The following is a 72,089-nucleotide window of genomic DNA, read 5'->3' as shown; positions in this document are numbered from 1 at the left end:
TGGCCTTGGCCCCCTCCACCTTTTGCATTTGCTGATTTTTTTTCTGGATCCTTTCACCATAATAAATCATAGTCATGAATATGACTATGTGCTGAGTCTGTCCACTCTCCTAGCACATTGTGGAACCTCGGGATGGATGTGGAGATCCATGGACATGGACATTTTTGCTTTGTTATGCTCTAGAGTTATAAGAAGATGGATCTGGACAGAAAACCAAATAAATTTGAGCTAAGAATGTGAAAGGTAAGTATAAGATGCAAATTCCCTAAAAATCAACTGGAGTGTTGATCTATGTCTCGGACCTGTGGGGAAACATGATGAAATCCTTGTAGCAAGTGCAGAAGGGGTATTTTGTCCTTTAACAGCATTGTTTAGTTTATGACCTGATCTTGCATAGAAGAAAAGAAAGTTGCTGCTTAAGTAAATGCTAGCTGACATAAATGATCTTCCGTTGAGGTAGAATTACCTCAAAACCAGAAATCTAAGTTTCCTCCCTGCCTTTTTTAGACCCAGCCTGCCTTTTCAAAGGCATTTAGGAAACCTTGGACTGAAAAGAGACCTCAGAGGTCATCGTTCCTTCTCCTATTAGTTTAGAAATCCTCTTTGGAACATTCCTATCAGATAATGCTTAAGCAATTCTCTTACACTGAGGGCTTCTCAAATTTTTCCTGTAAGATGCCCTAACGAAATAATTCTTATTGTATTACAGGTGTAATTCAAATCAGATCTGCAAATATAAATACTTCTAAACATACCTGTTTTAGCTTTAAAATTCATCTGAAGTTTGCTTTGTATGTTATTGTATATATCTGCATTTGCATCCAATAAAAATATTATAGTATCAGGCATAAGCTGGCACGTGTATTTCTCTGGAGATATTCATCACCATTTAAAAAGCATGGTCTGAAGTAAAATACATTTTTGTGTAACTCTTTCATTAATTACAAAATACATAAAAGCCACAAGAAAAAGGACAAAATTTATACATAACCTCTGTGCCCCCAAGATAATTACTTTTAATATTTAAGTGCATATCTTAAATGAATTTTTAAGAAAAAAAGCCAATAGTTATAAATTGTGATAGATTCCACTTGCACAAAAAATAAGAAAGGAAAATAAAGACGCATTAGATATTACAATTTCAATAGAAGGAAGTGCCTGGAAATCTAACTTTGACTGGAAGATCTAGGGATGAGACAGACAGAAAATTAGATATAATAACCATGTTTCCACTTTAAAATATACCTTTCCAGTAAGAATCCAAATGCTTTAGATATAATATGGCAAAGACAGAGTCCAAAAAATTGAAAGAAGAGCTGTCTGCACATTTATTTACCTTGATTCTTTGTTAATGTGAGGTTAGGCCTCTATGTACCCTTTAGTTATATTCACCAAGCTGCTGTCAGCAGAGTCATGGCACAGGCTCGGAGCGGCGTGGGGAATTTATTTTCCAGTTATATATAAAGATCCTTCTAAGAGGTAGAGAACTAGAATTGTAAGAGAAATCCTAATTGTGCCTGCAAGACTAATGAACTCTTTGGTTGGCCCAATAGCAGACCTAGTAAGGTTTCAAGGGCCTAAAAAAGTGGATATTATGAGCACACACACACACCCCACAGAGGAAAAAGGAGGTAGAGGTATGAGGAGGGGCAAAACTCCCACTGAGCAACAACATTCCACCAAGCAGCCAGCCAAAGGACTAGATCTTATTCCAATGATTGGAAGCCTAGGCGTTCTACTCCTGCTTTTGCTATTTACTACGTAGGCAGTTTTTGGAAACCATGTCGCTTCTTTGAGCCTGCATTCTCACAATAAAATGGGTATATCAGTACCCACCTAGAAGGACTACAAGTTCATATACTTCATAGTGCCTGGCATGTAAAAAATTCTTAATAATGATAGCTCAGATGGCTGTTAAGATGACAAAATGAAACCACATACTTGAAAGTACTTTGTAATCTATATAGTTACCTAAAAATGAGAGGAAGCCAAACCTTACTGGAATGCTAACACCTAGAACTAAGGATTATGTTTAATGAGGGGTTCATTGACTAAGGAAGGCGAATAGATTTTACCTGAAGGGACAATTCCATTTCATGTGGAGTTGCTCTCTGGAATGCTGCATCTGGGAGGTGAGGATCTTAAGTCATGTCCAGCCTTAGAAAGAAAGAGTTTTGTGAGAAAGTAGTTATGTCTTCCATGAGTATAGAAGGAAAAAGATTTTCAGCATTTTTGCCTGGCATTGCAATCTCAGGTCATATAAAAGAGTATCCTAGCCCTCAAGCCCACCTCCAGTATTCATGGAAAGGCACCCAGCCTTCACCTTGGCGCCTGATCTGTAGCTGCCCCACTGAATGTTGCAGGAAAAGTTTTCATGAACAGAACATGGCAGTGATAAACATCAGGCTTGTAAGGTGTATACACTGAATGAGAAAACCACAATATCCCAATCTTTTCAAGTTCATCCAAGTGCATAATCTCAGATTACTGGGTATGGGCAAAAAAGAGCAGGGAATCTTCCTGCCCACAATCCAAGGACAATATTGGGCATTGGTTTTCACTAAACCTGAGAATAATTAGAGCACTGCTTTCAGGGGTTTTATGAGAAATAGATGAGATGAAATACATAAAATGCCTAGAATATGACCTGACACATGACAAATCTTCAATAATATCTAGCTCTTATTATGAAGATGAATAATTTATTACCTTTTATTTCAACAATTTATAAGATTTGGGATTAGGTTATAAAATTAATGATTAATGCAAAACCCAATTAAAATAAAAATTACTTGTGAATAATTTTTAGATTGTCAAAACCTGAAGATTTGGAAGGAAAAGAACATGATTTGTTTTTCGGGTGAGAGTTCCCTGTACTCGGAGCCAGGGGAGGTCCTGTTGAACTGTACTGTCAGAGGGGAAGAAGAGAGTTGCTGTCAGGTACGTTTAAATTAAAAGTGCATGTGATACAAATCTATTTATAATTTTCCATAAGAATTAAATTAAACAGTAGTAAAAGGCTTAAAGTAAAGCTGTCTTCTGCTATGCCCTACCCTGAAAAGCTTGGAGGCAACTACTACAACATATTTAATTGTATCTCCTGGTATTCAACTTTATTTCCTTAAACAATAATCTCCTTTATTTATTTCTTGATTTATCTATTTTTTTACATTATCTACTGAATTTTGTTGAAATATGGGTTAGCTCTATCATATTCACAATCCACTATCCCTTTTCCTCCCTGCACTTCCTCTTTACTCACACTTTTTTTTACCAAATACTTTACATGTTTGATTATGTAAGTATAGTTTACTTCTAAATCAACATAGTTACTATGATTAAATTTCTATTTACACAGATCTTCCTGTTCTTCCTAAAAATGTTTCTTTTCCTAAATTTTAGCTACTGCTTTTATTTTTCATTGCTTAGTTTTCTGCACGCCCAGAAAAATCATTCCAAGATTTTCCAAATGCTCCAGCTGATTTGATGTATGCCTATCAGTAATTATCCAATTCAAATACTATCCAACCATTTAACTTAGTTTCGTTTTCCTTCCCTGAGGATGAAATCATCCATCTTAGCCCACTAGGTCTCCAGCCTTCTCTTCTCTTCTGCAGGGGCCCCTGACTTCTGGGCACCGTGGCTTTCTCTGTATTCTGTTACTCTGTCCATTTACTCTACTAAGATCTCCAGTAATTTCCTGAGACAGGATATATGGAAAATTGTGGTTTTGACTTCTTGTTTGTATCTTGATTGATCAATTGATTGGGTATAAAAACCTAAATTAAAGTCATTTTCCTTTAGCTTGTTGTAAACGTTTCTCCACCATCTTCTAAAGTCCAGTATTCCAGCCATTTGCATTCCATCCTTTGATTGTGATTTGTTTTCTGTCTTTATGGGTTTCTCTGAATTTTGAGGTAATTTGCCTCAATGTGGGCCTTTTTGCATTTGTTGATCTGGGTAATTGGTGGACCCTTCCAGACTAGAAATCCTTTAAAAGAGGAAAATTTTCCTATATTATTTTTGATAATGTCTTACTCTCTATTTGATCAGTTTTTTTCTGGAACTCTTCTTAATTGGATGTTAATTCTCCTGGTGTGGTCTCCAATTTTTTTATCTTTTTTCTCAAATTTTTTACCTTTTAAAATACTTATTCTATATTCTGGACAATAACCTTCACTTTATCTATTGCTGTATTTTTAATAAAATTAGCCAATTTGTATCAGTCAGGGTACTTTGTTGCAAGCATGAGAAGCAAACTCTGGCTAATTATATACAAAGGGTATGTACTTAAAACATTTGGGTAGCTTATAGAATATATGTGAGACTAAAGGATAGATTTAGAGGCTACAACCAAGAAACCCAATTACACTGTAAGAACTTGTTCTGTAAAGATGTCACTTGACCATTGCTAGGCATAGTCACCACAGTTTGCACAATCAATGCTACCAACACTGGATGCTGGATGCTGTCACCAGTATATTTCCCAATATACCCCTGAAAGCTGGAAGTAGCTGCCACCACAACTTCCAGACTCACCAGAATAGATCTGTGTGGTACCTGAGTCTTCCTGTCACTAGATGCTAATTTCAAGTATGGAGAAGCTGACCATGCTAATTGTAAGCAAATGCTTCGTATTTTCAGTTTTAATATTGGAGGGTGATTCTACCTCACAAGTAGGGACATCAGTATAGACAAAGATTATTATTGATTTTCAGTGAATCTTGATACATATTGGCAAACCTCAGTCTAAGATAAGCTTATAAAGATCCAGACAGAAAGAAAATATGGCTACAACTCAAGATGATAATACAGGAGGTATTTGTAGTATTCAACATAAATCTATGAATCATTTACTATGTGCAATGCAAGGGGCAACATATCTACTATTTTGCTTTGTGCAAGGCTCATCAATAGGAGAACGAATGCAGGAAAAATAAAAGTATTTTTAAAACTGAAGTGTCACAGAGTTAAGGTCCAAGCCTGGTCTACGGAATATTTACTTTGGCAAGGCACACACTGCCTCCATTTTTTCAGCCAGTTCCACAACTTAGATCTTAGGGTGAGCTGTTATCTGTCCCCTGGGAACTCGGCCCCTTCACCAATTCCAGCTCAGCCCTCTGAGGTCACACAGAACAAGTTTAAGAAGCCTGAAGGTATTCAGACAAAGCTATTATGTGCTTCTACCTGAATCTTCTCTTTTTAAATAAGTTTACATTCCTATAGTGTGTTTTGAGTGGCTCTTACCTTTCGATTCATCTCTGTAGAGGTTCTAGTTATGACCATTTTAAAATATGAAGTCTAAAACTGGTCACAATGGTTCAGGTATATTTTGACCAGGGCTGAAATCAATGATTCATCTGGACCAATACTTCAGCTCCTTCAGCTCAGGGTGGTTGTCCAATCCAAGAACACGTACAAGGCATGAATCTCTTGTCCCATAAAGATGGTCACTCTAATTATAAATAGTGCTTATTTGGAAGAAAGTTGTCAATCATAGAAACCAAGGAACTCCTGCTCTTCGGCGTGCCTCACCCAAGAGCTTTCTGCAGCCCTCGATCCAATTGGTTAAGATTAAATCTTATATCGTTTTAATTGCAAATAGGATGGGAGTGCCAAGGCATTCTATCTCATTTGTCCATTTTACCTTATTTAGATTTTCTAAATTCATCTAATTTTTTCCCTCTTCAGTTCAGGACACCATCATCTCTCTCTTGGGTTATTGCTACATCCAGCTACTGGAGTCCCACTGCCTCCAGTTTTTCACACCAAGGTAAAGGCCATAGTAAGCCCTCTGAAATACAATTAATAGTGTTATTCCTTTTCTTAAGAACTTTAAGTGGTCCTCCACTACTCTTAATCTTCTTAACATAACTTACAAGGCCCAACATGACAAAAGTCCATACCGTGCTTCATCTTCATCTTTTACCTACCCAAGCTTGTGTCTAATACTTGAGACATGCTGAACTTACACGGGTTTGCCTGAACATGGCCATGTTCTCTTTCACCTTTGGGCCCTTGCACTTGCTGTTCTATTTTCCTGGAACTCTCCATCTCCCATCCTGTCCTCTTCACCTGTCCTTCTCCTTTTCAGACTTTCAGACACCAGAAAGCTCCTCTTCTCTGGGAAGCCTTCCTGACCCCACACATCAAAAGGTTCCCCTCCCATGCTGCTCCCTTAGCAAACTGCATGGTGCTCCTATCATCATATTTATCAAAAGTCTTTCTCAAGGCAGCAGGCCAAGAGGTCCACAACCAAACAAATACACTATTTTAACCCTTAGAATCTCTTGGCTTTGAAGAATAAGACAAAAGGAACAGCCTTGCTCTATAAGGCTGAGAATAGAATAAAATGAGTATGGTGGAAAACCTGGAAATCTGATGGAAAACAGATGGAGATTTTAAAATAATAATGACAAAACACAGTTTGCATTGAAAATGGTGGTATTCAGCAAATCCCAGGAACAGAATCACCAACTTTCACCCGCCCATGAGTGCTGCACTCTGGAGAGGTCTGGCCTTTTTTAGAACCCTGTAATTAGTTCTGAGTCTCAACCTAGATGATGGGTGTTGACCTGAGCAGAGGATCAAAAAGAGGGGAAACAAGGTTATATTACATTTTTGAAGAGGAAGCAGCACTATGGTGAAAGAATAAAGGAAGGGAGTCCTTTATATAGAAGAATACAGGAGATGAAGAAAAATCTCAGTCACTGAAATCCCTGTTAGGGAAAGCGCTGTTTTTGTCCTGAAATGAATGTCTTAATTAACCACTACTGGTCAAAGGTAAGAGTCACCCACATCCTGTAGGCACATGCTCAAAAAACAAGATTTGATTCCTAAGCTGTTCTGTGGAGAGGGGACGTGATGAATTTAAAGTTCTGTTTGAAAAAAAGAAAAGGAGATCAGAGACATAAAGCTCCTGGATGTGACAAGAAAAGAGACAAATAAAATATTATTAATTAAGAAAAATACTTGGACCTCTATATGTCCTTATTTTCTGGATATTTTAAAAGAAAACTATAGGTAAGCAAATGTTGGCAAGAGTTTAAACTCATGTCTTCTTAGAGACAGAGATTTAAAGACCTTTTGAGACCATCTCAGTCCTGTGATTCTATGACATTTCATGGAATCAAGAGCATGATTAAACCTGAAGAACTATAATAAAAACAAACTTTAGGTGTAATTATAATACCCAAAAGTGCCTGCTTCGTCTCTTTTGTTGCTGCTTCTTGTGTTTTTCCCCTAAACAGCTTCAAACTGCAAATTAGCACTTTAAAAAAGATCCTGAGTTCCCAAAGGAAAAAGAAAAAGTAAATACTTCTGAATTTAAAACATGATTCTGGTTCCATGTCAACATTTTTGCTGCTGCTATAATTTATTCAATACAACAAATATTTGCTACACTGCTTCTGCAGTTTGTATTAGTTCTTATGGGGATAGGGCATCAAAGATGAGTGAAATATGATCTCTCTTTTAAGGATCTCACAATCTAGTTTGAGGGACATAAATACAATAAATAACCCAAATAAAAGGAATTAAGTACAAAAATGGAATTATACGAATGCTATCTAATGAGAAATTATTATTTAAGACATGGAAATATGCATCCACGTCAATCTTAACCCTTGGTCTTTATGGTGGTTATATATCCTGTTATCCTTCTTATTAAAACATGTCAACTGTATCAAGTTAGCCTTGTAGAGACAAACAACAGAATTGTGACAATAGGTGATACTGCCAAATGAAAGAAAGAATAAGGTTCTGAATCAGAAGTTAGAGTATAGCTTCGTAAGAGCTATCACTCCAGCCTGGTGGTCAGAGTATTTTGCTGTTAAGCCAAAGTGAGGCTTGACCATTCAAGTGGTCAAATAAATTTAGAAGAGAAAATATGCAAGAATGAGTCAACCCTGAGGAGACGTATAGCTCACTGCAGCTATTTCATTCAGAGGAACATCAAGGAGAGGAAAAGAAACCATGAAAGGGCAGTTTGCCTTTACCCAGGCTGGTGTGTGGGAGCAGAGAATAACTTTGGTGTGATAGTGGTCCTGGGGAGCAACAAATGCTGATTCTTCACATCATTTCGGCCCCCACAGCTGAGTCATGGTACCATGCCCAGCACTGTCAGCTTGACCGCCAGCTGTACCTGTACCTGTACCTGAGGCTGTCTCAGCGGCCCCAAGTCCTTGTTGTGTCTTGGAACATCCTAGGTAGCCAACTCTGAGTGAAAATCCAGACTGAAGCTTCTGCCCCAGCTTGCATTGTCTGTAGCAGAACCTGTATCATCCTTCTTTCTGTAGCCTTCCCTTAGGTCTTGAGTATCCCAAAGCTTTACTGTGGACATTGGATTTGGTGGAACCGTGATTGTGACTCTGGGCAAAAGCAGCAAGATGCTACAGCACATCAACTGCAACAAGAGGTGTATCCTGCAAGACAGTCAGATAGATATTCATCGACACCTTTAAGGCTTTTGACACATATATGAACTTGATCCTCTCTGATTGTGATGAGTTCAGGGAGGTCAGGCCAAAGAATGAGAAGCAGCCGGAGCATGAAGAAAAGCAGGTTTGGGGTCTGGCAGGCTGCATGTGGGGAGGACTTGGTGTCCATGACTGTGCAGGGACCTCCCCGCAAAGATACTGGCATTGCTTGTGCACCACTTGTGGGAGCTGCAGGGGGCCCTGTGGCTGGGAGGGCCGCTGGCAGAGGAGCACCAGCTGCTGCTCCGATTCCCCAGGCTCTTGCTGGATTAGCGGGTCCCGTCCAAGGGCTTGGGGGACTGTCCCGGCAGGGAAGAGGCACCGCAGCAGCTGCTGCAGTTGTGGCCATTGCCAGCATGGCTGGTGTCCCAACTCCATTCCCACCAGGTCAGGGGATTCCCCCGACACCTGTGAGCTGAGCAACCCCACCACCAGGCATCATGGCTCCTCCACCGGATACGAGACCATTCATGGGACCACCAATGGAGCTTCCCTCTGCTCCAGAGGCACCAGGCACCAGGAATGAGACTCCCTCCATCAAGAATTAGAGACCCCCAGGAATGTGTCCACTAAGACTCTAGCATACTATTAACCCTTAGTCACTTTTTTCCTGCAATGCATCTTGTGAAACTATATAGAATATTTGTGAGCTTTTGTTCCCTTTTTGCTGCATTAATATTCAGTAATAAGTGAATAGAAGGATTAAATTGTAAAAAAAGAAAAGAAACTACATCCCTTCATTCAAAATTAATGGTTAATATCTGAAGATCTTTCTGACGGAAAAAATAATATTAATCATCTGAAAAGACAGCTGACTTTGCTTTTCTAATTAAAAATGTGCATTGTAATTAGTGTGTGACAACACTACACAGAAATCACTCCTGGGACATTTTCTCATTTCATTTTTTACTTATTCTTCCTTAATGAAAACTAGGAGCGGGGGAGGGAGGACCCTGAATTTTAAATGACACATGCTAGACATTTAAAAAAATTATTGCTGCAAGGAAACAGGAACACTTATTTTAAGAAATAAAAGAATCAAAACTAGGAAATAAGAGATTACAAAGATGACAACAGACCAGTTCTGAGGGACACGAAGCCAACTGCCATGAGGACATGAAAAATAAAAGTCTTAACTAAACTTCCTCTCGAATTCAACCTCCAAGAAGAAAGAAAGGAATAATTAATTGAATAAGTATGTATAACTTTAGCTAAAATCCAAGTAGCCATTGTTTCTGAAGTAGCTGTTGAAGAGAATACCTGTCTTACAATAAGCACATTTGGTTTTGAGTGACTGCTTTCCTCATTATAGTAACAGGATAATCATACTTAAGGTCAGAAATTTTAAAACAGTAATAATGGAAATGAGACATGAGAATAAACTCTAGAAACTTCTTATTTGAGGAAAGCAAGAATAAGGTAATAGGTGGTTTTTTTAAAAAGTGAAAAAAGGCCCCAATGACCCAAAAGAAACGAGCAGCTGCCTGGGGAGAAGCCGAGAGTGCCCTGTAAACTCAGAGCCGGAGGCAGAAGGCGCTGCGAACATGCCACCAGCTTCTTGTGGCTCCCATGGGCTCCAGTTTCTCAGCAATTTGCATTTTTTTAGCAGAGCCGAGATTCTATTCTTGATAGTACAGTCAATAGAAGAAGGTAAATATAAAAAGGGAAAGTTAAATTTGAAAGCTCCAGCAGAGTCAAAACCCTTCAGTGCCTATCCCTCACTTACACAAGATAGAGCCCAGGCGCTTTATGGGATGCAGAAAACTCGCCTCCCTTCTTCTGCCTTATGTCTTGCCACTCTGCTTGCCCTATAGGTTTTAGAAACACTAGGTTGTCATGTTCTTGTACAAACCAGGCCATCTCATATTGTCCCACTTCTTAAAGCACTACCGTTCTCGCTTTGCCCACCTCATTGCACCCATCCCATCAGGCTCAGGAAGCCGTCCTGATCTCCTCAAAAAGCCCATAACAATGACATGCTATATCCACTGTTGACCCCTGTTTATAATTGCTCTTTTGTATGATTGTCCTACAGGACAGAGCTGAGTCATGTTTACTACAGTATCACTGGTGCCAGGCATGCGGCCATTTGTTAAGAGAATGAGTAACTGGAATATTTGTAAACTTAAGTCAGCTATTCTTTCAACTTTTACTGGCAAAACTTCCTAAGCAATGTTTAGAAACTGCGGGGCTAACCAGGGGAAGAAAAAACGGAAATCCACAGTGAGCCCTATGTTCTCAAAGAGAATGCTTTTTAATTGTGGAGTGGTTGTGTGGGGGTAGGGGAGATAAATTTAGGATATGTTTAAAAGATTGAGAAGGAGAAAAGTATGAAGAAGAAAAACAGGGAGTACTCTTATAACCACTCATTAAACTGTACACATTTACTTAGTAGTTCTAAGCATGTTTGAAGGGATTCAAGTCAAAAGGGAGTGATGTTAAGAGGCTTTGCAGATAAATTGTAACTTATGATTATAAAATTACTATGTATGACATTAAATTATAATTTTATGTTATATACATGTACATAATACATAATGCTATGTAATATATATTGCATATATTATACATATTATATTATGTGTATATTATATTATATTATATTATATTACATATAATATAAGCCAGCAATTTCTCTCTTCCAGGGAGACTGGTCCAGGAGAACTTTCACTCAAAATATGTATTTGGAAGGATATCTCTCCTGTGGAACAGTATGGCTGCTCTAAGCCCACAATTCAGTAGATGCCCAGTACATAGAACCTACAGGGAGAGAGTCAAGTGGAGATTCCAGGAGACCATTGGATGTATCTTAAAAGAAAAATCTTGGTTAAAAATAAAGATTTAGGTTTCATCAGCATATAGGTGGATCTTGAACAACAGTAATTGATGAGGTTACTGTTATTCAAAGAGACTACATAGAAGATGAGAATACATAGAGGAGCAGACTCAGATAAGATGATTAAAGACAGACCCTGAAGAGAACCAACATTTAAAGGCCTGGATAAGGCAAAAGAAGGAGACTAAGGAGCACTGGGACATGAGTAATGTAGTGTAATATGGCTAACATGTTGGGGTGAGGCTGCATTAACTGAGCATGATAATGGCATATCTCTGTATAAAATGTAGTCATAATTTTCTTGTTTTTATGATCTAACTTCATAAAATTTTTGAGATACTTAGAACCTCAGAGAACACATAAATTCATTATTTAAATTTGCCAATTTGAAAAGACTTACAGTCTAGATGGTGGCATAGGCAGACATGGCTCACTTCTTCAGAGGCTTTTATCCCTATTCTGAACCTTCTCCCAACAGAGCCACAAAGCCAGCAAGCTGGTGCTGTATCTAAGACTTCATCTACCTGACTAATACTATTTGACTCCACTTGGAGATCCACAGGGACTCTGCCCCACCCAACTTAGGGGCCCACCCAAGCTGCTTTTCCATATGAATGGCTGGTCTCGGCTCTTGCTTCACGATTTCCTAAATCCTATCAAACAAGCAACAGCTGGCCTCAGTGAGCTCCAGGCCCGGCTCTAGCAGCAGCCAGCCTAAATTCACATCGTGGCTTTGCCTGGGAATCTCCAAACCTCATACAAGTAGCATCATCTCAGATTGCTTTACAGCTCAGGCAGGGTGGCCCCAGATAAAACACAGGTGGGGGCTGACCTTGCCCTGCACCACCCAGGAAAGCCCAGAGCCTGCACACCCAGTGGGCAGCTACAGACCACATCAGAGCACCACCACCCTACCCCTGCACAGCTGATCCTCCACAGAGGGCAGAGGCTGGTGGTCAATGGTCACAGCCGGTCTTTGCAGCTTATTGGCTGGGGTTAATCCCTCCCATTGACCTGCCAACATCAACCAAGTCTCAACTACCAGAGGAAGGTGTACTCACCTCACACAAAGGCCGTACCTCAAGTACCCACCTTGACTGTTAGGAGAGGCTGTGCCACTGGACTCAGCCCATATGAAGGTTGCACCTCAAGTACCCAGCTTCGGTGATAGGGGAGATTATGCCACTAGATTCTACAGGACACCCACTACATGAAGCCATACTACCAAGACACAGAATCAAAGCAGCTCTACCTAATATGTAGAAACAAACACAGGAAGGCTGCCAAAATGAGGAGATAAAGAAACATGGCCCAAATGAAAGAAAAGCTCAAAACTCAAAAAAAGAACTAAATGAAATGGAGATAAGCAATCTATCAGATGCATAGTTCAAAACACTGATTATAAGAATGCTCAAGGACCTCAGCAGCATAAAAAAGATCCAGTCAGAAATGAAGGATACACTAATTGAAATAAAGAACAATTTACAGGGAAACCACAGTAGAGTGGATGAAGCTGAGAATCAAATCAATGATTTGGAACATAAGGAAGAAAAAAACAATCACACAACAACAGCAAAAAAGAATTTAAAAAAATGAGGATAATAAACAGCTTCTGGGTCAATTTCAAGCATTAAACATTTGCATCATAGGGATGCCAGAAGGACAAGAGAAAGAGCAGGAAACTGGAAATCTATTTGAAAAAATAATGAAAGAAAGCTTCTCTGATATGGTGAAGGAAATAGACATGCAAGTCCAGGAAGCACAGAGAATCCCAAACAAGGTGCTTGCAAGGAGGCCCACTCCAAGACACATCATAATTAAAATGCCAAAGGTTAAAGATAAAAAGAGAATCTTAAATTAAGCAAGAGAAAAGCAGTTAGATACCTACAGGGAAGTTCCCATAAGATTGTCAGCTGATTTCTCAAAAGAAATTTTTTAGGCTAGAAGGGATTGGCAAGAACTATAGGGTCCAGCAGAAGTAATGCCTGCTTGAGTGTGGTTGGTAATAATATGGGTGTAATAATTTATAGTTTTAATTTGAGCATTTCACCTAAGATAATATGGTATGGTTGAGTTGTCATATTGTTATGTTACAGAATTACATGCTGATGATTTTGTAATAAAAGATTTTGTAATTAAAAAGGGACGTTATTTGTGCCAGACCCTGTATTCAAAATCATGAAAAGCAGGGACCTACACCAAGATTGTTCTACCCAGCAAAACTATCATTTAGAATTGAAGGGCAGATAAAGAGCTTCCCAGGTAAGAAAAAAATAAAGAAGTTCATCATGACCTAACCATTACAATATGAAATGTTTAAGGGACTTATTTCAGAAAAAGAAGATCAAAACTATGAACAATAAAATGATAATAAATACATATTCATCAACAATTGAATCTGAAAATCAAACTAAACAATCACGGAGAACAGAGACAGAATCATGGTTATGGAGAATGTTTTGATAGTTGCCAAATGGGAGGGGAATGTAGGGGAATGAATGGAGAGGTGAGAGACTAAAAAGTACAAGTCACAGAATAGCCATGGGGATGTAAAGTACAGTATAGGAAATGAGTAGCCAAAGAACTTATATGCATGACCCATGGACGTGAAAAACATTGGGGGGATTGCCTGAGGGAATGGGGGTGCTGGGTGAAGCAGGGCAAAGGGGGAAAAATCAGGACAACTGTAATAGCATAATGAATAAAATAGTATTAAAAAACAAACAAAAGAATTTGCCAATTTGGAATGACTTCTTCCAGATTCACTTAAAATTAGATCACAGTTCTGACCATTGTCATTTTTATTAGGAATTTTAGAGGCTATACATATAACTCTCCTTCCCCAATTGGAACCAGACCAAGGCTAAACTAATATGTAGCCTGAATATTTGGCACCCTTTTGAGTCTATAATCTTTGAATAGTCCTTCAATACTTATTTAAAGGAGATCAGAAAAAAACATATTTGCTATGAATAAAGATCATATCTTTTATGTATAAAAGATTCATCATAGCACTTAATGAATCACAAAATTTTAACTTATTTGGACCTATCTTTTATTTCAGTTTTTCCCTACATAATGAAGCACAGCTAAAGTTAATTTGCATAGATATGGTTTTACAGATTGTTTACATTTAAAAAATTTTTTTGGCTTAAGTGTTGTCAAAACAGTTCCTATTTTTTTTACAGTGTTTATTCTTCTCCTTAGTTGATATGACAATTTAATTTACAACTAAGTTTCACATTCTTTCAGTAGCTCCTCAGAGCAACACAGGGGAGTAGGTCCTGTTGTGTGAGTCTGAATCCTATTTTCCAGCATAGTAAGGAGATTCTGAATTATTTAGATGATCCTTTTTAAATGCTTATGTTTTAAAATATTAATTCTGAAGCAGTTTTAAGCTTACAGAGAAGTTGCAAGAATACTAAAAAGAGCTCTCACCCAGAGACCTCATTCGAGTTTTGCCAATTGTGCCAGTAATGTCCTATAAAGGTCCTGTGTGGCATCTGGTTGTCACGTCCCTCCAGTTTTCTTCAACCTGGAACATCTTGTCAGTCTTTTCTTCCTTCCTTTTTCTTTCAGTACTATTTTTTATTATTGTTCAAGTACAGTTGTCTCCATTTTCCTCTCAGCACTTTCCCCTGCCCCTGCACCTCCCCCTCTCAGTCCTACCCCACTTTGGCTTTGTCCATGGGTCCTTTATCCATCTTCCTTGACGACTCTTCCCCTTCTTTCTCCCGTTATACCCCTCGCTCCTCCCCTCTTCACTTTCATGGCCTTAACATTTTTTAAAAATTATAGGTGGTTATTTTATAGAATGTCTCTCAATTTGGGTTTGTCTGATGTAGTCTCATAAATAGGCTCAGATTATGTATTTTGGGGCCAGAATACTACAGAAACTTTGTTCTTTTCTTTGCAGCCAGTTTGGGTGGCACATGATGCTTATTTATTCCATTATTTGTGGTGGTAACTTTTTTCCTTGGTAATAATACATATTTTGTGGGATAATACTTTGTAACTATAAAAATCCCTTTCTTCACCCCACTTTCACTCGCTAGTTTTAGCACCCGTCAGTGTTTCTTTCCTGGATCAATTACCACAAAAAGTGGTTTCCAAATGGTTAGTTTCTAAAGCCATCGTTCTTTTTGCCCTTATTCATGAGCCAGCTTTCTACTAGAAGGAAGAGCTTTCTCTTCCCTCTATTGTTTGTTTATTTGTTCATTTATATCAGTATAGACTCTTAGGTTCCCATTTCATTCAGTGGACTGCAACCCATTACTCTCACGATGTGTTTTGAAGCTGAGAGGTCTCAGATTAAGCCTGAGGAGGCCTAGCCATTGGCTTGTGTCCTTCTGACATACCTCCGTCATTATGTGAACAATTCCACGCTACCTGGCAGCACAAGGTATTCCAGATTTATCTTTTAATTTCAACTCCCCCAGCTTTACAAACTGCCATTTCCAGGGATCCTGGTTCCTTTTAGTCATGGTGGTTCTGGAAACCAAAATCAGGGTGCAAGGTGTGCCTACCGGGTGCCTGTTTCCAGGCCCTTTCTCCATTTCAGTGGACACTGATAGGAAATACATATGTATGCAAATACACGCACAAGCACATTTGGCTCCATATTTATAGTATTCCTGTGCATAGCAGTTTACACCATTATCTTCATTCCCATTCTCTCAAGCTTCATCGTAACTTTCCTCCTGTCCAAATCAGTACCTCTCTTTTCCGAGGGTGAGAAAGCTGGCTCGCGTAAACTCGGTCCTCTCTATGGCGCCGATCTCTTGATCCCACCATGCTGCTGCCTGTCACTGCCCCTCCTACCTGTGAGCTGACCCCTGTTAGGGGCTGCCCACCCCAAGGTACTATCCCCATTTGGCCTTGTTTAATGGCTTTTTGAGAAGGAAAAAAGGAGGGGAGGGAGAAAGAGAGGAGGGAGGGAAAGGAGGAGGGAGGAAAGAAAAAATTCTAGAGAAGAAAATGGAGACTTCGAAAGAAACTTCTGGGCAAACTATCAACTTCCAGAAATTGCTGATTCATACACTGAAATAAGTCTGTAATTTAGTGAACTGACTCACTAAACCAATTAGGCAAGTGGAATGTGATCTAATGAGACTTTTGACATCCCACCCTTACACAGGCAGCTGTAAACACATTTACTATCCAACCTCAAAAGCTCACATTGGTGATCATTGCATTACAGGCCTGAGATTTTACAAGAATAAACAAAATGCTAAGTATATTGACACTATGCTTGTCTTTCACAGTTCCTGATCTAAGATAAACATAGCTGTTAGCCCGCTGGCCCGCACCTCCTACACCCCACCCCTCGGTGACTCCCCGGCCTTCATCCTCACTCTCCTCCAGCCTATGCAGCACACCCCTTTCGGGCAGTCTTTGTGTAAATGCAAACCCAATCATGTCGTTCCTGGGAAAGAAATCATGCAGTGGTTTCCCATCTCAAACCGTTAATGTCTAGATGCCTTAGCCTGGCACACAGGGTTCCCATGACGTTGCCTAGTCCACTCCTCTCTGGGCCCTTTAAATAAACTCAGCAAGCTCTCAATAGCCCTTCCTGCATCTGTGGCTGCTCCAGACTTGTCCTGTGCCATTCTGCTCACCTCTGCCTTCTTTGCTTTGCCAACCATATTCCAGCTCTGTGCCCCAGAACCTCATTTCAGTCCTGCCCCTTGGATCTGCAACTCAGGTTAGAACTTTCTTCTCTCCTGGCTTCCACCGGTGGCCATGGCTCACCCAGCGAATGACTCCTGGCCTCTGCCTTCCTGTTTCAGTCGTCAGAACTGTGGGTGAGCGTGCCCTTAAACAGACAGGTCTCTGTCTCCCTTTTCTGTTCCATCTCCTGGTGCTGCTCCCAAGTCACCTTGTGCATAAAAACACTTCCAACTTCCTAAGAATAGATACTCTTTGATATTTTCCTACCCCATACTCTCCTCATCTTGGAATTCCTTTCTCCCCATTTCCCTTCATCATCCTTCTCACCTCACCCATCTTGCTGGTGCACTCGAACCCTCCTTTAGCAATCGACACTCTACTAAAGCCCCGCCCTATGGAAAGCCCACCCTTCTTCTCACTGTCACTCTCAACAGGCCAGGCAGAAACAGGCTTTCCCTCTTCTGTCCTCATTTAGGCCTTTAAATACCTTTATTATCCACTAATTACACTAGGAGATATTTTTAGTTTACATTCAAATCTCTCACTGGAGACTCTAGGACCATGGCAGGCAGGAACAGGTTTTTATTTACCTTTCATACCTAGAAAATTAAGCCTAGTACCAGCATATAGAATAAATGTAAGTGATTTAGACTGAGTAAATAGGTGAAACATGGGCAACGGAGTGAATAAGTAACAGAGGCCGCTGAGTCCCTCAAGCAGTTCTTCCGTTTTCTCAAAGACAAACTACACTGAAAGGATACATTGATAGTCTTTCAAAATTTCACTTACTGTTTTTAAAAACATATGTTAGCACTAAAGGAAAATTTACAGGTAGGTTAGGTGTGAGGTTTTACTACCTTGGCACTACTGTTTTCAGTTCTCTAGGTTTCCTTCCAAATTTTTTTACCTATATGTACATACTTTAACAGATGTAAAACCTAATGTGTCCTATTTTGTATGTTAATTTCTTTATTAAAACTGTTCTCTTAATATTTCATGCATTGATATTTCATTTCTCATGACTAAATTATGTGACATGGAGTTGCCATAACTTATGTAACCACTTCCTTATTTTTAGACATTTAGGTTGTTTCCAAATATTTTGCTGTTTTAACTAAGCATAAAATAAACACTTTGCTTTTATTCTTTTAAGTGATTTTTTAAAATCATTATTTAAAATATTTTAGGAATGAAATGTGGCTCAAAAAGTAAGAACCCTTTTATATTTCTTGGTATGCACAGTATAATTGCTTTTTAGAAGGTTAATACCAATTTGGAATGTAAAGGCACATTTTTTATCACAAAGAGTCAGTCCATTTTTATCAAAGATCTTACTCCAAGTTCTCAGTCTTATTTCAGTAGTAAATTTTGAGTTCCTAGAATATAAAAACAATGTCTCATATCTTTGTATTTCCAGTGTCTAAAAAATAATTGATGCTCGATCAATATTTTTTGAATATGTGAATATTTATAGGTATAGTCATATAGAGAGATATATTATATAGTGATAGAAAGAGAGATAGAGATAGGTAAAATCTAAAAGAATCACCTCATCTAACTTCTCCACATATACCCTGATTACGCAGGCAGGCAGAGCCCCACGTAACTGAATCCCTTCTAAATGCATAGTCCTCTATCCTAAGGTCAGAGACTTTCAGAGGCCACTTAACAAACTCCTTTAATAGCTTATTTTAATGCTAACAATCACTAGATCAAATGGTTATTTGTTTTCTTCTCTCTTTCTCTTCCTGCTCTTGGTGAAGATAACAAGTAAGTCAACTTCTGAATAGAGCTAGCCAGGCCCTCTCTGAGCTTCTCATTCTTGTTTTCTGCATGAGATTCTGAGTATAGTGTTTGCTTTCAAATATAATATTTCTTTCTTCTATTTTTATTCCATTGGATCCTAGCATATTTGTTTACCTAGAAATTCAGAATATCAGTTAATGTTATTCTCTAGTCTTAATAAAAATGTCTAAACTTTCAAAAATAATATCATTACAAAACAGAGTATGGTATGATTTACGAGTTACATAAATGAACATTTTCTAAAGGTCAGGAATTCAAAGTGGGGATATGCCTTGGAGAAGTTTGAAAGAAAGACTATGGCGTGGCTGGGTGTGGGCGACAAGGTCAGCTGGTGTCCGATTGCTAGAAGTCTGCCTCACTGGGAGGCATTCTTCCAGATTGTGAGTAATCTCCTTGTAAATCCAGAAATGTAATCACTTATGGAAGCTAAATTCACTAGAGATCGAAATATAGAAAGCAGAATAACAACTGGCTCATTAGCAATAAGAAATATCCTCATCATTCAGGGAGCTTGGGCAGTCTGGCTGGCTCCTCTTCACTGAAGGGAAGACTCACGGGAGTGCCTGAGAGTTGCTTAGCTCGTGAAGTCAGCCAAGTGGTCCATCTGCCTGTCAGCCAATTAGAGCTCAGTGTCCCTGAGGAAACTGCTTGGCATAGGCACCAATGTGTGAACGTTTCCTATGACTGTGAAGACACAGACTTTGAACTCTAACAGATCTGTGTTAAAATCTTGGAGCAACCACTTAACATCTATGTGTGTGTCAACAAGTCTTTACCTTCCCTAAGCCCAAGTTTCTTCACTTGAAAAATGAGACATCTTAAAGTTGTATGAAAAGTGAACATGAGGTGCTTGGCCAAATGGCTGGTATATAATAAGGGTTTAATAAAAGTTTGACACCTAAGGATAATGCTACATGCCTTTGAATCATTATATGAATTGATTTAACATTTGTCCCTCTGAGGACAATTTTGTTTTCCTTTCCCTAGCTTTAATCACTCACTCATTCATACATTTACATACAACAACACTTTATTGAATACTTATTTTGTGCCAGACACTGTCCTATGTGCTAAGGATACTGCTGTAAGCAGAATAAATAGAGTCTTTATCCTTATAGAGTTTAGTGGTGAAAGACAGACAACTAACACATAAATAATATATAGTATGTCAATGTGTACATTTAATGTTGTAATATTTTATTTTTCCCATAACTGTTACTTTAATCAATGGTCAATTCAATAAGCAATGATATCTTAGAAGAAAATGTCATATATTCATTTTCATTAATCCATCATAATATTTCTGGGTACAAATCATCATGAAAAACAATTATGAAGTCTCTCATTTTTTAACTGAACTAAGCATTAAGCAACTATTAGCCATTTTAATCCTCTCAACAGCCTTCTGAGATAGACTATCTCACAAGATATCATGAGATTATAACCCATGTTACAAAGCAGGAGATAGCTGAGAAGGTTTCACAGATTGTGGCGGAGATTTTCTGGGTTTGGTTTTAATTTGTTCTTTGGCTGACCTGCAGCCAAATGTCTCCCACAGAGGAAATTGGTGGTCTCTGTGGAATGTCTCCTACCTCCTAGAATGGAGGCCAGGTTTGGAGGTCCTTCTGCTTTTTGCCTCTGGACATCCAGTGAGGGCACCTGACACAGACTCAACCAATAGACTTTCCCACTGAAAAGCTGAGGGAGTGAAACAAAGAAGATTAAAAACAACAGCCTAGTTGCAATGGCCTGGACTGTCCAGCTGCAATATTATCCAGTGGTTAATGTAATGGTGGGGCATTGTAACCAACCCCACCATTCTTTTGACTTTGTTTCTGTAAATTCCTTACAGTTGTTGACATGGTTGTTCATTTTTTTAGGTTGGAATGATTTGGACTTAAATTTGATACAAGAAAAATAGGAAGAAAGCAGACTTTGCTCCCCTGTGAAGAAAAAAATATAAGGAAAAGGAAACACCTAGTGATAAATTACCAGCTTGAGTTTGTCATTGCTTTTGGAAAAGTTCCAGATGTTGCTTAGCACTGACCTTGAGCTACAATTTATTCACACTAATGTTTAAGTGACTTATGAGCATAAATTGTTATTACTCTTCAGTTTTTGCACTTAACCACTGGAGTGTCATACTTGGGAATATTGGGATTGATTACATTCATGATTTAGAAGAGTAGATACTGGAAACTAACAGGAATATCTATTTCACACATCATAGACAATTATTTACATCAGTATGCTTCTAAAAGTAGAATTTAGCATACTCTTTAGAATTCTAGAGGTGAGGATGTCTTCTCTCTATTGTGTTTCTTATTGTCGTTCCATTCACTCAAATGCCACCTTTCCTGTCTGCTTTGCACTGGGGTTATTACCATGAGCTGGAACAATGGTTTGGGGAGAAAACAAAGGAACAAGATGACCACAGAGGGGGAAGTTTCAAGGGTTCAGTCCTTCTTCAATTTTGGCAGCCTCTATAAATGTATATTTAGCACTGCAGAGGACAGGAAAGCATATAAATGCAAATTCTGAAAGATCATTGTAACATTCTTTTTCTCTCCTTAGACCAAAAAGTGACCATGAGGATGTGTTTGTACATTTATTCAGTCATTTATAAAACAGACTTGAGTGAGACTTTTGTTTCAGTTTTCAAGAAGCTTACAATTTAGTGAATAGAAAGAGTCTACTAAATCTCTGGGGTTTTTTCTTTTTTTTCCCCTGAGAGTCATGTGTTTGTGTCTCAGAGTGTGTGACAGAGATGATGTTCACATGTGCAACGAACTCTTGTTGAGTAACTGGGGTTACTCCCTAGGCCCTGTACATCAGCTGTAATGCCACATTTTCTCTCTCACACAGGAAAGAATACCAGAATGCGACAGTGAGAGTGAGAGAGAGACAGAGAGAGAGAAATCACCAGAGGAATAACCTTGAATCTAGTCTAAAGGTGAAGGTCATTCACATACTTTTGTTAGCAGCAAAAAACAGCAGCAGGTATTAATCTTGGTTCAGCAACTTCAGTTCTTCAGTTCTGGCTGAGAATTCAGAGATAAGACTCAAACTATAAGAGAAGGTTTATTTAGAAAGTCACAGAGTAGAAGAAGTGGGCCATAGAAGAAACGGGCTCAGGAAACAGGTAACAACAAAAGAAGGACTCTGGAGTTTAGGGGAGAGAGATATGCACCCTGAGAGATGACAGAGGGAGAAGAGGTTCAGGCATGCTCCAGAGTGAGCCCTAGGAAAGGAAGGGGGTGGGAAAAGGCACGATTGTGCTGCCTAGAGAGAGCTGCACTGGGTCCTCCATTCTGAGGGCTTTTATCTGAGGCCTTAGAGGAGAATCTCAATAGAACATTCATAAAGCTTTCCAGGTATGCCTCCTCATGGTCTTCAGTGATTGGTCGGGGTCAGAGGGTCATTCGTCAATGCAGCTGGTCCACCCTGATGTCAGCAATGGTGTCATTTTGTCTGATTTTGCTGCTTCCCTGGGCCTGGACCTGAAACACAGCTGAAGCCTAGATGTCATCTTTGAGAGCTTAATGTTTAAGGGAGCGGTCATGCAAGGGCTTACCATTCCGCCTGTTGGTCATCACCTGGGGCTCTCGACCCTGTTAGCCTTCTGCACCTAGCCCATCATTCCTGCTCTGCTCATGCCTGTCTTACTGCCTACTACACTTTCATGGCTTAACAAGTATTAATAATAAATGATTTGCAACAGATTTCACAACAACTTTCAAATACCAGGTATACCACCACTAAAAAAATATACTGCTCTGGATGGCAAGGGCAATATTGAATACTTTCTGTGACTGGAATGTTCTTGGCACTTTGTATACAATTTTTCATTTCATCCCAGACCCCACAATCTTATTTACTCAACTAATCCAGTGGTTTTCCAACTTTAGCATGTATCAGAATTGCCTGGAGGGCTTGTTAAAACAGAGACTGCTGGGCCCAGTTCCCAGAGTTTCTGATTCGTTAAGTCTGGGTGGAGACTGCAAATTTGCATTTCGAACAAGTTCCCAGGAAACAGTGATGCTGCTGGTCCAGAAACCACACTTTGAGAATCATTGACGGCGTCATCCTTTCTTCTATTCAAAAAATATTTATTAAAAACCTACCAGGTGCCTGGCACCAAAGTAAAGAGATAAATTGAACATTATTTTATAAGAGCTAATGTCTACTGAGCACTCTGCTAAAGGCTTTGCTATGACCTCATTTACTACTTTATGACATTTCTACAAAGTAGGCATTTTTCCCCTACTGTACAGAGGAGAATAGCACAACTGTAAGAGATTAAGTAACCTGCTCAACGTCATATGAACAGGGTTCTGAACTAGGATTTGAACACATGCCTATTGAATGCCAGCAGACACCATGCTATACGCTGTGCTACCCCTGTAACACTGAGAAGTTTTCACATTGTATTCTTGTCGGTGTTTTGCAGATTAAAAACAAATAATAAAAAAACAAAGCTGATGTTCAGAGAAGTTAAATTATTTGCCCAAAGCTACACAACCCAGAAATACCTTAAACAAAATGTAATGTCAGTTTATCTGATACCAAATTGCTTTTTCCACCGTAACACTCAAGATCAAGATCAGTCTTAATCACAACCGGGAAAAAGAATATGATCCCCAGTTAACTAGAACGAGCAGGAAATACGTAGTTCTGTCTAATGTCTTGATTATCTAAGATATATCTTTTGTGTTAACTTTCTAACAGTTTTCAGTTCACTTTCCACCCTAAGTCAGCACAGTATAAAATAATGTTTCTCTGATGATTCGGTATCATCATACCCCACAACCATCATTATGAAAAGCATTTGTTACTGAGAAATATCGAAGTGGGCGCAGAAGACACAGACGATTGGATTGAGTGTGCAGGGAGTCCAGAATTACTGAGAACAAATTAAATTGTATTCTAATCATTTACCTTTCCTATACTCTGAATAGAAAAAGGCTCCCAAACTGAGACTAATCAAATAATTCAGTTTAGATGGGTTTTAATTGATCAAGTTTACCCCAATTTTTGTAAGTGGCTGACAAAATTCATTAAAAGTGACTGCTTATCTCCTTTTATGACTTGGTAAAGTGCAAAGAATGAAGCTTTCCCTGACTCCTGTGTACTGTTGTGTTACCCCATCATCAGGGAGAGAAATGAACTGTATAATTACCTTTTGAGACATGAATCATCCTTGCTCTGAGGGTCCAGACCTGTTTGACTCTATAAAAGCAGCTCAAGGTCGAAGTGCAAATGTGCACTGTCTGCCGTCCGGAGGTTGATATAATTACCAAGCTACCCTGAGGAGATGAAGGTGCTCCCTGCATCTGGCCTCGTGCTCCTCCTCATCATGGCTTTGAACTTGTCCACCGCAGCCCCCTCTCTATTTGCAGCCACCCCCAGGACCTCAAGGAACAACTACCACCTCGCACAGGTTTGTGAATCTTTGCAGAATTCCCTCTTCCTTCTCCCACCCTGGAACACTAACAGGGTGTAATGAGAAAATAAGGAAAAAAAAATTGCTGTTGTTTTAAAATCATCTTGTAAGTCCATTGAAGTCTAATAGATACTATCTCCTGTGCAACTAAGACTGATGTCTGGTGCACATTAGGTGTACAAGTTGCATGACTAAATAAATAAATGAATAATTGTTTACCTAGGTATTTTGCTCTTATAGAACTTGAGGTGGCTTGCAAAAAATACATGCAATACAAAAAGACCAAAGAAGTATTTGATGAATAATGTAAGAGAAAAATAAAGGCAGAAAAATAAAAATTGAGGTGTAAGATTCGCAGATAGTGCTAAGCTTCCTAACAGTGCGCTTGTACTGCAGGAAAACTTGGTCAAAATCTAAAGTGAACCAAATTTTTCCAGGGTGCCTATCTGCTTCTGGTTTAAGAGTCTTTCCTCTGTAAAGCATATACCTCAAGTACATTATTTACTTACACTTTCTATATTTCTATTTGAAAAGTCCTTCCCAGCTGACTGTTAGAAGGGATCTAATACAAATAATTCATATTAGAATTTTTGCAAAGACTACGTGTGACTCAAAGAGATTCAATGTACATGTATTTGCTTCTAAGCATTTTTTGTGTTTAATAATAAGGTGGAGATCTTTAACCTAAAGAAACAAGTCTCTAATGATGGAACTTCCAGCATTAGTGAAAGGTGTGTGGATAAGATGTTTTTGCACCAGGGCCTCTCATTTAGGAGTCTGTCAAAGTGATAGCACACCTGTGATTACCACCTCTGCCTCCGCGACGTTTTCTTACCTGCCAGGCTACACCTGTGCACTGCTTCTGTGGTTGCACTGCAGAGCTGATTTTCACCTATATAAACATCAGCTTGTGCCTACTGACTGTTAACACCACTTGTTTACGCAACTTTCATTTTGCAGGATGACACCCAACTAACTGGGCCACACTGTCCATTCTAATTGGTCAGTCCCCTTGCCACACCAGTCATTAAACATTTTGAATATCAATCAGCCCTGCACATAATCAGTACAGTGAACGCCAAGTACAGGCCTCTTAAAGAAAACTTCCTTCAACTTGATCCCACTTTTAAATGAATTAAATTCAAAATAGCATATCTCAAATACTGGGGTCTATTTTAGATTGTGTTTCAAATCGTGTACCTAGCTTTGGGTCCCTTTCCCCCAATGTAGTTTTCCCTCACCCAGCCTCACGCCTCTATAGTTCAGAAACTACAGAGACTGGGTGATCTCCAGAAGGAGGATCATGCTGTGACCGATCTGAGGTGGATGAAAAGCATGATTCTGGTACAGGTTCAGACAAACTATGGTCATCAGCAATACCAGCCAAGGATATTTACTTACATATCATCTATCACTGCTTTTGTATTAAAATGGAGTATGCAGAACCAAAAATATTAACTTTCAGCCCTTTACAGAAAAAATTAGCTGAACCCTAGCTGGCTACACAGGAATAAAGCTAGAAAGTTTTGGGAAAACCAATCCTTGCTAGGAGCATTTGGAAAGAATTAGGCAGCCGTGGAATGTTGGGGAATCTTTAGTGATCCCTTACTGCCTTTTCTCCAATATAAGCCAGCTCTCGTCAGTTTTCCTTATGGCATACCCTCAGAAAGACATTCGACTAAGGACCTAGGAACTTGTCAGTACCTTGCCACCTGGCAAACAGCACCTTCTCCTGCCTTCAACAGCCCCAGTCATCAGCTCTGGATGAAAACAGGTACCACTCTTCCGTAGACTTGAATGATATGGTCAAACCTCTAATGTGGGTCCCAGTGACTAAAAAAAAATAATTTCCCACCTTATCGTTTATTGAAGAACTTTGGTAGCCTTCAAATACAACAAATAAAGCAACATGAAAATAGGCAGTTTAAGTTCATTCATTCAACAATTATTTACTCGCTGCTTACTTTGTGCTATGTGCCAGCATTGGCTCTAAGTTTGGGATAAAAGTCAGTGAGCAAAACAAGTAATGTCCCTGTGCTTGTGGTGCTTACTTGGGGATGACAGAAGGGGTGGGGAGGGGCTGGGAGGAGATAAGCAACTAGCCACTCAGAAAGTGTCCAAGATTATTTCAGAAAGTAATAAGTGATACTGGAAAAAAAAAAATCAGGTTGATAGACACTGAGTGGGTCAGTGTGGGACATTTTCACTGGGTAGTCCAGGAAGGCTTCTCTGAGGAACTGACATTTGAGATGAACCTGAACTACAAGAAACAGCCAGTCACATGAAGATCTGGAGACAGAGCAGTCAAGGCAGGGGAAACAGCCAGTGAAGCAGCTTGGAGCTGGGAGGTGGGGCGGGAGGGAGTGAAGGAGCATCAGACTAGTGTGGCAAGAGCTGAGAGAACACAGGAAGCGGGTGCAGGATGAGTCCCGGAGACAGACAAGGCCAGCAGATCACCTGGGGCCTGGGAGCCTGTGTCAGGATAGGCAGCTTTCCGCACTGCTCATTTCTTTCTAAATCACTCACTGAGAGAACAAATGGTTTCCTGTGCCCGGAAACTAAGACAAGCAACATTTCCAAACAACATATGCTTCTTCTCAAATCCACAAACAGAATAATCTACACTTGAAAAGATGAACTAGGTTTTAGTTGATCTATTTAATGTCCACTTATACCATTTAAATTCTGATTTGCTGATGAACATGAAGGCTTCAAAAATAATGGATGATAAGATGCTTAATTAATTTTAATCAGGGTTTTATTCTAGTTTTTGTTTCGTTTTTTAAAAATTAGTGATATCAATACAACATTTAAAGCAGGTTGTTAAATTGTCCTTAATAATACAAATTGCCCTGGCCGAGTGTCTCAGTTGGTTGGAGCATCCTCATGTACACCAAATGGTTGCGAGTTTGATTGCCAGTCAGGACACTTACCTAGGTTGCAGGTTCAAACCCCAGTTGGGGCACATACAGGAAGCAACCGATAAGTGTCTCTCTCACATCGATGTTTCTGTGTCTCTCCTCCCCATCCTGCCACCCTGCTTCCTCTCTCTCTAAAGTAAATAAACATATCCTCAGGTGAGGATTAAAAATAATAACATAAATGTTTATTATCACATTATTATGAACTCATAATTAAAGAGAAAAATAAAAATAAAAACCTTCAAAATACAAATTGTTAAATTCAGAGGGGTTTTTAAAAAAAAATATTTTATTTATTTATAGAGAGAGAGAGGAAAGAAGGGAGAAAAAGAGGGAGAAAAACATTGATGTAAGAGAGACACATCAATCAGTTCCCTGACAGGGGACCAAACCTGCAACTCAGGTATGTGCCTTGATTGGAAATGGAACCAGCGACCTTTCATTTTGCAGAATGACACCCAACCATCTGAGCCACAATGGCCAGGGCAAATTCAGGTGTCTTTGCTACCATTTTAATTTCTATGCATGAAGATATTTTTTAAAAATTATTATTATATTGGGTTCCTTCCTTTCTCAGTGATTATTATGCCACAGAAAAATTTTATTTTTATACTATTTTCATGAACATCATTTTGAAGAGTTACAAACATTCTAGACTATAAATGAGTTTTAATTGAATGATTTCTTTTGTTGGACACATAAATTATTTCCACATGAATATATTGTTTCTATGAGATTTTTGTACATCAGCCTAATCTAAAGGATTATTTTTTCAGGATAGATTTCTAGAAGTGGAATTAATGAGTAAAAGAGTATATATTTCAAAGTCTTTTGATACATTCAAAAGCATTTTTCACAGTGAGGATCTCATTGGATCCTCACACTGCTGTGGTCAGTAAGACAGATAACAACCCTATTTTATAGATGAGAAAACTGAAATCAAATGAATTTAAAGGAATTTCCCAAAATTTCTTCGAACTTGGGATTTATCACACAGCATCAAAAGTTCTCACAACTCCCTTTCTGTGACTTAGCCAAAGGAGAAAGGAATGTTGAAGAAACTGTATCTTGAACTTCCCCTTGTGTTGAAGCATACTTAACTCTTGAGTTCTAAACCCTTAATTCTCAGGGAGGACACTAGGAAAGTGCAGAGAAGGAGGAGTTAGGGGACAGATCTGAGCCACTGGTTTGCTGGGACAGACCCTCTAGGACTTTAATATTTTTATCTATCAAACGTTGAAAGAAAACTTGAGAGGATCACTTGGACCCGGAAATCCTGTGATTTTAACTGTGGCGGAGTGGGAAGGGAGAGCGGCAAATGGGACAATTCGGTTGAGTCCTGAAGCCTTTGACCCAGTGTCACAATCCGGTGTTGAGCCAATAGCATGTGAGTGTTAGAATTAACACAAACGCAACTCTAAGTGCACGTCTATTTGCCTAATTGATCATTCTGACCCTGAAAAGTATGCCAAAAACCTTGTCAATAACTTTTGCAAGAAAGTTCCCAGAATGATTTAGGCTCTCAGAACATCTGGTAATTCTTCAAAGGAAAGCAGTACGGAGCCACACAGGCCTACTTCAAGAAACAAGAAAAATCCCCCCAAAATAATCTAACTTTACACCTAAAGGAAGTAGAAAAAGAAGAATAAACAAAACCCAAGATAAGCAGAAGGAAGGAAATAATTAAGGTCAGAGCAGAAATAGAAATTTTTAAAAAAAATAGAAGAGATCAATAAAACCAAAAGCTGTTTCTTTGAAAATATAAACAAAATTAACAAACCCTTAACCAAACTCATCAAGAAAAAAAGAAAAAGAGCCCAAATAAATATAATCCTAAATGAAAGAGAAGTAACACCTGACACCACAGAAATACAAGGAATCATTAAGGAATACTACAATTATATGCCAACAAATTCAGCAATCTAAAAAAATAATAATAATAAATTTCTAGAAGCATATAACCTTCCAAGACTGAACCAGGAAGACATAGAATATTTAAACAGACCAATTACTAGCAATGATATTGAAGCAGTAATCAAACTCCCAACAAATAAAGTCTAGGACCAGATGGCTTCAAAGGTAAATTCTACCAAACATTTAAAGAAAAATTAATACCTATCCTTCTTAAACTACTTCAAAATGTCAAAGAGAAAAGAACACTTTCCAACTCACTCTATGAAGAAAACAGCATTATACTAGGTCTAGTGTTACCTGACATGAATAAATTACACTATATCTAACAAATCTCCTATTGTTAGACATTGAAATTGCTGCCAATGTTTTACTATTTACATACATAAATATGTATATGTAACATAAATAAAAATATACATAATTTATGTAGAATATAAATATAGTTAATGTGATATATAAATATTATATATAGTATATAAATCAAACATTTTATATATAATAAAAATGTATATATAAAACTTTATCTGCTCTTTATTTTTCTGAAATAAGGTGGGTGAGTGAAATTCCTGCAGGTTCTGATCCCATATTTCATAACTCTGCTTCACTCACGTCACCTAAACAGTCATGAAAAAGTGTTCTGAATGATGTATGAATGGTTTAAGCCTTTGTGTGCAAATGAAAACTTTAGAATGCTAGCTTAATTTTACTTGTCTCAAGGGACAAAGAGCCTGTCCCAGGAAGCCTGCCCCAGGGAAACAAGTTCAGCCCTGCATACTGAACACACCTGAACTGATTAAAAGCCTTAGTAGGGAAACAGATTGATCTCTGCTTTCATGTAAGATAAGAAGCTGGAATATAAGGCCTCTGAGGGTTAAAAACATTGATGTATAAGGATAATACGATATTAATAACTGGTTATCAGAGAAATGGGATAGTCTGTTTTGCAAACTGGGCACAGATGTCAAAGACAAATAAATGATTCATGGGGGAAAAAATGTTCACCTTCCTTCCACTATCTTTCTCCCTTACAATCCTATTCATTGTAGAAAAATTATACAATGCAGGTGAGCAAAAAGTAAATAAACTAAATTTGTCACTGCCAGAAGATAATCATTGTTAATAATTTGGCAGACTGTATATCTTTCTAAGCTTTATCTATGCAAATAAATCTAAATTTTTTCAAAAATGGAAATATACTCTGCACAGTATTTTTCATACCCCTGGAAGATATTGCCGGAGCACGAGTGCTTCCCCGAGACTGTGCTGTAGATGTGTTAGCCTGCCTCTCCATTTCAGGCGTATCTTGACAAGTATTACACCAGGAAAGGAGGGCACCAGGTTGGTGAGATGGCTGCACGAGGAAGCAACTCGATAGTAAAGAAGATTAAGGAGCTACAAGCGTTCTTTGGCCTCCAAGTCACGGGGAAGTTAGACCGGTCCACAATGGATGTAATCAAGAGGCCTCGCTGTGGAGTTCCTGATGTGGCAAACTACCGCCTCTTCCCAGGCGAACCCAAATGGAAAAAAAATACTTTGACATACAGGTAATAAGATCTGAGTCTTTCCAAATTCATAAACACACTCTCTCTCTTTCCTTCTTTTCTTTTAAAAAAATCTTTCTTCTGCTCTGTATAAATATCATGATTCATCATAACCACAAGAAGGAAGCACTTTTAGGTCCAGTCTTTACACAGTGACGATGGAGATTCACTAGAAAATATGATCTCGGGATTATTGTAATGGCCGGCCATCTCAGGGATTACAATTTTACCAGTTAGAGACAACACATTTATCTTTAAAGAAAAATAATCTAGACTAGGATTAATAACCTGGCAATATCAACCAGCATTCTTAAAACAACCTATTCACTCAGAAGGGTATGATAAAATTCACCTATCAATAAATTAGTTGTTTTCATGGATTTAAAAAGTCATTTATTGATGACTTACTAAGTACCTGCTATAGGCATTCAATTTTGAAGATAATTTGTCCTTTATCCATTGGCCCTTAGCCCCAGGCTCCTCCCCTTTGTTCTACCTTATGCTCCCCTTCCACCTCCCCGCTTCCTGGTCATCCTCTGGCCTTCTCCCACCCAGAGCAAGGATTCAGTGTAGTCCGAGGGGACATGCCCATCATAACCTCCTCCTCTCTGCGGTCCAGGTCATCACACAGGAATTCCTTCCCAGAAGACTGGTCCCACTTCTGGGGCCAGCACAGGCCTCCTTGCAGGTCCACCTGAGTTGGACCATCCATGCTGCCCATCCATGCACCTGAGGGTGGGGTTGGAAACAGGCAGAGTGCACGTGGACCTGTGAGACTCTTGCATGCTAGACAGAGGTGGCATTGGAAAAAGAAGGGCAGCCTCCATTTCCATGTGTTTTCCCCAGACTTTCCAAATGTAGAGATTTTCCTTCGAGGTAAAAAAGCAGACCAAGCAAACAGCTGCAGGGAGTGGAATGGCCTGCCTAGTGTGTGGGTGGTAGGGCCTTAGGCAGGGCAGGCGATGGAGAGCTGACCGAGGGCAGCTTGTACTTGAGGCAAAACTATATTCTGGAATTTAACCCCAGGGGTAGGAGAACCAGACCAGGGTCAGGATCAGATTTTGCTCTTTGGATAAGCACATCTGGTTGATATCTGGGCATGGAGAAAGAATGGGCGGTTAAATAGTCCCAGCAGTGGTGTGCTGGAGCTGGCTAGTGATAGCTCACAAGAGCCAACCCTTAAATTTTCTGCAATTTTGCAGCCAGTTGTTAAGTTTCCAAGAATTTTGTGAGCTCGTTGATAAACAAAGCCATTATTAAAAATTAAATTAAAACTTACAATTAAATAAATTATACAAAAAATAAAGGTAATCAAAACATTGCTTTTTAATTATCATACTACATTTATCTATGTTCTCGAAGTCATTTACACATATTTTATTTGTATCATGAAAATGAGGTGCCCTTGCTCACTTCTTCCCAATTTTGTGTTCTGTGGTGGTAAGTGGGCAACTTGAAATTAGCCATAATGAGAATGTTTTCAGTATGAAAATCTGCAAACCCTACAGATCAAGAATTTTCGTCATAGAGCTGGTGGTTGAACTGTACCAGTAGACCTGCTAGTCCCTGGAATCAAAGTAGGGCCCAAACTAAGCCACTTGTTAGCTGCTATGAGCTTACGAGTCCATGAGGTGGCATTCAAACACAATTATTAGTTGGCTTCAGGCTTGAGAAACACAAAAAGCATTTGATCCCCTCAAGGAAAAACAAATGTATAAGGAGTTGAACACACAGTGATTATGAGACAATTAAGGGTAAGACAGAAAAAAAATTTATATAAACCCATGGAATCCTTTTCATCATTTTATTAAAATAAGCTGTATCCTATAATTTTAGTCTATGAATATACACAGCAAAAACAAAAGGCATAGATTAGGATAATTTGGGACTTGAGAAGTGTAACACATTTTTGTGATCAACTGGGCAGCCCCCAAACCCCCTCAACACCCTCACACTGCCCACCCACTTTTGCTCTGCCCGGTCATGAGAGGCTTAGTACTCTGTCTACACAGCTACTGGATTCCAGAATAACTTCCTAAAACAGAGGATTTAAAAAGATGAAATATATCATAGTGCTTATGTGCAGACGCTTTGGAGTCAGGCAGAACTGGGCTCAAATTCTGACAAATCATAAAGTGTAGATTATTATTTTTAGCTCTTAAGGTGTTGTGAGAATTAGATGGGATATCACGTTAAAGAGCACTTAGAACAGTGTATGACCCTTAGTACGTGTTCAAAGGATATTGACTACTGTCATTATTGCTTTACTAAACACTCGACCTTGGGTCAGGACTCTTCTCTATGTCCTTGTCTTTCCCTGTCTTCTCCAGCCCAACACACAGTCAGCTCAAAGGTATGGATGGCTGCCTTGTCAATAATGTGAGGGAAATTCAAGGTACTAACTGTACAGAATTGCGATAAATCACAGATTCTTGTTATGCGGTGACCTTGACATGCTTTGAAAGCTCTAAATGGTCCCTGTAAGGGTCCTTCTGGCTTTCCCCTTCAACTTGTTGTTTTTGTCCCCAACCCCTGGAGTTAAAGATCTAGCTTCTTCTCTCTCCAATGCTAAGCTGAGCTATTTACCATAGTCTCTGTGAGACATGGTCCCTCTTGTGGTGGCACGGGGAGGGGTGGAGGGAGACGCTCGGGATTCCCTCTGTCGGTCTCTGGTTGAGATTGTATCATCTGCATCAGAATAACCTAGGATACTTGCAAAAGTGCCTATTCCTGGATCACACCTGTACATTTAAAAATCTCCCTAGGTAGTTATCATGGGTCCTAAAATTTGAGAACTGAAAGACCTGAGAAGACCTGAAAAACTACTAACTTTTATTCATTAATTCATCCATTTATCAAGTATATTTGCTAAATACCCACTCTGTGCAAGATGCTGAACTAAGAGCTGGAGTAACAGAGAAAGAAAGGAGACTCTGTCCTGCTCTCCCCGTTGGCTGTCGTAGACCTAGCTTCTTATTCTTTAAGCACCATTCCATCCCAGCCCAGGTCCAGGTAGAAGTACCTCTTCCCAGCCCTGTCTCTGCAGGCGGCCAGAACCCATCTCCCGCCCCCCACCTGGCACCAGAGCTGCACAGTTTAGCACAAACTGTCTCTCTCTACAACCTTTTGTCCCCTCCAAAAATCTCTACAGTTTTCTGCCTGCAGATGTCATTGTCACACCAGGGCTTGATAGAACTCAAGCCTTTTTCAATTCAAGTAAACACTTCCTCTTTTAGAATTCATTATTTTAAGAAAACAAATATTCCCCCATGGCCCTGGGGAAATCCTGATGGCCTTTGAATAAGAGTTTGTAAAACCTCCCAACTCCACTTTTTTATTTTTTATTTTTACAATTGAAAAATGTCAGTCTCTTATAGGAAGAAGAAATCTCTTCTCAATTAAAACCACATTAGAGAAAATGGACTTCTTGGTATTTGTAAAGTTACCCAGGTATTACTCTTCAAAATTAGTTATAATATAGTAACAAAGAAAGACAAACGGTTTCAGCACCAGATTATCATAACTCTTTCACTTCTTCAACTTTACTTTTCTTATTGTTTAACGTGGTTCAGTAATTTAACAAATACGAAAGCAAAATAAAAATTATTGTTTTGAAGGAAAAGTCTAAATTGTAGATTTATGTTCAATATTTAAATTTTTAATGCAAACAATATAATTCTTGACTTCACTTATCATTTACTAAAAGAAAAACATGTTCCTTCTATTTTCACAGAATATCTAAATACACATCATCCATGACTTCTGCTGATGTAGACAAGGCAGTGGAGATGGCCTTGCAGGCCTGGAGTAGCGCTGTTCCTCTGAACTTTGTGAGAATAAATTCAGGAGAAGCGGATATTATGATATCTTTTGAAACAGGAGGTACTGTGGTGCTTCTTGGATTTTGTCTACTAATCTAGAGGAGAAATGTTCCGATACTATTCCTTCTACAATACTTAATCTAAGTGATCAGCACAATCCCTCTTTGCAGAGTACTGTGATAGGCAGAGGTCAAGATCATGGCAAAGTCATGATCTTCATCTGGCCAGAAAAGAGACCAGAGGAGTTCTCAGCATTTCTTGTCATCATTAGGCTGAGCTGCAGAATGGACTCAGTAACACCAGTTTTCATGTGGTTTTGCCCCATTAGCAACAGATTCTGTCCGATTTAGCTTTCCCATTGGTTGGGAGCCGTATGACTTCATGTCGTTCCCATGATGATGTTCATTGCTTTTTATCCCCTTCTATATTAGCCAAGAATCCCCCACCTTGAATCCTCACTGAAGGAAACAAATTTTACCGTGGCCCTGACAGCTTTGTCCCTGCGGCAGAGGGTCGGCGAGTGGCGGTGCTGTCTCGGCCCCGCTCGCAGACTACTTCGGGAATCACAGGGCCTGACTCCAACTTGCCCCCTTCTCCATCCCCCACTCACCTGGTAAGGGGTAGGGGCATAACTTTGCACAGAGATCCGTAGAGTGCCCTAAGCCTTTTCAGAGAAATCTTGTCTGGTTAGTAGACAAAAGAAAGGCCATGAAATTACCTTCTCTTTTTAGCTTCTAATAGGCCAAACTAAGTGAGTGCCACTGCTCTCACCCTCCACGGATACCATGTCTAGATGTCCCTCTGATTTCAAGTCTTGATCTTAATTTTAGTCTGATATCACTGGGGAAAATCATGCTTAGAAGCTAGGAGTGAGAAGATCAAGCTAATCCTGAGTATAAACCCTGTAGAGATGACCCATGGTGGGGACTGTTCCTTCCAGAGGACAGAGGCTGCCCCCAGTAAAAGAGCAGGACGGTGTGGCCCAGGACAGCTTTGGGGGCCATGGAGTTAGCATATTTGTGCCCTGTCCCCTAAATTAAAATACTAGCTGACTAGGGTCTGTGCTGCCATTTCACTAGGTGCCTCAGGACATACAACCTGGCTTAACTGCACCTCATATAACCTGGGAAATGACACACTAGGACTTTGTTTTGTTGGTTTTTAATAAAACTGTATTGTCACAAAAATCCTGAAAAACTATGAAATGTAGCTTCAACACCATCCCTCAATGTATCCTTCCCCTTTTCTACTAAATTTGTAATGAACTGTTAATTAAATGTAGATCATAAAATAGAAATATATGAAGCTTTAAAAGTTAGGAATGTTTAAACACCTTTATTACTTTCATGAGTTTTTCACATGAAAGTGTATCAGAATGACAGAGAAATTTTTGACACTTCTTTAAATTATATTGTATTGTGCTGTACAATCAGAAAGCACGCGTGTTCAGTTTGCTCTTACTGTCGTAGCTAAATCTTATGTGAAAGCTGCACTTTACCAATGCATTTGCATTCCTGCCAGTGGAAGGGGTGGCTCCCGAAAGACCATCTGTGCTTTCTCCTTTTGAATCTATGCCATGGGCACGACTCACAGTATGGCTCATACCTATTAACATATATCAAACTAAAAACAATAACAAGAAATATTTTATGTTTAATGCTTACTACCTTTGAAATATAAAACAGCCTTTTAATTTTCCAGTTGACATTGAACTTCCTATTATAAAAAAATGAATATCGAAAATCTATTTGAATAAGAAGTGTCAGTGCTATTCAAAAGGTTGTCCATTCCCTGTAATGTTATGTACCACTCACACTGGTAGAAGGACTAAATGCTATTGGCATTTCTTCCTGCTTGTTTAGATCATGGGGATTCCTACCCATTCGATGGGCCTCGAGGGACTCTAGCCCATGCTTTTGCACCGGGAGAAGGCCTGGGAGGAGATACACATTTCGACAATGCTGAGAAGTGGACTATGGGAACGAATGGTATATATGCACAATTGACCATAACCTGGAAAATAGTGTACCTTCTTCTGGGCCTCCATCATGAAACCTTGAGGTTCAACGTCCCAAGCCACCCTTTAACTAGGGGGGCTGGCTAGGAAAAACAAGTAAGCCAAAAATCCAAAAGGGAAAGACCCTCCCTCAGTTGTGCTGTAGGCTTGTTTGTTCTCTGGTTCATAGCATATAATCTGAAGAAGCAGCAATCCCCTCCTCAACACACAGCTCTGTCGCTTCGCCTCCATAGTATTTACTGTTTCTTACTTGTACTTGGAAATTGGCTACATTCGGAAATGACTTGAGGGAATCAGAACTCTTCTGAGAAGTGTGGTGGGGATGAGTATAAAAGTTCCAGAACATCGGGCATGTCATCTGGAAATCTTCAGTGTGAGATGTGTGTGGATAGAGGAGTAGGCCATAATAGCAGTGAACTAGTAAAGCATTTGTGATCTAAGTCTACATATTATTGCCACTATTATCATTTTGCCACTATTAGCTCTAATTAGACCTTTTTTATCAACCTACTGAGAATAACTGACAATGAACAAAATCAATTGATTTACATTTCCCTCTTCCTCCACCCCCAAGCCTCTTCTAGACAACAGGGAAAGGACTGAAGTAAGCAAAACTAAGTGCCAGAATAACCTACAAACCTTTGAGTAATCCAGTTATGAAAACAAAATAAGTTAACTGTGCTTTGGGTGTAAAGGCTCCTGTAAAGACAGAAGATACTGAAAATAAAACCCTGTGTTGATGCTGTCTTTTCCTCTCTCATGTTGTCTAGGTTTCAATTTATTCACCGTTGCTGCTCACGAATTTGGCCATGCACTGGGCCTGGCCCATTCCACAGACCCCTCAGCACTGATGTACCCAACTTATAAGTACCAGCATCCCTATGGATTTCACCTCCCCAAGGATGACGTGAAAGGGATCCAGGCATTGTACGGTACAATCACTGCACTTCTTTGACGACTAACCCTGAAAGTAACAAGCATGTACTCTCCAACTTAGAGAAAGTATATTTTTCAGGAGTTACCTGCAGAGGTAAAGATTAAGTTAGAGACCACAGCCCCACCTATGCCCTCCTGTGAATAGCTTCTTTGCTAGATATGAATACTACTTTCTTCGAAGATGTGCAATTACATTTTATATTTTTTCTCCAAAGCATATTGCTCCCACAATGACTGTAGAAAATACAGTCTGTGTGTGTGTGTATATGTGTGTGTGCATGTGCGAGTGTGTACATCAGGATTTAGGCTTTGGGAGAAGATCAATATAGTTTATCATTCATAAATATGGTGCTTACCCATTTTCAGATAAGTGGACTTATCTTTCTAAAAACAGAAATTATGGTGATAATAACTACATCACTCAGTTGCATGGACAATCTGCAGTTTAAAAAAACATGTCTTGAGTCATCCTGTACCATCCCCAAGACCAGCTGGTGGGGTGTGAAGTGTTTTCCTCACTTGGTAGCTGAGAAAGCTGAGGCTCAATGACAGTAAATGTCCTAAGATACTCAAAATTATCTCCAGTGTTAACATTCTTTCAAACGTAATAAAGGATTACTAGAAACTCTATATCCACTTCCTTAACAGAAAGACAAATCATTAATCCATGAGAAGGAATCTTGATACACTGTTAGAACTTAACCCTTTTTCTTTCATGGATAAAAGGCAGAAAAATCTAGAAACAGGTTTTCCTTTAAGCTTGGGAGCCGGGTTTCCAGTCTTTGCCTGTCCCTGGAGGCAAATGGCTCAGGCAGCCCCAGCTCATCCTTCTGTAGCTGGCAGGAAGTCCCTCAGGAACACGGAGCGGGAGGTGAAAGCTCACCAGCAGGTCTCCCAAGGAGGGAGTCCTTGCTTTACAAGAGAATCCACCAGAAGATGCCTTCCCCCCCACCCTATTTTTTCTCTCAAGCATAAGACAGGGGAGGCAGGGATCTTGAATTAGTAAGAATAATAAACCTTGGCTGCTGAAATAAACATCTCCAGGACCTCAGTGGCTTAGCACAATGCACAATAAAACTTATTTCTTGCTCATGCAAAGACCAATTCATTGGTATGACTGTTGGATAGCCCTTCTCCATGCAGCGACACAAACATACTGACCTCTTCTAGTTTCTGTACCCTTTATGTCATAGTCCTTCACTTCTGTCCACAATGGTTCAAAAGCTTGGGGAAGTCATCCTCTATAAAAAAAACGTTTCTTGGACTGCGAGTTACTTGTATCACAGGTGATGCCTTTAAATACTAAACACCTTCAGTGAACTTCAATGCCACAGAATTCTCAGGTTTTCCCACGTGCCTAATAAAACACTTGTGCTCAGGGCAGTGCACCCAGAAGTGGATGAAAATAATATGAAAACACATAAGGAAGTTATCATCCTATTGAGAACAAAGTACTTAATTACAAAGAAATAATCAGTGGCAACCTTTAAAATACATCTCTAATTTGGAACACCTGTTGCTATCAAAGAAGTCATATCTAATAACAATAACTACCGTTCTTTGAATATTTACTCTGTGCCAAGTGCTCTACTAAGTCTTTTCAGGCACTATTGAATTCTCACAAAATCCTGAGGTAGGTACTGTTATTGCCCCCTCCCATTTTACAAATGAGGAAACTGAGGCTTTGGGAGATTAAATTGTTTGCCCATTTATAACACAGCTCAGTACCTACTGAAGCTGGATGTGTCACCTTGTCAATTAAGTGAATCTCTTGTCAAATATAGTGGGTCTCTGGGGCAGGAGTGTACAGATTCCAGGTTCCTGCTGCCATTTGACCAAGTCACTTTGAATCCTAGGACCTCGGAAAACGTTCCCAGGAAAGCCCACTGTGCCAGATGTCCCCCCTCATAATCCGTCCATCCCTGACCTCTGTGATTCCAGCTCATCCTTTGATGCAGTGACAATGTTGGGCAAGGAGCTCCTACTCTTCAGGGACCGGTAAGCCTAAAACATGCTTAAGACTATGAGGTTGTCCTTGAACTGTGAAGAAAAATAATTTATAAACTTTGTCACGCAACATCTCATTCTTCCATGTCAATGAATTTTGATTTTCATCTTTATTTTATGTATGTATATAGGGCGGGGCAAAAGTAGCTTGACAGTTGTGAGTATGTGAAACAGTTTATTCTTGTATTTTTCTTTATTCACTATTGCATTCTTTTCTATACAAGCAACTGGAAATCTACTTTTGCCCCACCCTGTATACTATTCCAATGAATAGATATAATATTACTTACATAACCAATCCATACTTATGAACATCTAGATTATTCCTAATTTTTTTAAACTATAAACAGCTTAAACTAAATCTTTAACAATGGATGGACATCTACTTTTCAAAGGCAGATTAGAGCAAGAGCTCAGGAATCCAGGCTTTACCATCAGGCTAACCTTGGTATAAATTCTGACCCTGCTTCTTACTGACCTGGTGACCCTGAGCAAGTGATGCACCACATACAGTGATCACTCAATAAGTATTTAGGAGTGAGAATCAAAAATTATGTACAATGGATTGAGCCTTGGAAACTTGAGGTATTTTTATTATTATTTATTTTTACTGATTTTTTAATTAAGGCATTGATTATTGACTTTTTTATTGACTATTACCAAGAGTAAGCCAAACAGAATTGGTAGGCATTGATTCAGGAGTGACTAGCAAGAGACAGAGCAGGTGGAGCCTGAACACCATGCTAAGTAATGCTGGCTTCATCTAAGGGATAACGCTGTTAGGTTTTACATCCTATTGTCCAGACTGGTGCATCTAGTGCTCATTCAGTGATAAAGAAATGATTTGTTAGCCATGGTGTAGCAGGTAGCTTATTCTTTTGACAAGTGTCAGTGGCTGTGGTAGAGACAAAGGCAAGAGTGATGTTAAAGATATTATGCCTTTCCATGCAATTATAATTATTTTCTTAATAAGCAAAAAAAAATTAAAACCCTCTATCAAACTATGAGCATTTAGCAATTACTAATGACTATTTGAAGTAGATACATCTTTTGAGAAAGTCTAGACTGTATCTACTGAGGGTGATAACAGAATAGAAAGAGTAGCATAGCTGAAAGGCACTTAGAAATGAGTGGTCAGGGAGGGACGATGAGCGGTGCCCTCCTAGCACTGATCTCCATGGGACCTGGAACCTCTCTTCCAGGCATGGAAGAGAGGGGCATGAATCATTATTCTCTTCTTGTAAGACATAGAAAGGATAAGCAACTTGTTCAAGAACCCATTGCTAGCGAGGGATAGAACAGGGGCCCATGCCTCCACTGTCCTATGGCAGGGCTTATGCTCCTAACGATCCCGCTCTACAGCCTCCTACTATGTTGTCCAGAGAAAGAATCCCATGACTCTATAGCTCTGTCACCAAAAGTCCCAAAATGCTTGCTAAGCCTGGACATAGAACAAAGAATTCTTTCAGGTCACAGCTACAGTGGCAACCTGGGGGCCATTATGAAAGAGCTCCCAGTCTGTTCTCTCCCACCCACAAGCCTGGAATTCCCCACTGCCAACAATAATCTGTTGATGAGGCATTTTAAACTGTGAATGTAATAACCACACTGTTTATTTCCAAAGCAAGATGGAATGCAGTACCTTCTGAAATCACTATGAGATTGTTACATATTATCTATAGTGTATAAAGGTACATTGGTACATTCAAATATTCTGTTTGAAGAGAAATAAACTTCAGGTATAATAAGTTGAAAGCCATATATATTTAATTTATGTATGTTTATTCTTTATAATAGATGACAAAATACTGAGACTTCCCAGATTTCCTCAGGCACTTTGGGAAGAGTAGAAGTAAATGACTGAATTACAGCCATACCAAAATCATACCTGCATCTCTCAGGTTATTCTGAGTTTTACACAGTATCATTTTAAGAATAAAATCAAGACTATCACAGTCAGCTACAGACCTGGAAGAATAATAGCATTTTATAAACGGAATAAATATAAAGGTTGATCAAGCCCAAATTCTTTGTTTTAGAGATAAGAAAGCTAGACCAGGTCTCCCAGCTGAGCAGACCCTCTACCGCAACCCTGGTCTTCTGATTCCCAGTCTCAAGTTGATCCTATCACTAGTATAGAAAACCTGATTATGCAGTGGAACCACCAACAGAAGCCCCAAGTGGCTTGGATGAACTTGTGCCCTTTGCCTGGATCCATGTGAGTCGGTATGAAGGCACTCAGGGCGGCGCCTGGCCTCCTGGGCTCACGCCCGCCTGTCAGCCAAACGGCCGCAGGAGGAGGATGTTCTTAGACTACCTGAGTTTCCCAAAAGTGTTTGGTAGGCTTCTCCACACTCTGTTTTATTCTCAAAGCAGGATTCTTTATTTAGAAACATCTGTATCTTACATGAGAATGCAAAGAAAGACATTTTTAAGCATATGCAAGTCCACAAGGGAATCAACAAGAAGGATCAATGAAAAAGGTACTCGGAGGGAGGCACCAGCAAGGCTTGTACAGTAATTTGATGGGAGAATAATGGGGCAAAAGCATTGAAAGTAGCCGCATAATTCACATAAATGGGAAAATCAAGATTTGCTGGGTGCATGAAGAAAAACTCAATGTTAGGTGTGTTGAATTTCCGGTGATGCAATTCTACTGGAGTTTTATAGAAATACGCTGGTGCTCAGAGGAGAGTTGAAGGCTTCATAGGTTATGAAATCTCCCACATGGAGGGGATGGTTAAAGATGTGAAATAAGCTCCAATAATAATAATGATAACAACAGAGATTTGTGATCATTCACAGTGTGCTGAGTGTTATGCTGAGCGTTTTATAGACGTTTACTCATTTAATCCACACTATTATTATCTCCAGCTGGAATTTTAACCTAGGTCTACTTGACATCAGAGGCAGAATTCCTATAGTGGTGCCCCAAATAAATCAGAAAAAAAGAGGCTTCTTTAAAAGAGTAAATAGCAGTGGAAATGCTGCCCAAGGTCACGAGATTGAGAACTGAAGAAAAGGGACAGGCTGGCCAGTATATTAAGGAATGTCATTTCAGTGGAGTAGTGAGGAAGGGAACCAGAATTTGTGGAGTGAAAGAATATTGGTGAAAAACTAATGGAAGTTGTTCCTTTGAGAATCTTGTTGATAACAAGGGAAGGTAAGTCAATAGCTGGAAGAGGCAGCAGGGTCAAATGAGGATTTTTCAAGATGGGAAATACCTGGACATATTTGAAGACATGAAAAGGAGCCAGTAGAAAAAAAGAAATGCAAAGTGCTGTGTAAAGCAAGGGCAATAAACTCAGTAACCACTGCTGTTAGATAGTATGGTGGGAATCTAGCATTTCCCAGGGTTCCATGGGCTTGAGGAAAGCTGGCACGACTGAGGAGGAAGTTTTCCTTTTTCACAGTCTCCCTGGAGTTGTGTCTTTTCTGTAAGGTTGCATTACTAAATGGCGTTGTATTGACTTAGGCCGATTCTCTGTTACATATTAAGAATTCAGACAAAGAGGCAGAAGGTGTACTAAGACCCCTGACTCATTATTTCTTATGAATGCCCTCCTTTTGGCTAAGAAGGGGGCCCTTTACATCTTCACAGGTTATGGTTTATAAATAAGGTTCCCCATCATCTTCACAGATGGTCGTAAACAGGTAATTTAAGGGAACTGTGCACGGCTGTGACTGTCTTTAACCCACACCACTGTCTCAGCATGGGTTTTCACTTATAAGCTGTATTTTGCTTGGGCTCAGTGAGATAGGTGTTGCATGGTTGGGCTCTGGTCCTCTAAAGTACTCTGATAGAAGCAAACCTGGTTAGTGAACCCTTCAAAATTAATGGCTTCTCAGCCAGCAATGTGACAGTTTGTACCTCTAAGTTTCCAGTGAGAGCAATATTTCCTATCAGGTGGGTAAATTTAGAAGAAAACTTGTCTCTATTGATAAACTGTAAATTTAAGTTTTACATATTATAAGTTAATAATTTTGTAGAGTGAAAACATCTTTTTAAAGTGTATATAAATAATTATGAGTAGTCCAGAGTTTAGAAAATGCTTTCATGTGCATTATCTCAATTGATCCTTTAAAGTATTAGCACAAATATTATTGTTGTTTTCACTCTTATTTGACAGAAAGTGCTTGAGTCCCAGAAAAATTAAGTGACTCACATGAGGTCATATATCTGATGATAAAACAAAGTTTCAAGCATCCCTTGCTTCTACCACTGCAGCACAATCTCAGGGCAGAGGGACAGCAGTTCAAAAAGGTAGAAAACAGAAAGATACCTCTTCCCCCAGAAACTAGGGAATATGATAACAGAGAATAACAGAATCAGGAAGAGTAAAGAGTTGAAGGGATGGAAAGATCAAGGCACCCATTCAGCTCGTGCTGGATTACCTCCACTGTCCAGCAAACAGGAGAGGAAGGCATCTCCCGAAAATAAAAGATGGATGAGATCAGCTTAGAACGGTGGGAGTGAAGATGGTTGAGTAGAATGAAAAAAGAGCAGAGGTTTAACAAACATGGATCGAGTCCCTAGGTGTACCAGGCACTCTGCTAAACCGAGGTTTAAAAGATGACTCATACACACCCCCGCCCCCAGGAGCTCACAGGACTGGCCCTGAGCTGCGAAGGGCCAGGCAAAGTTTACCAGTGACCTAATGTCAAACCTGATGAAATAGTTGCTATTCTTTAGTAAGAGAGAGTGAAAATTTCAGAGAATATGAAAATCGATGATCAAATAAATTCTCCTCAACCCTCTGGCACCCATTTATTTTTCCAACAAATAGTTATTGAGCTCTGACTATGTGCCAGGCACAGCGTTGGCTTCTGGGCACAGAAAAATAAACAATGGAGCTAAGTATCTAACCTGCAGGTCTCTAATATCAATAAGTTCCATTGTTTTGTCTTCTTTATCAAAGATCAGGTTACAGATTATTGATGTGGTCTCTTCAGCTGTTTTCATTTCTAGTTTTAATATATCCTGCAGCTGTTCTTTTCCAACAAGCTCGTAGATTTGGGGGAAGAGGGACATTTTATATTTTAAATCCATTTACAGGTGTATAAGGAGGTTATTTACTATACTCTCTTTTGTCAATTTTAATTTATTTATTTTTGTAATCTATAGCTCTAAGATTGTAAATCTTCTGAGTATCTGTTCTGTTGCTTTATTACCAACCAGACATAATTTTTTTCATTAACATAAGGAAAATTTTCATGACTGTAGATTCCTTTTAGAATTTGTGATACTTGATGGCTAGAGTTTATTTCTATCTTATGCATACAGTGTCTACATTATAATATGCCGTAACAGTGTTTAAACCAGGGTTTCTCAGCTTTGGCACTACTGGTATTTTGTGCCAGACAAACTTTTGCTGTGCCAGGCGGCCCTGTGCATTGCGGGGTGCTCAGAGGCCCCCACTAGACTCCAACAGCACTGCCCAGGCCCAGCCGTCACACCAACATCGTCACCAGACATTGCAAAATGCCCCCCAGGGCAGGGAATCACGCTTGGTTTAGAATAACTCCTCTACCTCAATTTAGTCCTCACAGTACCCACAGTACATAAATCCAGGTTCATGTAGTAAGGACGTTAAGATTCTACCACTGGTAAAATGTTACAAAAGTACCTTTTTAGTTTGCCTGCACTCAATCACTACACTTTACTACCTCTCATATCGAGTCCCTTGAGAGATCAGTGTCCTGTAACTTCAAATAAAAGATAGGGTTCAGTTTTGCCGAGAGTCCCTTATCGATTTTAAAATGAGAAATCAAAGGAAATGCATCCCAGCTTCAAGGTGCCCAGGGAGAGAATCAGCTGTTCCTCATCAGAGACAAAATGCAGACCGAGCCTATTTATCAGAGGATGCGTCTGCCCTCCCCATGGCCCGTTTTCCTGCTTCCTCACTCCCCACATTATAATCCCCTGAAATGCACACCTCATGCCTTAGTAAGCATCTAGCACAGCAACTTGAACAGAATCAGCACTTCAGAACTATAGGTGAACTGAATTAATTGGAAAACACTTGCTTTTCAGATTCCTGATCAAGTTCTCAATTAACCCATGGGTTTGGTCTCCTCATCAAAGATCAGATCATGGATTATCGACATGATCTGTTTATCTATTTTCACTACCCAATTCTTCTGGATACCCAAATCTGTGCTCGTTTTGTCCTGGTGGAGAAAAAGAAGAGAAAGCAGTCCCTCTTACTTTCAGAAAAAGCTAGGCCTGATCGGACAAGAGGTCAAATTATAAACAAAGAAAAACCAAGGATCACAAGCTAAGAATGAGCAAGTAGATGAGATAGGGCAAGTGACGAAAATAGGGACAGCTATAGTCTAAATCAGGTTTGTCTCCCCCTAACCACCAGATGAACTTGGGGCCCGTCGGCCATTTTTGGGTCTGTTTTTCATCTGGCAATTCCATGTTCCAAGTAAGACTGTCAATGTATAGGGCCTGAGGCAAGGCAGTGTACCCTAAATGGACTTCTGCCACCTGTGCATGGTCTATGGTGGGTGCCCGATGAGTGGGTGGTTAAGGCCTAAGCAAATAATAGTTTTTATAATTATAATATATGTTTATAATGCACTTTCATAAATATTATCTCATTTGATCCTCGTAATGATCTTATGAGTTAGGACAGGTATTATTTGCATTTAAGAGAAGATGAAACTGAAGCTTGGAGGCACTGGCCAGTTGGAACTCTAGCCTACATCTTCTGAAACACAACATGCTCTTCCTTCTGCACCATGATGCCACTAGGAAACAGAAAGAAATATTTCTCTCTTCCCAGTAGCTCTCTTTTATATTTCATCATCAGCTTAAATTGCCTCATCTGGGATGCTTTCACTAAACCCCTAAGTGCAAGAAGGTGTCCCTTCTGTACATTCCCAGAGCATCCTAAACTTACCTCTTTGTGGAACTGATCTCTCTGAATTAGAATGTTCCAATTACTCATCTGTCTATACTACTAGACTGACTGCAAGCTGCTTGAGGGCAGGGCCTGGGTCTTGCTCAGTGCCATCCCTGATGTCCCATAAATATTTGTTCAATTAGTTGAATAGGAAGCAAAACATAAGATTTGAGGAGTTCCTTAAGTCACTGCATGGGAAGTTAAATGCCAAAACTTTACTACAGTTTCCCTGCCCACAAATAACTTTTTCTATTGACTCCAGCTTCTGTGGAGTCAACTATTTGTAATTTATAAAAATAATTTTTGCCTGAAAAATTAAAAGGGACCGCATTTACACTGAAAGTTTCAACACACAACCTGCATGTATACTGCCATAATTTTATGGAAATAATATTGGGTAAGTGGATGCATGGCTGCTAAACCTTAATCTGTGTGCTACCAGATTTTCTGTTAATTAGCAGTCAGGTTCAAAATTGCAACACTTTCTATAGATAAGACAGAAGCAACATGATAATTTATAGTTAACATTTTTGCCATTTCTACTAGGAATAATTGGCACCTTCCAATCACAAAATTTGGGTTCATTTATATAATGTTTATGATGCTCACCTGGATAATATTTATCTTTGTGAGATTTTAATTTTTAAAAGATGGGAACAGGAAAAGAAAATTTGTATCAAGTGATGTTTTGAATTGGAAGATACATGGCCTAAATGTATAAATCACTGATGTCATTTCTTTGCTATATCTTTCAGTATTTTGACCATCCTTGAAGGAAAGGGATTGTAGAGATGCTAAGATAATGAAAGGAGAGAAGAAACTGTTTACTGAAACAAAAAATGTATGTTCTCATTAAAAACAAGAGCAAGAGGCATTTAGCAATGGCCTCTGAAGTGCAGTGTGCAGTACATTTCAGTTCAATTTAAGATCTAAATTAACTCTTGATGTTGATTTCTTTTGAATTGCCCAATAGGATTTTCTGGCGTCGGCAGGTTCACTTGATGGCAGGGATCCGGCCCAGCACCATTACCAGCTCCTTTCCCCAGCTTATGTCCAATGTGGATGCAGCTTATGAAGTGGCTGAGAGGGGCACTGCTTACTTCTTTAAAGGTACCCTACAGCAGCAGACCCTAACCTTTTTGGCACCAGGGACCAGTTTTGTGGAAGACAATTTTTCTACAGACGGGGATAGGGGATGGTTTCAGGATGATTCAAGTGCATTACATTCATGCTCACCTCCTGTTGGGTGGCCTGGCTCCTAACAGGCCCAGACTGGTACCAGTCTGTGGCCCGGAGGCTGAGGACCCCTGCCCTACAGATTCCTTAAAGAAAGAAATGGCAGGGTGCAGTGCTCAGTGTGTTTGGAATACCTAGCACCGCCCATGTTTGTTCAGTGATCATGGAACATGTTTTGGTCACTCCTTCTCTTCAGGTGGAGTATGAAATGCCAAGTCATCGTACTGTGACAATGACAGAATAGATGGCAATCTGTTCTCAGAGCCAAGCCTTTACCCTAGTGAGGCTCTATGCTTTGGCACAGTGCCCAGGGAGCTAGAAACTGGATTCCTGCCCTCATGACCTCTGCTCGGAGTGGCATAGCATACCCTCCTGAGAGCCTCTAATTAACAAAGGCTAACATAGAACCCAATGTGAGAACAATACCTTTGCTGCTAAGCCATGGTATTGTATTTTACCTTTGTTTATTTGTGGTTGGGAGATGCCTCCAGGGCAAATTTTAACTCTCTTATTAAATTGAATACTTAGAAGCTTATATAGACATGGCAAATATCCCAGAAACTAGCCCCATTTATGATCCTGCATGGAAACACTCATGAATGAGGTACACTACTAAGTGAGAGTTTTTGTAAACTTTAATTTCTGTTTTCAGGCCCCCACTACTGGATAACAAGAGGATTCCAAATGCAAGGTCCTCCTCGGACTATTTATGACTTTGGGTTTCCAAGGTACGTGCAGCGAATAGATGCTGCCGTCTATCTCAAGGATGCACAGAAGACCCTTTTCTTTGTGGGAGATGAATACTACAGGTATGACTTTTCTCTTTTTGATTGTCCAGCTGTATTGAATGGGAAGAAAGAAAACCTTGAGCAAAAATGAATGCAGGGCAAGTTTGCAATAGGCCCGTTGACTTTTCTTGGCCACTGGGGTGCCATTTACTGATGGTTGACACTGTCTTCAAGATATGAAGCCATCCAAATGATAAGTGAAACATTAATTCAATAATACCATTCTTTGGTCTCTAGGACACCAAACATCCTGATCTTTCAGTGCACTCATTAACTGGACCCCCAGTGACCTAAAAGTGTGGATGCAACATCCCCAAATACATAACTACCTACTGGGAATGGCTGAGGGGAGAACTGGTGCCATGTTATGTGAGTACCAACGTACTTCGGAATGCTCTGTGATTTTGTGCAAAATGGACATGACCATGACCTCCCCTCTGGCAGCTGTCAGTCTATTCCACGTTTCCATGCCTCTGGTTCTATTTTGCTTGTTAGTTTACTTTGTTCACTAGATTCCTCCTATGAGCAAGATCATATGGTATTTGTCTTTCACCAACTGGCTTATTTCACTTAACACAATAGTCTCCAGTTCTAACCAAGTTGTCGCAAAAGGTAGGAATTCCTTCTATTTTCTACTGCATAGTATTCCATTGTGTAAATGTATCACAGTTTTTTGATCCACTCATCTACTTATGGGCACTTAGACTGTTTCCAGCACTTGGCTATTGTAAATAACACTGCTATGAACATAGGGCTGCATAACTTCTTTTGATTTGGTGTTTTGGGATTCTTTGGGTATATTCCCAGCAGTGGAATCACTGGGTCAAAAGGCAGTTCCATTTTTAGTTTTTTGAGGAAATTCCATACTGTTTTCCACAGTGGCTATACCAGTCTGCACTCCCACCAACACAAGAGTTCCCTTTTCTCCACATCCTTACCAGCACTTACTGTTTATTGACTTATTACTGATGGGCATTCTGATAGGTGTGAAGTGATAGCTCATTGTGGTTTTAATTTGCATCTCTCTGATGGCTAGTGATGTTGAGCACTTTTCAAAATGTCTATCGGCACTGTGTATGTCCTCCTTGGAGAAGTGTCTATTCAGGTCCCTTGCCCTGTTTTAGATTATATTGTTTATCTTCCTGGTGTTGAGTTGTATGAGTTTTTTATATATTTTGGAGATTAAACACTAGTCTGATGTATCATTGGCAAATATGTTCTCCCATACAGTCAGTTCCCTTTTCATTTTGATGATGGTTTGTTTAGCCATGCAGAAGCTTTTTAATTTCATATAGTTCTATTTGTTTATTTTTTCCTTTATTTCCCTTGCCCTGGGAGATATATCAGCAAAAATATTTTTATGTGGGCTATCTAAAATTTTACTGCCTATGTTTTCCTCTAGGGCTTTTGTGGTATCACAATTTATATTTAAGTCTCTTATCTATTTTGAGTTTATTCTGGTGTATGGTGTAAGTTGGTACTTCATTTTTTTTTTTTGCATGTATCAGTCTAATACTCCCAAGACCATTTATTGAAGAGACTATTTATACTCCATTGTATGCTTGTGCCCCCTTTGTCATATATTAATTGGTCATAGAGACATGGGTTTACTTCTGGTCTCTCTATTCTGCTCCATTGATTTATGTGTCTGTTCTTATGCTAGTACCAGAATATTTTGATTATAGTGGCCTTGTAGTATAATTTGATAGCAGATATTTTGCTCCTTCCAACTTTGGTCTTCTTTCTCAAGATTGTGGAGGCTATTTGGAGTCATTTTTCATTCCCTATAAATTTTTGGAATAATTTGTTCTGGATCTATGAAATATGCCATTGGTATTTTAATAGGAACTGCATTGAATCCATAGATTGCTTTGGGTAGTATAGAGATTTGATAAAATCTAGCACCCATTTATGATAAAAACACTCAGCGAAGTGAGAATAGAGGGAGCATACCTTAACATAATAAAGGCCACACATATGAGAAACCTACTGCCAACTTCATATTCAATGGGCAAAAACTAAAAGCTTTCCCCTTAAGATCAGGAACAAGACAAGGGTGTCTGTTTTCACCACTGTTATTCAACATGGTACTGGAAGTCCTAGCCACAGTGATCAGATAAGAAAAATAAATAAAAGGCATCCAAAATGGAAAGGAAAAAGTAAAACTCTCATTATTTGCAGATGACATGATAGTGAACATAGAAAACCCTATAGTCTCCACCAAAAAACTACTCAACTTAATGAGTGAATTTGGCAAAATAGCAGGATACATCTGAATGATTTCTGAATATTAAACAAGTCAATATTCAGAAATCAATTGCATTCTTGTGCACCAGCAATGAACTATCAGTAAGAGAAGGCAGGAAAAAAATCCCATTTACTATAGCAACAAGAAAAATAGAGTAGCTAGGAAGAAAGTTAACCAAGGAGGTAAAAGATCAGTACTCAGAAAACTACAGAACACTGAAGAAAGAAATTCAGGAAGATGCAAATAAATTGAAGCATATACTATGTTCATGGATTGGAAGAATTAACATCATTAAAATATATCACCTACTTTTAATAACCATTTCTGTGGCATAAAAGAAATTTATAAATAAATGTTTCTACCTGACTGATATTATCTTCCCCAATTTGAAGCTGAGTAAGTAATATAACTAGAGCACAGATCTATTTGATGAAAAGGAAAATTTATTTTATAAAAATGAATGCCAAAAAAATGTGGACCCTGCTGACTCTTTTGAGTCACCAAGAGCACTGGTAGCATGGCTCAAAGTATCATGCGTATCATGAGTTGCCACTTTCAGTCCAATGTTTAAACCACTAAGCCAGCTACTTTCCTTTCACACCTTCTTTTCTGAAATTGATAGTAATTCATTTATTAAGCCCCTAATAAAGCAAATACTCCAAAGTCTTTCTTTAAGATAAGGTGACTGTAATCATAATGCTAACATACAAGAAAATAGTTACTAAGAAACTCAATTCCCATTGTGGATTTTTAGAGAATGAGACTTAAAAATACATGTATGAGCATGTGTGTGGGAATGTGAGGGCATTTATGTTATGATTATTCAGTTAATTTGTCAAAGCTTATTCATGGCCTGATGTTTATCAGGGGGGATTATCCATTCTCCCATTATATCTCTTCTCCATTAATCACCTGGTCTTTGGAGTAATCTACCAACCACCAGAATCCACAGTAAAGCATGCACCTCCAGCTAGGCAGGATTGAGGCTTACCAGCCAACACAAGAGCTTGATGAAACATTTAAAATTCTTGTAAATTTAAGGCTGAGAAGAGAGAGGGTCTCTGGTTTTAATGATGGCTGATTCCCCGCAATGAAACCATACTGAACATTTCCAACTGGGTCTCTGCAAGTGTCTATTAGGTAAAAATCTTTAGTAATACAGATAAAACAAATTCATTAAAAAGTCAAGTTATGAAATTAACTCAAATGTTAAAGAGCTTATTTTGATGTAAAGGAAGGAAACAGGAGTAGACACTTTAACATAACTTTCCTAGATTATTGAGTGTATGAAAGGATATAATGCATACAGACACCAAGCACAGTGCCGGGCACATAGTAGGTGCTCCAACTGTTCAGTAATAGTAGGAACCGATATGGTAATTACAAATAATTGCTTTAAAAGTTGTGATAATTAGCCAATAATTGTTTAAACCTCAGTATTTCTCTGAGAGTCAATGCAGTCAAAGAATTTGTCAAAGGGAGTTTTCCTTTTAAAGAATGAAGGGCCGCAGTATTGTACTGAAATTACTACTTCTGGCAAAGCCTAGGTAACCTTTTCAACAAGGAGGATCTTCTATTTTTCACACTCCAGCACACACACTGGTTTATGCACTAAGAAATAAGAAAAACACCTCTCACTTACAGCTTAAAAGTTCAGAAAAAGCTGTTGTATCAGCTCTGTTAATACCCCCCGCCTGAATTTCACACATTGTGTTTAGCAGGGCCTCACATGTATGACATTGTATTGTCATGAAAAGCCCTGTATCACTTAGAAATTTGATTTGGCTACTCGTAACAAAGACCCCAAAATGCTGTGGCTTAAACATATAAAGGGTTTGTTCTCCTCATACATGTAACATGTCTGAAGCTTAACAGATTTAGGGCTGGTAAAGTGGGCCATGATCATTAGGAGCCCAAGTCTTTTTTAACATTTTATTCTGCTCTTCTTAACTCATGGCTTGCACTCTCATGGTTGCCATGAGATTCAAAGTGGCAGTAGAGCTTCGGTCATTACATCTCTGTTCTAAGCAGGAAGAAGGAGGAAAAGGCAAAGGGGACAAATGAGGTTCAAGGTAAAGCACATGGCCACACTCAAAAATACTGAAGGCCACAGCCTCAAGTTGTAGACCAAGAATCTACTGTATCAACATCCACTAACAGTGAGTTAGGACTTATTTCCCATAGCCATTCTTTAGGTTCTTCTTTGGTCCTCATACTAGTCCAGTCTATGACACAAATAATGTGCCAAGGGAAGAAAAGTCTCTGGATATGCTTGTTGTCAGGGAAATTCTCCATGAACTTCTAGTGCTTGGGACCAGTTTCAGTGAATGAAGTGCCATGTGGAAGCTATTGAGGAACCTCCTCCACTAAGGACTGAGGTTGGCTTGGGGCCAGGTTGGTTTAGACTCTAAGAGTGAGAACCCACATACCAACATACTAGTAATTTACAAGAGAGAATCCTGCAGAAAACTACAAAGTGAAATACAAAAGGGGACTCCACCATGCTGATACTGCTACATGCTACATCATGCAATGACATAATGGTTAAACTTTACCAACTATGGCTACTTCCTCACAAGTTCATTTACTTTTATTCCTTCCTTTTCTCTTTCTAACAAGCCCCAATTACCTAGCCTATTTTTTGTCTTTTCATTATTTCCACACCTATGGCTAATTTCTCCTGTAGATGTTCCCCTCGGCCTGCCAATAGCAGAGCAGAGGCCACACCAAGGAGTTTCTGGGGGTGTATCCACTCCATGATTCTTTGAGATAGTCCCTGTAAAAGCATAACGGATGCAATGTAGGGCATAGTCTTCCACATTTTCTCCTTCCTGAATGCCCCAGGAATACTGGAAATGGATCTGTTTCTTTAAGGATTTTATTGTTAGTCACCATGAAGAAATAAATAACAAAAATAAGAAATATGGGTAGTGGTCAAAATCTTGTCTTTTAATCCTATATTTAAAAAAATGCATTACCAAATGACCACATTCAACCTAAATATACTGGGCATAATTACATGTCAGGCTCTGAACTAGGAACTGACACCAAGGGAGACACAGAGTTTGCTGTTTGAGGATGTGGGCAAGAGTAAGAGAGTCTTAACTCAGCCTTAGCAGCAATCATCTGGCAGCCTGAATCACCTTTCTGTCTCTGTTTCATCATCTTTAAAATGAGGTAGAAATAGTATCTACTTCACGGAGTTGTGGAAATAAATTTAAAAAATGTGAAATGTCTGGCATATAGTAAGTTCTCAATTCATGTTGGCTGCTATTAGTGCCCTCATCAAGTCTTACAGTTGAGAGTAAATATATGGATAAATAATTAACAGCAATTCATAGAAGCCCTGATAGAAGACTGCACAGGGATCACTGGGGCAAAACAAAGAGGAAGTAGCCATGAAAGAATTCTTAGAGGAAGCAATGACTGGGCTTCATCTTGAGAGTTGAGTAGGAGTTTCCCAGGCAGGAGGCGTGAGGAGTGGGGTGGCTTCCAGGCAGAGAGAACAGCTAAAGCAAAGGCACCGATGCATGCAATAGCCCGTGAGTATGGGAAAAACCTGAAGAAGTTCACTATGACTAAAACACGGGCTAGAATGAAAGATGTGGCACAAGGACAAGCCAGGTGTAAATCACGGAGGACCTGTGATTTTATAGGAAGATCATAGATCTTATGCTTTAAAGATGAGAGATATAATTAAATGTTTTAAATTAAGGAAGGAACCAATAAGATTTGTGTTATAAAAATATCATCTGGCAACAGTGTGACTATATTTGAGGGGACAAGATTGAAAGTGAACTAAACCAGTTAGACCAGAAGGTAGTGGAAAACATCAAAGTGTTCAAAGAAAAACTCTATTTCAAAAGTGAAGGCAAAATAAAGACATTCCCACATAAAAAAAAAAAAAAAAAAAAAAAAAACCCCTGAAAGTATTTATTGCTAGTACACATGCCTTACAAGAAGTTTTTCAGGCTGGACATAAATGTCATCAGGCAGTAATTTAAATCCATATTTTTTAAAAAAGAGTATCAGCAAATGTAATTATAGAAAGATGATAGTTGTGTACATATCTTCTTTCCTCTGTTAACTGATTTAAAAATAACTGTATAAAACATTGTGTATATAATTATATTGTTAAGCCTATCAGAGCAGAAAAACAGCAAAAAGAAGTTGGATGGGAGAAAAGCTGTACTAGGCGAAAGAAATGATACCAAATAGTAACTCAGATTCACACAAACAAAAGAAGAGAACGAAAAATGATAAGTAACAGGTTAATATAACAAATGCTATTAGTATATATTTGTTCTTCTTTCTTCTCTCAGCTTCTTTAGAAGACATGAAAGTATAATAAAGTATAATAAGAAGACATAAAGTAAAGTATATATAATAGTAATTATAACTATATTTTGGGGTTGGTAACACATACGGATGTAATATGTATAACAATAATACCACAAAGAGAAGGGTAAGAAGTAGAGTTGTATAGGTGTTATGTTTTAATATCTTACTGGAATTAAGTTAATAGAAGTAGACTATGGTAAATTTAGATGTACATGGTATTCTATAGTAAGCACTGAGGAAATAACTTTAAAATATGTAGTGAAAAATTATTTAAAAAATTAAAATGGTACATTACTGTTTTTTTCACTAGTGTAAAATAAAGCACTAAGGAGAAATAGGGGAGCCAAAAAGACATGAGACATGCAGAAAATAAAAAGTAAAATGGCAAATGTAAGTCCAATTATATTAACAATATTAAATGTGAATGGATCAAGCAATCTAATCAAATGGCAGAGACTATCACACTAGATTAAAAAAAACAATATCCAACTATAAGCTATCTACAAGAGACACACTTTAGATTTAAAGATAAAATAGATTGAAAGTAAAAGAATGGAATATATCTATTATTTTATACATATTTATATATATAAAACAAAAAATGTTACTAGGGATAGAGAAGGACATTTTATAGGGGTAAAAGGCTCAATCTACCAGGAAGATATAACAATTATGAACCTGACAACAAAGCCCCAAAATGCATGAAGCAAAAGCTGACAAAAATAAAGGGAGAAACAACAATTGAATAATAATGGTTAGAGGTTTCAATACTTCACCTTCAATAAGCCAGAACAACTAGACATCAATATCAATAAGGAAAAGAAGGCTTAGACAGCACTATAAACCAACTAGACCTAACATAGCATCTATAGATAGATGCTATGTTAGGCTAAAGCACAAGTCTCAATAAATTTAAAACAATTAAAATCATACAAGATGTCTTCTTTGATAACAATGGAACAAAGTTGAAAATCAATACCAGATTTTTCCAAAAACTGGAAATTTTACAAATATGTGGACATTAAATAACATTCTTAAACAACCAATAAGTCAAACAAGAAATCACAACAGAAATTAGAAAATACTTACAAATGAATGAAAATGGAAATACAACATATAATAATTTATAGATGCAGTAAATGCAGTGCTCAAAGAGAAATTAATAGCTATAAAAATGCCTATCTTAAAAAAGAAAAAAATCCCAAATTAATAACTTAACCTCCCACCTTCAGACCAGAAGAGAAAAGAATAAATTAAACCTAAAACAAACATAAAAAAGAAAACGATAAAAATTGCAGTGGAAGTAAATGAAATAGGTAATATATAAGCAATTTGAGTAAATCAACAAAAGAAAAAAGTTGGCTCTTTGAGATCAGCAAAGTAAACAAACTTCTCAGTAAATTAACCTTTTGAAACAGAGAAAACTCAAATTATTAAAATCAGAAATGAAAGAGGGAACATTACTACCAATTCTATAAAGGAATACTATAAACAGTTGTATGCCAACAAATGAGATACAATGAAATGAACACATTTTTAGAAAGATGAAAAATGATGAAACTTAGTCAAGAAGAAATAGGCAGTCCGAATAGACTATAACAAGTGAAGAGATTGAATTCATAATCAAAAATATATCCACAAAGAAAAGCCCAGGCCTAGAGAGCTTCACTGGTAAATTTTATCAAAACATTTAAAGAATTAATATCGATTTTTTTTCAAACTCCTCAAAAAAATATAGAGGATGAAGCACTTCCCAACTCATTGTATAAAGCCGGCATTACCCTGATACCAAAGCCTGAGACATCACAAGAAAATAAAACTTCAGACCAAAATCTATTTGGTCTGAATAGATAGTAATTAAAATACTATCAAACCAAATCCAGCAACACATATAAAGAATTACATAACATGTGCAAATGGGTTTTTCCCTAGGAATACAAGGTGAGTTTAATATCTGAAAATAATATAATGTACCATATCAATAGATTAAAAAGAATTATCTCAATAGATGCAGAAAAAGCATTTGACAAAATCTAGCATTGTTGTGTGATAAAAACAGCAAACTGGGAATAGAAGAAAACTTTTTCAACCCAATAAAATGCATTAATGAAAAGCCCACAGTTGATACCATACTCAGTGGTGAAATACTAGATGCTTTCCCCTAAAATCAAGAAAAAGACAAAAATTTCCACTCTCACCACTTTCATTCAACATTATATTGGAGACTGTAGCTAGGGCCATTAAGCAACAATTAATGAAATAAAAGCCATCCAGATTGGAAAGAAAGTAAAATCACACTTATTTTCATGTCAGATGATATTTTTATATAGAAAACCTGAGTAATCCTTTAATAATAACTATCAGAACTAATAAATGAATTCAGCAAGTTTGCAGAATATGAGGTCAATATTCTGCAAATATCAATTATATTTCTATCCACCTCAATGAAGAATATGAAAATTAAATTAAAAGAACAATTCCACTTAAAATAGCATCAAAAAGAAATTACTTAGATATAAATTTAACAAAAGAAGTTGAAAACATAATCTGAAAATTATAAAATGTGTCTTAAAGAAGTTAAACAAGGTCTAAATAGGAAAATATCTCATGTTTATGGATTGGAAGCCTTAATATTTTTAAGATGGAACTACTCCCCAAATTATTTTACAAATTTAACACAATCTCTATAAAAATTCCATTGACTTCTTTGTAAAAATTGTCAAGCTGACCTTAAAATTCATGAGGAAATTCATAGGACCCAGAAAAGCCAAAATATCTTGACAAAGAACAAAGTTGGAGGACTCAGACTTCCCAATATCAAAACTTGCTACAAAGCAAGAGTAATCAAGACAATATGATACTAACATAAAGAAAGACATATAAATCAGTGGAATAAAATTGACAATCCAGAAATAAACCCATAAATCTATGGTCAGTTGATTTTTGACAAGGATGCTATGGCCACTCAATGGGGAAAGAATAAAACTTAGAATTAAAGCAGAATTAAAGGAACAGATAGACATTACATTTTGTACATGTGGAGTTGGATGTGCTGGTGGGACCCAAGAATAGAAAAGTCCAGAAGAGAGTTGGACATACAAGTCTTAAATTCAGAGAACTCAGGCTGGAGAGATAAACTTGGATTCATCATACAATCAGGTGGTAGTTGAGGCCATCATTATTTTTCCATATTGTTACAAACTCTTTGCTCCAAATCTGCTCACCTCATGGGGTACTGGCTTTTGGACTCTTGCCTAGAATAGTGCATGGCAGCTTCTCACTCTTCTCCCTTCCCTTCGTTCTGGCCACTCTCCCCTCGCCATTCTCTGGCGTGGATTACAAAGGCCTTTTCCTTTGTGAAAGCTATGTGATTCCTGGCTAGAAGTGGATTATTAACCTCAAAGGAGATTCCAGTTTTCCATTTCACTAGAAAAATCTCCTTGAAGAAGCTACCTGAAAACATATATCTTAGACACTTTATGAATAAATTCCTGTTTTTGCAATCCTTCCTCACATTTTTTTAAAGCATCTGTTAACAGACACAGCTCCTCAGTTAGTAGTTTAAAAGAGGTAGAATGGAGTCAGTTTTGCCATTGTCATGTGATAGATAGATATCATCACAATCAAAACTCTAACTAATCTGAGTTCTGAGCATAAAATTTAACACCACATAGGCGCTTTACAAAAATAATCCCAAGTCCTTGTGTTACAAAGGTGGAGAACAAGATAACTCAGCTCAAAAAACTGTATCATACATCTATGGCACCATGACATTGCTAGTGAAGTTTAGCTGTCAGTAATTATTTATTTAATATCTATACCCATTAATTAATATTAGATGAACAAATGCCCATAAAGAAAGTAAACTTAGTTATAGGTCAATTAATTTTAGTTGGTATTTAGGTATTTCAGTTGATATTTCTTGAGACAAGACCTCAGTGATAAGAAAATATACACAATTGATTTCAGCAAGTAGTATAGAGGGAATTCACAATAACTACTTCATTTTTTTAACATTTAAATTAAACTAATATTTTTTTTATTATGTGTGAGGAATCTAACACAGATTCTGTGTTGAGGATGATGGTGAGTATTTTCTCAGTTATCTCATTTTTCCACCTGCTTCCTAAACAATCTTGAGAAATATGTACTCTGATCTCCATTTAACAGTTAAAAATATCACATCAGAGAGATTAAGTGATTAGATCAAGGTCACACAGCTAAATATGGTCCACTCAAGGCTCTATTTCATGTCCTCTGAATCCAAATTCAGAGGTCCTTCCCATTCACTATATATAGTCATTCTTCATTCACTTTATTTATTTATTTACTGTCAATTAAAATACACCTATAATTCTTACTCCATTATATAATTTCCTTTTTTTTTTAAACCCTCAGGGAAATCCTCAAAATACCAGTAGACCTTCTCAATCTTAATTCCTTCCTTGCTAAATTCTCTAGACTACCTCCAACATTCTCCAGCCCTCCTTTCTCCACCTCTTTGCAATCTCGCCTACTACTGCAAAATGTTATCCTGATGAAATGTATTTAAAGATTAGGTCAAGATTAAACTCACTGATGACTTGAAAATCCCAGATTGAATCACAAAGTTCACTTAACCTCTTACTAGCCAGTCAGAGTGAATGGTTCTTGGTGACAAAATAAACTATGAAGTCTTGTGGCTTGCACCTGCCCTGAGTGTCTGCATGTGTGTGTATAAATTGTCTCTCCTCCTCATGACTACTATTACCCAGATGAGTAAGCCAGGGTTTACAGCTCTGAGCACTTTCCCCCAATCAGAGAGCCAGCAAATAACAGAGTCAGAATTCAAAGATAGAGCTGTCTGATGACTGTACATGTTGTGCTCTTTGCTCTGTAACAGAAATCTTCAAATATTTGTCCACAAACCAAGGGCTAGCTCATCACAAATTTTTTATAAGTTCAAATTTTTATAAGCAAAATAAGAACAGCACGATATTATACTTGTCTGGGAGTGGGATCTGTGTCAGTATAAAGATACACTATTGGCAAGAACCATCTTTCATTCTAAGATTAACGTTCTTTCTGATTTTTTGGTGTTGAAGTTTTTTCTTTGTGAAATTGTAATGAAAATAAATGGTAATTGTTTTGATGGTGTGATGGTAATGTTCTTACTTGGTAAAATGAAAAGTAGGTAGCATTATGTTAGTTATATAGGTCCTGCCTACATAATGTCTACATAAAAGGTTCAAATGAAATATTAATATGTTACCATCTAATCTCAAAGTGGTGATTTTTGTGTCAGACTGATAGTTTTAAGTAGAGTTTGTTGAGAATAATGCTCTTTGCATTATAGGCAGTTATAGGCCGGGGGCAAGAAGGCAGGAAGGAAGGGGGCTGGTAAATATAGAAGTGGTAGAAGAGATGGAGGAAAGAAATAGCAGTTTCACAATTTTGCCAAGGACTTTGCCGAGGTTTTTATAAATATGACTGCGAATCAAAATTTGCAATTGGACGTTGCTTCTCTAAAATTTCTTCTGAAATTTTATTTATATATAATATTATTACCTCTGTTAACCTCTGATGAGATATACATAAGATTTTAGTTGTTACCACCACTCATTAAGGGGAACTAAGCAGACAGATAAAAGAGAAAATTTTCTTTTTCAAATATTTCTATTGAATTAATAGTCATTATATTCTCTTTAAAATATATTTCTGTATTATTTAAACTGTGTCTCTATTCTCAAGAAAGATTTTTGCTCTGTCCTTTCTTACTTTCCAGATGTCTCCATCCAATTTAAATACCATACACGCAGATCCCAAATTGTAGTATTTTTTAGTCAGTCTCTTGTTTGGAACTGAGAATACATTTTGCCATAAACAATATAAGTGATGATTAATTCTCAAAATCACTCATAAATGTCTGTTAAACATACACAAAGGTAAGGGGCTATAATTATAGTAGTTTAGTTTCATATCCTCTATTCAGAGCAGACAAAAGAGGATAAAGATATGAAGGGCATTCCACCATTTTTCTTGAGCATAGGTGAATATTAGGCAAAGAATTCAAAATAAGTCATGTTCTCTGTTATGCTACCATTGTGATTATCCCTCTGTGTATACAGACATGCCAAATGCATCTTAGTGGTTTTGTTTTCTTTTGCATCCCACACCCCAAATATTTTAAGCTTTACAATTATCTTCCTCACTCCTTCCAATCAAAGCTTCCATTGCCTCAATACAACTATCTTCAGGAAGCAAAAAAAGAAAAACAACCTAGTGAATGAAGATTAACATGTGAAAAATCTAACTTCCATTTTTAGTAAAGGACTCTGGATTTCATATTCTAGAACAAAGTGAACAAAAAAAAAAAAAATCTAGGTCCTGAGGGAGCCAAAGTGCCTGGGCTGTTCCTTTTTAAAATTTTTTCCCCCTCCATTTCCTCTCTGACTCTACTCCTTATACCTTGCAATAATTTCTTTTAATAGTGCACAGGTGCCCTGTCTCCATACATTGTGTTGGCACATCTGAAGATGATGAACTACAGTAAATAGTTTCCATTTTTGTTTGTGCTACAGCAAAAGTCCTAATGGCTCTCATGGAAAGGGAGTTTGGGAAGGTCGGCTTTCATTCCTATCCTCAAAGCTCCCTAAAACAGCTCAATCTTCAAGTCAATTTCAATCTGGCTAGTTTCAGCTTGACTTCTGTCCCAGCTTTTACCTTTTGCTCCGTATCATAAGAGATCAGTCCTCTGGGATGGCATTCATAGACACACGAGAGGTACATTTTGGGAGAAGGTAGGTATGATCTGTTGCCACAGGAAACTGCCCAGTGGCTCAGACACCAGGAGAAGTTGTCTAACCTTTTGGTGGGGAAAGAGCTGGGTGCTCACCCTGGGAATGTCATCATTGAGAGCTCTTTGCTGATGAAGAAGGGACTTTCTTGCACTTTATATGAAGCCTTCTTAAAGACATGAAAATCTGCTCCGTCTACGTGGTAAACTCATATGAGTCATGGTGATTCATACAAGTCAGTCTGTTTTACAAGGCGGGTAATTTTGATCACAAAGAGATGTATTAATCAATCTTCAGAGTTACTGCTGAATGGTGGTTGCTGATCCAGAAACAGATACCTAGTCTATTTGGTTAGTCATATAATCTTTCCAGCCAAAAGCAATTTAGTTAAATTGATTTAAAAGGCGAAAACTCAGATATTCCAGGTTTTCTTATTTCTTATCTTTGCTTATTTATCTTTCAAATATTAGTTCCTTCATTGTGAATTGTTTATTCAGTCTCACCTCTATGGATGCACAGCAAAAAGCCAATGAACAAAAGCCCCGGTGAAAGACTCTCACCTGTTTAGTGAGCCAAGGAGTTCATACATGGGCTGGGGGGAGAGAAAGAGAAAGAGAGAGTAATTACAACAGTAAATAAACTATGAAAAATATATGTAGAGGTTTTTTTTTGGAAAAGCAATATTTTTTAAATTATGGGAAAATGTTGCTATAATATATAGGATAACTAATTCTAAGAAATATATCTGACAATGTTTTAAAGAGACTCTTTAGAGAAGCTAGTGGCCCCAGAATCTCAGGAACCTGGAAGAATAGTGATTGTGTGTGTGTGTGTGTGTGTGTGTGTGTGTGTGTGTGTGTGTGTGTGTGTGTGTGTGAGAGAGAGAGAGAGAGAGAGAGAGCGAGAGGAATTTAAAGTAAGTTATAAGACAGCCCTGGCTAATTATGCTGGATCTACAATTAATAAAAACCTCTTTTATGAAATAATACTTCTTCTAGCTATGATGAACGAAAAATGAAAATGGAAAAAGACTACCCAAAGAATACTGAAGAGGAATTTTCAGGAGTAAATGGACAAATAGATGCCGCTGTGGAACTAAATGGTGAGTGTTTTCACCAAAAACTTTCTTTGTGGAAATTGTAGCAAGAAATTTGGGCTCTGCTTTAACATAACAGAAAATGGGTTTCCAAATTGGAATCCCTAGTTCTTACCTTTGGCCCCTGAGTCCCTTATACATTTAGCTAACCAGATTAACCACTAGAAAGAATAACTATAAAAGGTCTGCCATCATGCTTCTCTCTTTGAGAAAGGAAAGTTTTAAATGTATAGCTTCAATCCATTAGGCAGCTATGTTAGAAAGTTTACCTGATCAAAGTTACCATTTTTATCTTTAAGATGCACATATGCTCAACTTTCCCAGTGCCTTTCCCCACTTCATCACTCAACTCTTGAAATTCAACACATAGTTGGGAAAGATGAATTAAACTGAACAGAGTTGAAATTTAATTGAATCTTTTGAACAAGTCAGTCGACACATTCTTTTTGAATATCGAGCACAAATTGAACACTTCAGAGATGTAAAGGCAGTTCCAGGCATGGTCTCTGTCCTTGCACAATGGTTAATGTCTTTGGGAAATGCCCCTTCATTGAACACAGATGAAATTACTAAAAAAAAACAAGACAATCTATAATTTGGTATTGAATTGTTCAGAAGCCTTCACAATAAGAGCTAGAGATGATCTAAGAGAAAAGATCAGGATCGGAGTTCGTAGTTGGAGATTTCATTGCAGGACTTCAGCTGGGTTTTCAAAAATGGCTAGAGGTTTGATTGGGGAAAGAAAAGGGCGGGGAACTTCCTGGAGGAGAACAGCCTGACCAGAAGCACCAAGCACAACTGAGCTTGACCCAAGGAGAAGGCTGAACCCTGGCTGGAAGAGAGAAAAAGATGAGAGGTGATTGAGAAGTTAGAGGTGTCAGGTTCTAGGGCTCAGGGACAACTGTGCAGAGGACTTGCTAACTGCCACCTGACACATTCCCCTTTGATGCCACCTCAAGAAAATGACAATTACAAATCCTCCCATTTAGAAATTTGCAAGTCATTTTCAGTAACCACAATTTCACCTTTCTCTCTTTTAGGCTACATTTACTTCTTTTCAGGACCAAAAACATACAAGTATGATATAGAGAAGGAAGATGTGGTTAGTGTGCTGAAATCTAGTTCCTGGATCGGTTGCTAAATATTACAGAAAGGTCTAGTCTTTCCTACAGAATGAAGATGACTGCAAGTGGCTGGCACCTGGATCTAAGGACTAATGCAGAAATTAGGGTAGGGATTATTCCCATGACCTTCAATTCTACGAGCAATTTAGAGTTAATTGAAAATAATTATGCTTCTAAATTTTTTCACAGTTGTGAATTCATAATTTTAATGCAAATGAGAAATTCCTCCTATGTGGTAAACTTCACACAAAATCAGAATCAACACAGTGTACTCTTCAGTTAAATACCCATTATTTTTTTTTCTTACCTAATATCCTGAAGCAAATTGATAACTTTGTTTTTCTTTTTCCCCAAGAAGGGCCTACTTGTGGATTTCCTGACATGTATTATAATTTTTAGTAGGAAATGTAATTACCATACAATTATAATTATTCTTTGCAAGTAGTGGCTTTTAAGGCCTTAACATTTGTTGTGATGAATATAAATTTATCTGTCTGTACTTTAAACATATCACAAACAAAATACTGTATAAGTTTTGTTTCTCATTGTTTGGTTGTTTATTTAACTATATATACTCACTGGTATTTAAAGTAGGTTATGGCAGGAAAACTTATTCAAATTTTCATACTAGACAAGAGATAGGCACTTTGCAAGGAAAACTTTTAACAAAAGCCAATTAAAATGTTGTATAGGAACATTTCTCTTTTCTCTTTTCAGTTAGTATTTATGAGCTTCTATCACATTTTTTTTGGAAACAAATTCTGTATACCTGTAAAAAACTCAAACCTTGAGATAGCACTGTCAGCATACAGACCCAGAATAAATAATAGTAATTCACTCTATTTCTTGCTTCTTGACAGTAAAACGCCCTCAATGAAATCCATTAAATGAGGTTCTTATGAACAGTTTTTGATTTAAGGGAGTTCATCTTTTGTTTCAGTTTTTCTTACTTTAAGCTAAATCTTTTTTTCCCCCTATCTAGTCATTGATACAGATAAAATACAGCTCTCTGTCATTTTTATGATATTTTTAAAATCTTACCCTCTAGAATGGAAGGATTCTAAAACATGTTAGTAGTTAAATTAGATTATAAAACACCTTTAATATATTTCATAGGCTGTCTGGAACATCTGCAGCATTCAACAGATGTTAGCCATTATTGTTATCATTACTTATTAAGTTTGTTCAAATACTCAATAAAACACTTAGTATTCTTAATATTAAGGAGGTATGGAGCAGTTACTCAAGGTTACTACAAGCTTTCCATTTGGTTTCCATTTGGTTTACTGAAAGTGGCAATTTACAGTCCACATGTTGACTCCTTCAACTGTTGAAAAAAAGTCCAGTATGCTTGTTTTCCAGTGTCAACTACTGTTTATAGAGTTAGAAAAGTCATTTTTGCAAAAAGAGTCGGCTGAGGAAAACTCCTTAATATCATTAAATAAGGAGAGAAAATGGTCTGGCAGTTCCTCAAAAGGCTAAACCTAGAGTTACCACATATACAACCCAGCAATTCCACTCCTAAGTATATATACCTGTGAGAAACAAAAACATACATCCACACAAAAATGTGCACACAAATATTCATAGCAGCACTATTCATAATAACCAAAAAGTGGAAATGTGTCCATCAAACAATGAATGGATTTTTTAACCTGGTAAATTCATGCAATGAAACATTATTCAGCGATAAAAAAGGATTGATATCTACTACAATACAGATGAATCCTGAAAACATTACACTAAAGGAAAGAAGCCAGACACAAAAGCCCACATATTTTATGATTCTATTTCTGTGAAATGTTTAGAATCTAAAAGTCCACAGGGACAGAAAGCTGACTAGAGATTGTCAGGAGTTTGGGGAGAGGGAATGGGAGGTGGCTGCTAATGGGTATGGGATTTCTTTGTGGAATGGTGAAGTACTGGTGATGGTTACACAACCCTGTGAGTACCCTAAAAGCTGTTAAACTGTACACTTTAAATGGATGAATTGTATGGTATGTGAGTTATATCTCAATAAACCTGTTATACTAAAAAATAAAAATAAGCAAAGAGATTAAGGTGCTGTGCCGATCCATGCAGGTGGTGCAATCTGGCCTCCGTGACAGGGACCACACGGCCAAGTGTCGGCCTGGGGACATCTGCTGCCGGGCTCGACCAGCCAGATGGCTTCCTTGTGTTCGGTGCTAGCCCAAGGACATGCACATTTTAGACACTTCACAAAATTACTTAATGTTACTTCAAACAAAAAAATATGTTCTCTGTGGTCTGACTGACTGGATTCAAGCCTCAGATGTGCGATTTTTAGCCGGTGCGAGGTTGGTCAAGTTCCCTAATCTTTGTCTCAATTTCCCCTTTGTGAAACTAGAATAGGAATAGTTCTTCCCTCCCAGGGAGGCTTAGGTACAGGGTTGGGCAAAAGTAGGTTTATAACTGTTCATAAGGAAAATAATACAGTAATTAATAAGTAATAAAAGAATAAACTCTGTGTTCCATGTACTCGCCACTGTAAACCTACTTTTGCCCCACCATGTGTATGAGCCAAAACAGGCAAAGCTCTTAGATAGTTCCTGATACCCTATTGGGGGCTTTGTAACTGTTGTTTTTGAAAGTTAGAATTAATTTTGTTTTGAGATATTTTGGAGGATTTGTATGTAGTCCTTGAGACAGCTAAAGATGCGACGAGCTATGGCACCACAAAGACTGACAACCAGTGACCTGAGTTATTTGCAAATTTCAAATTAAATCAATAATCAAATAATATACTGATTGTAGTTAACCCCCCAATTCCCCCAAACTAATTCTTACACATCATTATTTCTTTGTAGAGTAAGAGAACTGGCTCCCAGATATAGTTGTAATAGTCTTTCTAATACATAAGAAATAGAATGTATTTTGGAAAGATATAGTCTTTCTAATGCATAGGGAATAGTGACTGTGTTTGTGTCAAAATTCAACCAGAACATTTACGTGCTGATTTGAAACAAGATTTTTGTGCAGAAATAATTTACTACATAGACTACTCATTTGGCTTCAGACTAACTGAATCCAAAAATGGTTTAAGTAACAGTTTTGAAAAAAACATGATTCAACTGCTTTTCTGCGATCAGGGTTTACAGTCTGATGATCTCTACATATTGTCCCTATTAACCTCAGTTATGACTACTTATGGGCAGCCCAGAAGCCCTTGGAAAGCACCAGAAAAGTTACTGAAGGATGAATGGAGTCACCTAGGTGGGGAGCTTCCCTAACAGCTCCACATTAAATTTTCTGTGGCTGTACCGAGCTTATGTTCATTTAGCCTGGTGTGAAATGGCAGAGCCAACTTTGTCCCTTAGGTCCTCTGCTATGTTCTCAGATGTTTATTCTGAAATGCCTCCACATGTGTTTCACATGGCAGATGGCAAACAAACTATGCAGTTTCTTATTTGGAATTCTGTGTGATACATTTTTAAATTACCACACAATCTTCAAGTATTTTGTTTATATACTAACCAGGCATTTTCTCTTTATTTCTGTTTTTAGTCATTTCCGTCTGCAGGCAATGATACTGAAGGCTCTTTGTGAACATTCACAGCTAAAATTACCCAGTGAAGTGCCATTTGAGAAGAAATACATAATGCTAGTCTACAGGTTGTAGTTTTAGACTCCCATGATGAAGCATAGGAAAGTCTAAGCCAAAAATTTTCTGCACATCTCCCATGTAAGCCCGAGTAAAAGGAAGAAACAGCATCTTCTGATAATCTTTCATTTCCTGAGTTTGTCTTTGGTCCCATTAACATCCCCAAGTAGCTTATCAACATGGCCAACTAAAGTGTATCCTATTTCACTCAAAATGTCATGATCCCTGATCCCTGCTTTGCTCCCCCCACCTAGAGTCAGAACTTCAATAGAAGCAGAATTAGAAAACTTGTTGGTAAATAAACTGTAGTAGGAACTTAAGTGAATGACTTTGGGGTCCAAAAGAAGACTCCTTTTTTTTAATGCACATATACTCATTTCAATCTCTTCTCCAATAATCTTAATCCAACATCCTTTTCTATAATTCAATATATCATTTTAAATGGTTGGGGATGGAATTAAATTTTTGTTGCATAATGCAGCATGTTGTTCTGAGAAGAGTAGGAATGATTAGAGAGAAAAGGACTGGAGGGAGTCAATGAAAAAACAGCTGCAAAAGACCAGTTGAAAAATGTGACATTTAAATCCATTTTAGATGGTCTGCAGTGCGGCATTGTGGGTGGAGGGGTGGGGGGCGGGACATGGCTGTATAGTCAGCAATCTGTTTATTCTTGGAAAATTCCAGGACTTTAATGCAATGATAAATAATGTAAGCTTTTGAGATTGGATAGTAAATGTGTTTACAGCTGCCTCTATAAAGACTGGGATATCAAAAGTTCTGTTAAAGCACATTTTGTGTGACTTGCAGACTGCCCTGTGATTGTAGTGTGTCACTACTAAATTTTAGATGTATATCCATAAAAGAATTGGCAATTTCTGGAAGCTGATATATAGAAAGACTTCATTTCTTCCCCAAAATAGTTTTATCTTCACTAATAATTAATTCAATCTTTTTTGAAGGATCTAGGTACCCTAACATATTCACCCTCGGTATTCATTTTAATTCATTAAAAATATTTAATAAGCATTTATGGTGGCACCAAACTAGGCTCAGCTACTCTCTAGTGTGAACTTCTGCTCTCAAGGAGCTTACAATCTAATGGAAGAGACATACTATATGAATAAATAGATATAGATACAATGAAAGACATTGAAAATGCTTTGAAAAAAAATAAAGCAGGGAAAACAATAAAGGGTATTAGAGTGTCATTTTATAAAAGCACATTTAGGGAAAAAACATTGAATCAGGGATACTTATGCAGAGATGTGGCTAAAGGAAGATGTCTCTAAGTTTCAAGTAGAGGAAGCGGTAAGGGTGAGGCCTTAAGGTAGAAAAGGATTGGGCATGTGTGAAACACAGCAGGAAGGCCAGGGTGGCTGAAGGCAGTGAGGGAAAAGTAGAAAGAGGTGAAGCCAGAAAACTGTGAATAGCCTTTTGGGCCACCTAAGGAGATCAGATTTCATGCTAATGAGATAAGCAGTGTTTTGAGCAGGTGGGTAACACGATCTCTGTTCTGTTTCAAAGGGTCACCCTGGCTGCTGGGTGGCATGCAGCTTGTAAAACTATCAGGAGTGAACGTACTGACACCAGGCATGGCATTTTCCAAGGTAGAGATGATGATGGTACTGACCAAGAAAGTATCAAGGAAGATGCTAAAAGTAGTCAGATTAAGGAAAACTCTGCAGGTAAAGCCAACAGGATTTTCTCCTAAAGTGCGTGTGGCATTCAAGAATAACAAGGGAGTCAAGACTGACTCCAGGGTTTGGGGTCTAAACAAGTGAAAGAACGGTGCTGAAGGGAGGAGGACTAGAGGAAGAGCAGGTTTCTGAGAGCTGGAAATCAAGAGTGCAATTCTGAATTTGCTGGGTTTGAGTTGCCTGTTAGACATCCAAGGGGGAGATGTCCAATTAGGTAGATAGATATAAAAACTTGAGTTCAAGGAAGAATTGGAGCTGGAGAAAGAAATTTTGGGGTCATATTCTTTATATTATTATTATTTGAAAACTTTTGAGTCCCCCCACCCAGACCCCCCCCAGACTACCGTGGAAATTGGGGCAAAAATGGATTATAAAAAAATAAGAAAGCAGATAAAAATGATCTCAAGCTTTTAAATCATTATTCAGCATTCAATCTACTAATCCATTCTTCCTTTCCTCTTCAAAAATATGGTTTAATTTTCAACAAGAGTTTTTTGAGGTATTGAGGGATTTTTTTCTTGGTTTTTCATTTCTTGGTACAAAAATCAAAAAGCAAATCACAAAGGAAAATACAAAATCTTAAGGATTGCTGTTCTACAAGGAAGTTGTTGGTAGCCTAGGAACATATTAAGGTAAAAAGAACTTTCAAGATTTTTTTAAAACTCATTTTGCTCTTACAGTAAAAACACCTGTGTAATCTTACCATGCTTTACAGACTAGTAAAATCCCTACAACATTATTCCATGTTTGCCTGAAAACCAAAGTCTTTGCACCTTTACCTGAAGGTCAAGTCCTTTCCTGATACCCAAATCAATCTTCAGGGCAATAATTATTCCTGGAACTGTAGTCCAGCCATTCAGTGGAGCTTGCATCAAAAGGGCCAGCCAGTCTTGCTCTCCAGTGGGCCAGTATACAAAGAACAAGGATGAATTCCAGATATGTACACCCTTTCCTGCCTGACCCATCGTGGGTAGCCAGGCCTCTGCCTCAGTTTTCTTTCCCAGTAGACAGATTTCTAGCCCTGCTATGAACCCTAGATCACTTGCCTGGTGTCTCAGAATTATATTTAGTGCCATAATGATATTTCCATGGTTGCATATCTAATTTGTTTTGAGGCTCACAATAGCCCTGAGAAGTATTATTGTTTCCACAGTTACACAGATAAAACTAGAAATTCACATGAACATATACAGAGAAGAAAATCAATGCAAATTAATTGCCAAGTGACTGCCATGGACCACACATGCTATAGGAATCCAAAAAAAGGAAAAGGTGGCAAGAGAGAGAAGGAGGGAAGGAATCTTGGATTTTCTTTCCTACAAATGATCTGAAAGTTGAATTCTGTTATTTTCATAACATTAATACTCTAAGTGGTATGTTGAACTCCCAGGACCCTGCCTTTCCATAAATGCAACCAGATAATCTCTCTCTCCCCTACCCAACCCTTTTCTTTTTGTTAATTATAAGTTAGTCACAAAAATATTTCCATACGGTTTGGAAACTCAAATTTAATTTGAAAGCCTGAAACCTAAATAGATCACATGCATATGAATGGAAGTTTTACTGAATTGAAAGCAGACTTCAAACTACTACAGAAAATAAAGGTTGTTCTAAAAAGTATATCATGTGAAAAATGACAATCTCCGGATTTTTCAGTATTTCTGTATGTCCTCAACACATCAGCCCAAGGCTCTGTCTTTATCAAAATAGGCAAGGGGGTATGGAATGATTTATTAATTTCTTTCTTCATTCAGGATATTTATTTATTTACAAGAAAAAAAAAAACCAACCCCCGTAATTAAAGCCTTTCCAGAAACCAAAGACACAGGCTCTGGGCACTTTTACATTCTAGGGAACTCAGTCTAGGTTTATGGCCTTTGTTTATATAAACTGTGTTTCCTAGGCCCCACTACCATGGAGGATAAGCTACCCACTCCTATCTTAGGGCAGGCTAGCCTAACCCTAATGTCTCATAACTAGTTCTGGGAGCTCTTAGAGGGTCTCCCATGTATGATCAGAATTAATTGCTCTCCTGTTTTTTCATCCAACAATTTCTGGAGATACCATTTATTGCTGTCAACACTGATGGCAAAGCCACTGCAGTGTGTCCCTACTCCCCATTCCAGACCCCATAGTCTGCTCAGGCCTTGATTCCATTCCACTCTACATCAGGTCTCCTGAGGGGGAAGGCTATCTCCAGCTACCTGAATTTCTCCCAACAGTGTTTGTAGTTGTCAGTGTTCAGGTCTTGAACATATTCTATGAAATTTTTCACTATTTCTTATATATGATCATGCCAGAAATTGTATTCTATTTTCAATTATTCATTGTTAATATATAGAAATACAATAATTTTTGTATATTGGATTTGGATTCTGTGACATTGTAAAATGTACTTATTACTAATGGTAGCATTTTTATAAATTTCTTAAGATTTTCTACCCAATAGACAATTATGTCTATGTAGAGATAATTTCACTTTTTTCTTTCCAGTCTTTATGCCTTGGACCAATACTACAATGTTGGCTAAAAGTGAAGAGAGCAAACATCCTTGCCTTGTTCCCATTCTTAGAGGCAGGCATTTAGTCTTTCACTGTGAAGTGTAATGTTAACTGCACATTGATTATAGAGGTTGTTTGTCAAATTGAGGAATTTGTCTTCTATTATCATGAATGAGTATTGAATTCTGCCAAATGGTTGTCTACATACTTAAATGACGTAATAGTTTTTTTTAATTCTTTTATTTTTTTTCTTTTACTTGTTTTTATCATAAATTAAAATAATTTTCAAATCTTAAACTGCCCTTGCGCTCATTCCTGGAATAACCCTACTAAGCCACGATGTATTAATTGCCTTATATG

General features: G+C 38.2%; 1 protein-coding gene and 1 pseudogene across 1 annotated transcript; both read left to right on the top strand.

Moving 5' to 3' along the window:
- The first annotated feature begins 8,369 nt into the window (after positions 1-8,369).
- On the top strand, positions 8,370-9,025 carry LOC129086100 (small nuclear ribonucleoprotein-associated protein N-like; annotated as a pseudogene).
- Positions 9,026-24,103: 15,078 nt separating this feature from the next.
- Positions 24,104-63,926, top strand: MMP20 (matrix metallopeptidase 20). Its single transcript, XM_054592213.1, has 10 exons — positions 24,104-24,229; positions 30,364-30,611; positions 34,342-34,490; positions 36,292-36,417; positions 37,217-37,378; positions 39,239-39,380; positions 47,274-47,410; positions 48,189-48,345; positions 62,688-62,791; positions 63,826-63,926. Exons 1-10 carry the CDS (start codon positions 24,104-24,106, stop codon positions 63,924-63,926), a joined length of 1,452 nt encoding a protein of 483 aa, XP_054448188.1.
- Positions 63,927-72,089: the final 8,163 nt, after the last annotated feature.

The sequence above is a fragment of the Pteronotus mesoamericanus genome, unplaced genomic scaffold, assembly GCF_021234165.1.
Source record: "Pteronotus mesoamericanus isolate MK-2021 breed Mesoamerican mustached bat unplaced genomic scaffold, CSHL_Meso_final scaffold_36, whole genome shotgun sequence".
NCBI lineage: Eukaryota > Metazoa > Chordata > Mammalia > Chiroptera > Mormoopidae > Pteronotus > Pteronotus mesoamericanus.
The sequence above is the reverse complement of the archived record's forward strand: the minus strand, read 5'-3'. Positions and strand labels throughout refer to the sequence as shown.

Excerpts from the sequence above, each read along its gene's own strand:
- MMP20 (XM_054592213.1), top strand. The coding sequence starts at position 24,104 with ATGAAGGTGCTCCCTGCATCTGGCCTCGTGCTCCTCCTCATCATGGCT. Across the intron at positions 37,379-39,238 it reads AGGGATCCAGGCATTGTACG|GACCTCGGAAAACGTTCCCA; the intron begins GTACAATCACTG and ends TTTGAATCCTAG. Across the intron at positions 39,381-47,273 it reads CTCCTACTCTTCAGGGACCG|GATTTTCTGGCGTCGGCAGG; the intron begins GTAAGCCTAAAA and ends ATTGCCCAATAG.